Source organism: Lynx canadensis, chromosome X (assembly GCF_007474595.2).
Source record: "Lynx canadensis isolate LIC74 chromosome X, mLynCan4.pri.v2, whole genome shotgun sequence".
Taxonomy (NCBI): domain Eukaryota; kingdom Metazoa; phylum Chordata; class Mammalia; order Carnivora; family Felidae; genus Lynx; species Lynx canadensis.
In genome coordinates, this window is record NC_044321.2 from 47,456,506 (window position 1) to 47,528,594 (window position 72,089).

The following is a 72,089-nucleotide window of genomic DNA, read 5'->3' on the forward strand; positions in this document are numbered from 1 at the left end:
TTTGATGCCTTTGATTTCCTTTTGTTGTCTGATTGCTGATGCTAGAACTTCCTGCACTATGTTAAACAACAGCGGTGAGAGTGGGCATCCCTGTCGTCTTCCTGATCTCAGGGAAAAAGCTCTCAGTTTTTCCCCGTTGAGGATGATGTTAGCTGTGGGCTTTTCATAAATGGCTTTTATGATCTTTAAGTATGTTCCTTCTATCCCGACTTTCTCAAGGGTTTTTATTAAGAAAGGGTGCTGGATTTTGTCAAAGGCCTTTTCTGCATCGATTGACAGGATCATATGGTTCTTCTCTTTTTTTTGTTAATGTGATGTATCACGTTGATTGATTTGCGAATGTTGAACCAGCCCTGCATCCCAGGAATGAATCCCACTTGATCATGGTGAATCATTCTTTTTATATGCTGTTGAATTCGATTTGCTAGTATCTTATTGAGAATTTTTGCATCCATATTCATCAGGGATATTGGCCTGTAGTTCTCTTTTTTTACTGGGTCTCTGTCTGGTTTAGGAATCAAAGTAATACTGGCTTCATAGAATGAGTCTGGAAGTTTTCCTTCCCTTTCTATTTCTTGGAATAGCTTGAGAAGGATAGGTATTATCTCTGCTTTAAATGTCTGGTAGAACTCCCCTGGGAAGCCATCTGGTCCTGGACTCTTATTTGTTGGGAGATTTTTGATAACCGATTCAATTTCTTCGCTGGTTATGGGTCTGTTCAAGCTTTCTCTTTCCTCCTGATTGAGTTTTGGAAGAGTGTGGGTGTTCAGCAATTTGTCCATTTCTTCCAGGTTGTCCACTTTGTTGGCATATAATTTTTCATAGTATTCCCTGATAATTGTTTGTATCTCTGAGGGATTGGTTGTAATAATTCCATTTTCATTCATGATTTTATCTATTTGGGTCATCTCCCTTTTCTTTTTGAGAAGCCTGGCTAGAGGTTTGTCAATTTTGTTTATTTTTTCAAAAAACCAACTCTTGGGTTCATTGATCTGCTCTACAGTTTTTTTAGATTCTATATTGTTTATTTCTGCTCTGATCTTTATTATTTCTCTTCTTCTGCTGGGTTTAGGCTGCCTTTGCTGTTCTGCTTCTATTTCCTTTAGGTGTGCTCTTAGATTTTGCATTTGGGCTTTTTCTTGTTTCTTGAGATAGGCCTGGATTGCAATGTATTTTCCTCTCAGGACTGCCTTCGCTGCGTCCCAAAGCGTTTGGATTGTTGTATTTTCATTTTCGTTTGTTTCCATATATTTTTTGATTTCTTCTCTAATTGCCTGGTTGACCCACTCATTCGTTAGTAGGGTGTTCTTTAACCTCCATGCTTTTGGAGGTTTTCCAGACTTTTTCCTGTGGTTGATTTCAAGCTTCATAGCATTGTGGTCTGAAAGTATGCATGGTGTAATTTCAATTCTTGTAAACTTATGAAGGGCTGTTTTGTGACCCAGTATATGATCTATCTTGGAGAAGGTTCCATGTGCACTCGAGAAGAAAGTATTTTCTGTTGCTTTGGGATGCAGAGTTCCAAATAGATCTGTCAAGTCCATCTGTTCCAATGTATCTTTCAGGGCCCTTGTTTCTTTTTTGATCCTGTGTCTAGATGAGCTATCCATTTCTGTAAGTGGGGTGTTAAAGTCCCCTGCAATGACCACATTCTTATCAATAAGGTTGCTTATGTTTGTGAGTAATTGTTTTATATATTTGGGGGCTCCCGTATTTGGCACATAGACATTTATAATTGTTAGCTCTTCCTGATGGATAGACCCTGTAATTATTATATAATGCCCTTCTTCATCTCTTGTTACAGCCTTTAATTTAAAGTCTAGTTTGTCTGATAGAAGTATGGCTACTCCAGCTTTCTTTTGACTTCCAGTAGCATGATAGATAGTTCTCCATCTCCTCACTTTCAATCTGAAGGTGTCCTCAGGTCTAAAATGAATCCCTTGTAGACAGTAAATAGATGGGTCTTGTTTTTTTATCCATTCTGATACCCTATGTCTTTTGGTTGGAACATTTAGTACATTTACATTCAGTGTTATTATTGAAAGATATGGGTTTAGAGTCCTTGTGATGTCTGTAGGTTTCATGCTTGCAGTGATGTCTCTGGTGCTTTGTCTCACAGGATCCCCCTTAGGATCTCTTGTAGGGCTGGTTTAGTGGTGGTAAATTCCTCCAGTTTTTGTTTGTTTGGGAAGATCTTTATCTCTCCTTCTATTCTAAATGACAGACTTACTGGGTAAAGGATTCTCAGCTGCATATTTTTTCTGTTCATCACACTGAAGATTCCCTGCCATTCCTTTCTAGCCTGCCAAGTTTCAGTAGGTAAATTCATCACTAGTCTTATCAGTCTCTCTTTATATGTTAGAGCCTGTTTATCCCTAGCTGCTTTCAGAATTTTCTCTTTATCCTTGTATTTTGCCAGTTTCACTATGATATGTCATGCAGAAGATCAATTCATGTTATGTCTGAAGGGAGTTCTCTGTGCCTCTTTGATGTCAATGCCTTTTTCCTTCTCCAGATCAGGGAGGTTCTCAGGTATGATTTCTTCAAGTACACCTTCAGCACCTTTCTCTCTCTCTTCCTCCTCTGGAATCCCAATTATGCGTATGTTGTTATGTTTAATTGTGTCACTTAGTTCTCTAATTCTCCCCTCATTCTCCTGGATTTTTTTATCTCTCTTTTTCTCAGCTTCCTCTTTTCCCATAATTTTATCTTCTAATTCACCTATTCTCTCCTCTTCCTCTTCAATCCAAGCTGTGGTCACCTCACTTTATTTTGCAGCTAATTTATAGCATTTTTTAGCCCCTCCTGACTGTTTCTTAGTACCTTGATCTCTGTAGCAATAGATTCTCTGCTGTCCTCTATACTTTTTTCAATCCCAGGGATTAATTTTATGACTATTAGTTTAAATTCATTTTCTGTTTTATTGTTTAAATCGTTTTTGATCAGTTCATTAGCTGTCACTACTTCCTGGAGTTTCTTTTGAGAATTCTTCTGTTTCGTCATTTTGGATAGTCCCTGGTGTGGCATGGACTGCAGGGCTCTTCCTCTGTGCTGTCTGGAGTAACTTGCATTGTTGGACAGGGCCACAGTCAGACCTGATGTCTGCCCCCAGCCAACTGCTGGGTCCACAGAATGCATTTTTAAATTATGAGTCTTAATCTGACTTTTGTGTGTGCATCAAATGCTGTTATTTGTTTGATACAGTGCTCGTTTAATTTTCACCTTTGTGAATACTTGGATAATGTTGTCTACAAATTCAGATAATGAAAATGAGAATGATTACAATATCAATGCCAGCATGACCTGAATTAAGGACTTCTGTTTTAATGGACAGATTGAAGAACATACATAATTGGGTTAGAGAGACAAATGACCTGAAACAGAGCATACTACACAAAATTGAGAAAGGAATTTTGTGTCAGACATAGTGGACAAAGGGATGTGAAAGCAATTAAAATACTCTCCAAAATATAATCAATAATAGTATAACAACTTTGTATGGTGATGGATTGTTATTATACTTATTGTGGTCACCATTTGAAACCATCTGATATTATATATACTTGAGTGTGTGTGTGTGTGTGTGGGTGTATAATCTTGGTATTGTACATGAAATTAATACTATATTTTATGTCAATTATTCTTCAATATAAAGACTGTCCCCAAAAACACCAATGTCTACCTGTAAACAGAGGCTGCTGAACTAGCTTGGGCATACTAGTCTGTACCAACACACACTATTGTTTCCTTTCCATGATCTCTCTATAAAGCTGAGTAAAGTTATATATCTAGATTCATAGGTTGTTATGAAAAGGCAGATGAACAAAAGAGGAGTTCAGTCTTAGATGTGTTGAGTCCTTGTAGCAGAGAGCTAATTCTATCAGATCATACCAGCAATCATACTTTCTACAGTATATCAAGTAATGTCTCAATTCACAGCCACAGCTTACAAAAAAATGTCCCCCTAGCTCTTGTTTAATTTGATTTGAACAATGGAGTTTCACATAATCTCCTCGAATTCTATGAAGATTTTACTAAAACCACACACACATATACAATGATTGTTGATATCTCATCCAAATACAAACTAGATTTTGCTTATATATCTGCATATTGCAACGACAGGGAAAATGTAAAATTTGTGAATTCTATTCAGTCTATTAACTTTTTACCAAAGAAAGTAAAATGACCTTACTTGCTAAATCTCCTGCACAATTTGTCCTCAACACCGATAAAAAAAAAGTGTTGTTTGTTTTTCTGTAGTTTTGAAGCTTAAATAATGAAATTTGTGGTCATTTTTTAATTTTCTCAAGTCATGCAAAATCATATCATGTAATATGATTTTTTTGAGATGCAGTTGTATAAGATGCCTATCATTGATGCCAACGAAAGGAAAGATGCTAAAATATCGACCTGCCCATAAAATCATATTTTCAAAGTGTGTAACAAGAAGAATGACTTCATATATTTGGAAATAGATTGAAGATGAGAATGGAGAAAGGATGACAATAAAGCAGAAATTTATATTCTGTTTTTCCAAAAATTTTTGGAGAGGTCATAAGGAGCTTAGAAAAGTTCTGACTGATTGCACCTGATTTGTTCAATGTTATGTGTAGTTCACAACAAAAACTCATGTAGCTATAAAAATGACTCATTCTTTTTTAGAAGTAAGACTGCTTAAGAAGTCAAGAAGAAAAAAAGAAGTCAAGAAAAAAGAAAAAGGTCAACAGCAAAGGGCAGCCAAGTTTAACAGAAAATTTTTGACTTCTTTACTAAAATTGTACTTTATATGGAATCCAACTTCAATTCAAGAAACTTCAAATTTCTTCTGAGCTTTAAAACATCTTTCCTGAGAAAAAGTAATTTTACATACAAAGACATTGCATGCACTTTGGAGTGTTTGGAAATTCTGGACATTTTAGACATGGGCAGCCTGTAGGATGAACTATTTATGTGATGATTAACAGACAAAACAAACCTAAAATAGAAAATGGATGGACATTATCGGATACAGAAACCAATTTCTACAAATCGAAAATCTGCTCTTAATAGTAAGTAAAATCCTTGTTTAGATGGTTTTGTTGAGAAGATATTGATGTCATCACACTATATTGACACTAGGAATCAGTTTAATAGGGACTTGGTAAGAGCAGAATTGCAAGTCAAAGTAAATTTTAGATTTGTATGCTGCTTAACCACTACATAAAAGAGGGAAAAAAGGGTATCCTAAAAGCTGCAGGCATTTTAGGGAAAAAATCAGTAGAAAAGAAAACTGAAAGCATAAAATACTCCACCATATTGTAGGACAGAATGAAGCAAGTTAACTGTTTTCACTAAATTTAGGTAGTATCTGTATAATTAGTCCAGCTTTATTTGTGTTCTCTTTTAACAAAATCTAACACGTGTGCATGTTAAAAATAAATGATGTAGCCAACAAAATTTAAAAATCCAATAAAGTTTTTAAAAAGAGCTAAATTGCTATATCAGAGGAAAAAAGCATTGTAGAGGTATCATTGTATTTTTACACATACAATATTATGTAACTTGTCCTGGTATTAATTACTACTACTTGCCATTGTTAATTAGTCTTATTGTTGTTTTGTTTAAACAATGGCATTTATGAAATGGAAAAAAAAACAGAATAATATGCCATTGAAAGTAAACATCTATCTTTCATACCTTGTGTTAAAATAATAACATACATGTGTATCATTTATTAAATTGTGCTTTCATTTCTCCTATGGTTGTTTCCAAGATTAGCACTCTAAGAAGATTGGTCACCCAAAAATTTATTTTGTTATTTTAAAGACTTTTTTAAAGTTGGCTTTTCATTTCCATAGATAAGCTTTACAATAAAAACTATGAGTCTAAGTTGCAAAGATATACACATCATCTTTTTGAAGTTCCATTAATATTTCATGGCTAAAAAGTATTATTTATTATTATAGAGTAGATATTCTTCAAAAATCTGATATTTTCTGAGTATTTTTCAATCTGTTCTTTGAACATTCAGATAAATTATTTTTGAGTTTTCTATCATCTCAAATCCGTGATTGTATCTCATACATGATGATTATTTAATTTGTTAATGATTGATGACTGTAAATTTAACTTATTTGATCCACTAACATAACAGAACATGACTGTCTGTGAAATGTGTGTGTTTAGCAATTTCAACTTTTAGCTATAATTTTTGAGGACTATTTACATCTAACATTTACATTATGTGTAAAAAAATTGTGACTTGAGAGTGGGCTCTTGTGTCTTATGGCTCCACTATCTATTAGTTTGTGACATTGAGCAAATAACTTCATCTCACTTATAAAATGGAGAAGATAATAGCAACCACTTTTTTGAGGTACTTTTTCATTTAGTCAACAGATGATTTTGAAGGCTTAATCCATGTGAGGCTTTCTTCTAGGCACCAAGGATATGGCAGTAAGCAAAAAGAAAACCTCCTGTACCTTGGGCCACTTTGATTTTATTGAAGAAGACATGGCGTAAATATATATTATGAAGTGGATAATAAAGAAAGGAAGAATACAAAAAAAATCCAGGAAAAGGAAAGTAGATTGAAAGGATTTTGCTACCTTAGATGGCTGCTTAGGGAACGTCTCTCTGGGTGATATTTGAGCAGAAATATGAATGAAGAAAAGGCAAAATATGGGGGAAGACTGCCCCAGGTAGAGTAACATATACAAAGACCCTGAGATAAAAATAAGTTTACACTTTGAAAGGACAGAGCTTACATATGTTTAGCCTTTACTATGTAGCAGGCTCTGTCCTGAGCACTTAATATTTATTATTTATTTAATTCTCTCCACAACTCTAAAAGTTAGGTACTACTATGGTTGTTAGTCTCATTTAAAAACGAAGAATTCAAGGCAGAGTGTGTTTAAGTAACCTGTTGAATGTCACACAGCAAGTGCTGGATAATCAGGATAAAAACCCAGGTTTGAATCAACAGCCTGTGGTGTTAACCACTAAGCTACTCTCTTATGCTTATGGCACCTTCCATGTAATTGATGAGGCAAGAAAGGCACAGAAAGGGGCCCACATTTGTGTGATTTGCCCACATTCACACAGCAAGTCAGGAGAGATGTTGGGACCAGAATCTAATCTCGGTGCTGGAACTAAAGGCCTGGTTATTCCTTCCCAAAATGCTCAATTGAGCCTCCTGTTAAGTCAGACACTATGCCAGGCACAAGGGACAGAGGAATAAGGGTGACCCAGAGAAGAAGTCCCTGATATCACATCAGAAGTAAAGTGATTTATTTGTTTTTAATTTTTTTAACATTTGGTTGTTATTGAGAGAGAGAGAGAGAGAGAGAGAGAGAGAGAGAACAAGCACGGGAAAGGCAGAGAGAGGAGGAAACACAGAATCCGAAGCAGGCTCCAGGCTCTGAGCTGTCAGCACAGAGCCGACGTGGGGCTCGAACTCACAAACCGCGAGATCATGACCTGTGCTGAAGTTGGCCGTTTAATCGACTGAGCCACCCAGGCGCCCCAGAAGTAAAGTGATTTATGTATCATTACTGTAAATTTTGTGGTTAGTGTCTCTCCCTGCTATACCCTATCTTTTTCCATACTATTCTTGTCCTTTCCTGGCTCTTTGCCTGGTGACATATCTGTCTCCCTTGTTGAACTGTGAGATCCATGATGGTAGGGAGAAGGTTTGTCTCAGTCAATCCTCAGCTTAACATCCAGTAAACACAAAGGGAGGGAACAGAGATTTTGAATAAATTTCCAGGTATTCGTTCTACTGATAAACATAGATGTGTGAAATGATGTTGTACAAGTGTATTCTTTGTAGCATTGATTACAATGGAAATAACTGCAATATTTATCATAAGGGAACTGGTTAAAATTATCAAGGGCAGGAATCTTATGCAGCCTTTAAAATATAAGACAATTTTTTTTATTTTAAAAATATAATCACTATGCCACATTTTATTTTTTCTTAGGATTCTTCCTAAGTTGTCATGAGTTTACAGGTAAGAATTGCTAATAGCTCGAGTTTTAAAGGTTGTAAGGAATTTTGGGAACAATCCAAACAAACCACCTATTTTCTTACTTGGGTAAAGTGAGTCAAAAATGATGTGTAACTTGCATAAGAACACCTCTTTAGACTCCCAGGAAGTTATAATATGCCCCATGTTATGAGGACCAGGAAGCCTTGGTGTTAGGGAAGCAGGTAAACATATAGGTGAGACATTGGCTGCATTTGAGGGGCATTTTTCCTCATTTTTTTCCAGCAAAATGTGCCTCTTCTACAAAGAAATTTCCTTGCTTGATCAAGAAACTGATGCAATTCTTTACTATGGTGAGGGTGATCCAGGCTTGAGGGCTAAATGTCATTCTTTGAAGGCCTGGGTCTGCAATGTAGGGATGAGCTGGAAGGTTTCTCTAGGTTACTAGCTTAAGAAGAGCCCTATAAAACAAGCATCTTACCAAAAAGCTGTATCTCATTATGGAAAAAGAACAGAGACCCATGTTAACAAAAACAGATTTATCATGTCCCAAAGAAGGCAATTATCAAGAATTACTCAACTTCCCCACATTCCATCAACCTCTCCAGGACTGGATGTTGCCCTTTATGTCAGGCCATTCACCCAGTACCAACCATATAGCTTTACTCATTCCAGGTCCAGTCACAATTTCTCTGCTGCATGATGCTTCCCTGAGACCAGAATTATGGGTAGGCTTCTAATGCTCTTGTTACACTTTTTGTCTTTGAAAAGAATTCTGTTGGCAACAGCAAGAGTCACCTATTTACTGATCTCTCTGGGCATTGTTGTCTTTAGGGAACTAACCCAGCCTAGGAGAATGTAGACTCTGAGATATGATAGCAATGGAGACAGAATATTTACAGAGAAACTTGGCAGTCAGAAGGTCTGGCATGGAATAAGAGTACTCTAGGACCTCAGTTCTGCTCCTGGCTCTGCCACTGATCCCCTTTATGACCTTGAGCAAGTCATTCCATCTATTTCTGAGCCAGTGTATCCTTAAAACAGTGAGAAAACTGAAGGCTAAAGGCTCTCTAGGGATCCTCCCAACTCTCAGATTCTATAAATCCATAAACTTCATGGATTCAGAGTATTACCTGGTTCTTGTTCCAGTAGAAAAAGAGGAATCAAATGAGTTCCTGGTTAAGGGCTTGGACTCAGTACTCTGCGCCCCAGTTCTCCCTCTTAATGACTTCATGATTTTGGGAAAAACATATGAACTCTCATATTCTTTGTCAAGTAGAGCTGACAATAAGAAAGACCCCACTGGTATGCCTATAGCACAGAAGAAGAAAAACTCAGTGAGGTAAGGAGAGATCTGGTCAATGAGGATTTATATAAAGAAGTCTACTTAGGTGATGATGCCCTGGTTATCTGCATGAAAATAGACTTCCAGAGAGATAGCAGTTCTCATTTTCTAAAAATACCTGGGGGACAAAGGGAATATTTGGACATGGTAAAGTGGGGCAAAAAATGACTTTTATTTTAGTTCCAACTGTGTGCCCTGCTTTATACTAAATACCTTGTAAACAACATTATATTTAGCCCTCCCAACAGCCCTGGGAGGGCTGTGGACAAGGTTCTGTTACTGGCCCAGTGTCACCAGTTAGTAAGTGGTAGATCTGGGATGTGATTTCAGTTTATGTCTGATGTCTCAAAGTTATCTTCTCCTCTTGCCTAGGCCTACCTCATCACATCTCCTGCAACACAAAGAAGTAGAAATTATAGGGAAGTTTAAATTCTGTATTAGAGGTGTGGCCAAAAAAGGCTTTAAATGATAAGCTTGCAAGTAGAATACAAGTGTATGTCTTTTTAAGTATACCATTCTGAAAGCAGATCAATTAGGGCATGATTAGATTCTCAATAAGGCATAAAAAAATGATACTTCACACCTGTCTTTAAAAACACCAACTCCTCTGGTACATTTAAAACACAATCCAGTTTCCTCATATTTTATTTTCTCTTCCTCAGCTCCACTTGCTCCACCCCTACCCTGAGTCCCTTTTTCAGATTTGGTATACCCTCTTGGTATAAGAAAAAGGGAACTTACCCTGAGTGGTAGCCAACATGACAAAATCATGACCTGGATTTGCAAGTAAAGTGGTTTTTTTTTAGTTTATTTATTTATTTTGTGTGAGAGAGAGAGAGAGAGAGAGCGCGCGCGCAAGTGGGGGAGGGGCAGGGGGTAGAGAATCCTAAGCAGGTGCTGCACTGTCAGTGCAAAGCCCAATGCAGGGCTCACAAACTGAGATCAAGACCTGAGCTGAAGTCAGATGCTTAACTGACTGAACCACCCAGGGGCCCCATGAGGAAATTTTTAACATCAAATATTCCATGTCTGTTGTCCCACTGTCTTCGATTATCATATATCTCTTTAACAAATGGGATAAAATAGCAAAATAAAGAACTCTGAAAAAATAAGTTGCTTTGTACTTAAGCAAGAGTAATTTTAAGAATGGTATAGGCAGAAGCTATGTGGGGAACTAAAAGTGATGTAGGAGATGAGTATGTGGCAATGATGTAAGATAAACACATGTAGAATAGCTTGGAAGTGAAAGGAAAAAGAAATAATATCAGGGACAGCAGCATCATGTGAAATTTATGAACTTTTGTTTTAAACAAGAACCTCAAATCAAAACCTTACAATATGTTTTTAATTTCTTCTGGTGACAATATATACCCCAGGAGGAAGCACTGGCAACTGAGGAACACTTCTTATGTATTATAGGGATAATGAGGAGAAGTTTTTGAAGAACCATCGTAGAAAATCTAGGATGTCTATTTGCTATATGTCTAGAAAAATCATGACAGTTGCTGGCATAGAGGGAAGAGTGTGGGAGTAAGGCCTCTTGGCAGTCAGGAATGGGTCAGAGGAGGATGGTGGTGCAGCATCCAAAAGAAAACAGGATTCCTTTTCCTCTAAACTAGAGGGAAGGTGTGGAGAATAGATGGAAATAGAAGTGTATTGGAGTGGGTGGCATAGATAAATCAGCCACTCTTATAAGTATTTTAACCTTAGAAAAATAGGATATAAAGTCAACTACTAAAGCTAAGTGTAGGATGGAATTCATTTTGTTTATTCATTCATGCATTCATTCAGCCAGCATATTAAGAATCTACCATATAGTGTGATTGGCCTGAGGGATTTACAGACATGTAGTTCCAACTCTGGCCCAGAGTAGATACAATTGTGTGTTTGGAAGGAATCAAGATAAGGAACTGAAAATAGTGTGGAAACAACAGAATTGGACATTACAAATCAGTATTGTACCACCTAGGAACCATATCCTAATAGGCAAGACCACCACAGGTAGTCTTGACCACAGGTAGGTGGGAAGGATCTATGGTTAAGGGGCTGGTATTTATTGTGGGCACTCTGGAAAGACCAGGGGGAAGGTGACTGATTAAAGTGGCACACAACATACTGGTCACAGCATTGAAGCTAGAAAGGAAAACTGGTGTAAATAGAGAGAGATGATGGTTTCACATATGGTAAAAAGATTAGATCTTACAGCCAGGTCTCGGAACTCAGTCAAGCATATGACATTGGGTGAAGCTATATATCTAGTAATGGAGCAGGATTTTAGCCTCCTCCATCCTGTGTATCCTTAAGAAAGTCAATTAGCCTTATGTGACTATCCTAATCAGCCATTGCCATAGAGACATATTTACCTGTAATATGGGCAATTTTGTTATCAATTGATAGATTACTCTCCAGGTTTGTCATCTAGGTTTGTCAAAGGTTGTCTGCCTTCTGCGCCATTTTGGTCTATTGTGTCTTCCATAGAAACATCAGGAAAAGCAAAACAAACAAAAATCTTTGAATTTTCTGTACTGAATTGTAATGGATTATGTACAAGCTTTGGGGACCTGGGTTTGAATATTGACCTCACTACTTAAAACACTAAAGTGAACTTAAGAAAACCACTTTTCCATTCTGAGTCTCACTTTCCCAGTCTGTGAAATATGTTCAGTAATGATTGTCTTCCAGGATTGCTTTGTAAACTCAGTGAAATACTAGAGGTAAAGCAGTTACCATAGTGCATGGCCTATCTATTCATGGTACCCATGAAACATTATTGACTTATTCTTTCTTTAGTTGGGAATAGCCACATCATTGCTGTGAGTAAAGTTTGAAGCCTAGAAGAGGTCAATAGCTGAGCTAAAGACATGCAGGGACCCACTCTGGTTTCTCAATCTTATATGACAGAGTTCATTTGAGGTCATCATTCTCTTCCTTCTCTCCCTTTGTGGTCCTAGGAACAGGATCCCCCCCCACCCAACCATATAGTGTGTCTGATGTGTTCAAAACGCTTGGCTACAAGTGACGAGATCTCAACTCAAACTAGCTTAAGCAAGACAAAGGATTTTATTGGATCAGAGAGCTGGGAACTTTGGGACTTCAGGCACAGCTGGATCCACAAAGTTCAAATGATGCTCTCTAGGTTCTTTCTCCCCATCTCTAATTCTGTTTTTCTCCTCATGGTATGAATATCAACCCCTAAAATTCTCAGATTAATGTCATCCTAGAGACTTCAGCATGGAGAGGGAGCTTCTTTCTCCCAGTGTCTATACATATTCAATTTAGCAATGGGCTCTGATTGGGCCTGTTTAGGTCCTATAACCATCCTCAAAATTGCTCTTGTGGAAGGGGTGTGGGTGGAGGAGTGGAGGAATTGAGAACTCTAATTTGGTCTAGGCTGTGGGACATGTTCATCCTGGGGAGGGGTGAGAGGAGCACAGCAAGGTGATCAGTAGCCCAAGTGAAACCACACAGAATGAAAGAAGGGCTAGAGTGCTAAGCAGACAACCTACACCTTCCTCACTAAACAGCCACCAGACATCACTCCTCTGTCACAGTTATAGTGTGCCATGTAATATAAAACATTGTGGAATGGTGAGATACATGGTATCCTGGGAAGGTAAACTTATGCAGTATGCCATGGAGAGGCGTGGCACCCAATCATAAGGTGAGAGACACTGTGGGAAGCTCAGAGAAACTGTGGTGATGGACAGCGTTGCCACAAACATGCCATAAAACCCAGTCTCACTTTCAGCTGCTGGTCCCCCTCACCACCCACTCTCTCAGGACCAATTCTCACACTTGTGCTCTTTTCTTGCATTGTTCCTGGTACTCCCTCCACATAACCTGGCTATTCCTCACTGAGCACCTACTTTGGTAAGCCATCCCCTGCAGCTAAGTAGCATTTCATACACTGTTTTTGGGAAAGATACAAACCTGATCACACTGTATTACAGCACAGGGCACTTAATGAGGGCTTGATGGATAAAATGGGTGAGATCACATTACTGAGAGGGTGAATAGAGCAAATAACTGAACTCATCCTCATATTCAACAAACATTTATTAACACAGAAATGAATAAGGCTTGGCCCCCTGTTAGCAGAATGCTCAGTACAGAGGGGCAGACAATCACAAAGCTCCAGTAGAATCACAGTAGAATATCACTGAGGTACAGACAAAGTACTTTGAGGCACAGTGAGAGGGATAGAGGGGTGAGGAACAATTTTCCAATTTGTGTCTTTGTAGAACATTTAGAAAAGGCTCCAGAGAAGTCATCTGTGAGTTGAGTCTTGAAGGAGGAATAGAAGCCACCAGATAAACAGTCAGAGGAGCCCTACAGGCTGGCACTCAGAAATGTAGGTAAATAAGTGGTTCAGGGAACCAGGCATGAATAATAGAAAAAGGAAAAAAAAAAGAGAGAATAAGGAATGAGTAGGACCATCAAGTACAAAGCTCTACTGTACTCTACTGTAGAAATTTAAAGGTCTTGTTTCCCTATGGAGAGAGAAGAGGGAGAGCAGAAGATGGTATGTTCTCAGATATGGGTCCCTGTCACTTCCTCAATCAGGTCATAGGGCTTGAACATCAAAGCCAGAGCTTAAATTGTGATCTAATATCCCTAAGCCACTAAATTGTCAAGAACCACTTTTCAGTACCAAAGAATTTGTATGAATAATGCAGTTCTAAATGGGAGAGAGTCCCTACTATTCATCTTTTTCAGATGCAGTTGATTCTTCCTAAGAAACAGCTCTACTTCTTTCAAAATCAGATGGGGTGTGGAACCTGAAAGGGGAAGGCAGTCTAGAGTTCAGGCCTTGCAGCAATCTCACAATTGGATGTAAAATGATGGTTAAGACTATTTTTTTTTCAAATTCTATGTATGTGTCAACATAATATTCAAAAAATATTCACAAACCCTTTGTTTTGTTTTTCTTATCTCCATTTATTTTTCATACCCGTATGCATTTTAATGTTTAAATTAAAAATAAACTTGTTTTGGGGCGCCTGGGTGGCGCAGTCGGTTAAGCGTCCGACTTCAGCCAGGTCACAATCTCGCGGTCCGTGAGTTCGAGCCCCGCGTCAGGCTCTGGGCTGATGGCTCAGAGCCTGGAGTCTGTTTCCGATTCTGTGTCTCCCTCTCTCTCTGCCCCTCCCCCGTTCATGCTCTGTCTCTCTCTGTCCCAAAAATAAATAAAAACGTTGAAAAAAAATAAATAAACTTGTTTTTTTAAATTTTACTGTTTTTTTCTATTTAAAATGTTTTAAATTTATTTTTATTTACATTTAAAAAATTTTAATCCTTTTTATTTAGTTTTTATTTAAATCTCTCAAATTGGACTTCCTTAAGGTTATTCATATATCTTAAAAATTCCTTTTTCTCTATTTTTTTCCCTTTCAAAATTTTTACTGTATATTTATTTATTTTGAGAGAGAGAGAGAGAGGAAAAAAACAAGTGGGGAAGGGGCAGAGAGAGAGAGAGAGAGAGAGAATACCAAGCAGGCTCTGTACTGTCAGTGCAGGGCCTGACTTGGGGCTCAATCCCACGAACTGTGAAATCGTGACCTGAGCTGAAATCAAGAGTCAGATGCCTAACCAACAGCCACCCAGGCATCCCTAATTTTTGTTAATTAAAAAAAGTTAATTTTGTCTTCTTGTCTTGTTCTAAATTTTCTTCCTTTAAAATATTTCTGTAAACTTAAATTTGAATTTTCATCCTATTCTATATTTTTGGAAATTTTATTTCTTAAGCTCTTTGTGAATTTTGCTAGCTTCTCATTTTTCAACACGTGTATTTTATGGTCTAATTTAAAATGTTTAATGTAAACATTTTATTTAACTTTTAAGAGCTCCATTCCCCTTTCTTCTAAAACTTTAAATTTCACTTTAACTTTTTTGTAAACTTTCATTTTTTATCTTTGTCCTTGTTTTATTCATTTTACCTTTTCTAAACTAAGAAAAATGTATTTTTAAGCCTTAAATAATTTTGAAATTTTAAATTAAAAAAACTTAAATTTTAAAACATTTCTTTTAAAATATTTAACTTAAATTTTTCAACATTTAGAAACATTTTCTTTTAAAATTAAAAAAAAAGTTTTCTTCTTTTTAAATATTTTCTTGTAAGGCTTTAAAATTTTTTTTTCAATATTCTTTTTTTCAAACCATTTGACTAATCAGCCACAGCTAGAATACCAATTGTGAAACTTTTTGTTGATGTACAAATACTCCCTGATTTCACATGGTATTTTTGTAGAAACAAATGACATACAGCAGTGGCAGAACATCTCCATTCCCACTCTCCCCATCTAAAACAATCTGTTCATTTAATTATGCTTTATGTGACCATTTTCAACCTCTTCCCCCCCTCCCATTTCTTAAGGCTGAATGGTCACTAGTTAGTATTTTTTTTTTTCCTCTTACAGACCCATAAACCATGGTAAAATAGGTTCTTTATATCAAGGTGCTACTTGTCATATAGGTGCTATTTGTCATTGTCAATGCCAGGTAGGTTTTTGCGAAACTTCAAGAGGTGCTTGTTGTTGTATGGGTATTGTCATTGTCCATTCCAGGTAGGTTTATGTGTCATTTCAGGATCCTTGTATATTCATTTCCTTTTTTTTTTCTGGTAAGTGTCTTGTAAGACTATTCTTTCTCTAGACCCTGTTTGTGATAGAACAGTAAATACCCTTCACTGTAGAGTAAGTCCTCAATGGTAGCCTTGGTGATGATGGCATCATCACAGCTAAACCATTGGTCCTTTTGTTGCCGGATAAAGCTGGTATAGTGTCCACTTTCCAAAGTTCCATGGTGATTAATCACTGCAAACAAGGAATACTTATTCTCATTGGGTGTACAATCTGTTGGTGGCTGGTCTTCCTTCATTCTGCTGTCCTTAGTGGAGGCCAAAAATGGAGTCATATCCAGCTCCAAGGGAAAGGAGATAAAAGTATTAATCTTTCGCCTCTGTTTACCTACATGTTCAAATCGCTTGAGATGAAAACAGGCCACGATAGGTAATTTCTTCATCGTGAGTTGTTTGGTAGATTCCTGATAGCTTTGGCAACTACTGCATTTGATTTTGGCACTGCTTCCTAGGTACTCTGGCCTTGTAAACCACTGTAGGCAATCTGTGAGTGAGGGAATACCTGGTATGTGGTCATCCCTACTCACTGTGCTGTCAGCTCCCTCTGGACTCTGGGAACTGAATGTGGCACAAGAGCCAGGCAAGTCCAAACTGATGTCCCAGCATGGGTCTATTGTGGTAGAGACACTATGGCAAGCTTGACATGTGACATCTGACTGCAAGCCACCTGTAAAGATTTGGTCTATGATGCAGTTACAGCAGTTGGGGTTATTGGCCTCCTGCCCAACACTATCATCTTTGCTGTGTCTATGCAGCACATCTAATATTGCGATAAGGAACTCATGGGCATCCTGCTGCCTATATCCTGCTAAGTGTTCTGCATGAATCCATATTAGATGCAATAACTTATAAGGAATGTGAGGAGTTCGGCTCCCAGAGTACATTGCATGAAAAAGAGAAGACATTTCACAGACAAGACACAAGCTGGGGCTTGTCATTACACATTTATGCTTGTCAGAGAGAAAGAAATCTTTCAATAAAGGAATATGGGTAAGTGCCTGGACAATACAATTCATAAAGCACGTGTTCCCAAGATTGATTAGCCCTCTCAGGCCTACAGTACAGACTGACTTTTTCCTCCTCTTTTTCTTGGGTTTCACCAATTTTGGCTCCTGTTCCTTTGACTCACAGGTTGAATGTTTCTCTTCAACACCTGATGTCATACACTGTTGTTGAGAAACATCTGTTGAGATGGAAGTTAGTAATTTCAGAATTTTCTCTTTTGTTTCTTTGGCAATCTGTTCTATGTCTTTGTCATATACATAATCCTTACACATAAAGCAATATATAACCCCATGATAGAGGTCTACAGCTAAATTATGCTGTTTTGTTTCTGCATGTTTGTGAATATGTTTCTCAGTAAAGCAGCCAAAAAAGACACAGGAGAGACAAGAGTGGAGTCTGTTCATATGGGTACTACATACATGACAGAAGCACGACTTTGCCTTACGTTTCCTAGTTTCTGGGGTCCCACTCCAAACGAAACGCTGGTAGATCAACCGCAGGTTCTTCCTCCAGTTCTTAGCCACTTTAAAGCTCTCCACATGAGAGCAGCCTGTAGGACCCTGATCAAACTCCACCTCCAGCAACCAGTCCCCTAGGCCACCTCGATCCGCAGAGCCACCTAGGTCAGGAGAACAGCTTTGCAGCTTCTGGGGCCTAGACCCAGGCCGGGATCTACGCCGCGATCTGCGCCAGGACTGGGGCCGGGTCAGAAGCTGAGGGTGAGGATGGGCTGGAGGCTGGGGTGGGGCCGAGGGCCCGGGCAGGGCTCGGGCCCGGACCCGGGGCTGGGGCCGAGGGCGGGGCTTGCGGCGCGGGCAAAGGGGCGAAGAGCTGCTGTAACAGCGAGGTGGGGTTGAAGGGAGCACCTCCTTATCGCCGCCGCTGTCACTCCACGTCAAGTTCTCCTCCGAAGCAGGCTTACGCTCTTGTAAAGGCTCCAGCTTCACCTCCTCAGCTCCCTGGCCTGAACACATCTTTGCCTCCCCCACCGCCTCCTTCTCCATTTTCCCCGCCTTTTCAGCCGCCTCCTCGGGCGAGGCTCCTCCCCCACCGCCCGAGCTCTAGCGGACCAAAGAGCTGGAAGACAAGGAAGTTTCCCGAACTTGGGCCATCAGCTCACCGCCCGGCCTGAGAAGAAAGGTCTGGAATGGAGCTGCGACTGTAGATGGAATGAGACAGGGATTTCTGTGAATGATCTGGCCAGCATCATGGCGGCGGCGCGCCATTAGCGCCCTCAGGACCCCTCCCACCATGAGCTCCGCCAGAGACCAATGCGGGCTCCACCCCCTCTACTCAGGGGCTCCCGGAGCTGCTGAGGAGACAGAAGCAGTTACCTGGTTTAAAAGCGATCCGATCGTGCTGGGAGTGGGGGGCTGGGGTGGGGGAAAGGGAGGAGGACAGAGGGAGGAAAACGTGGAGGTGGGGTGTGGTACGGCCTGAGCTTTAGGGAGGAGATGGAATCTTCTTTGAAAAAAGGCGCCACCCTCTAACTGACTTTCCTGCGCTTTGCGCAGCCTCACTTTGGCATAGCTTCCTCTGACGTTCTTTCCTTTTATTCTAAAAACTCACTGGGGTCAAAATTTACCTTGAAGATTGCTAAAAGGGGACCACCTATGGAAAATGGGCTCAGGGAAAGAAAGTGTCCTCCTCCTCCCTGGAATGGAGCTCCTCCCACCTTACCTATGCTGCTGGGGCTGGGTATGTTCCACCCTTGCCGCTACCTCCAAGGGCACTGTCTTTTGGTCAGCCAAACTCTTGCGCCCTCTCACGCTCTTTTCGCGCTTGTGTTCCTTCTCACACTTCGTTTCTTGCTTCAGCACCTTCATTCCCTATTCCTCCGAGAATTCGGACTCTCTCACGCCCTCCACGCGTTCATCGCCCCTGTCTTCAGTGTTCGACCCCCAAGATCTCTGCCCCTTCCCGCCTTCGTCCCCGCAACACCCCCGGCTCCGCTGTTTGCTTATAGGTCTGGGTTACCTTGGGCCACAGGCGCGTGATACAGAACGTCAGCAGCTGCTGCTGTACAGGCGCTCCTCAGCCAACGTTCTCTCCTGACCTCTCCTCAGGGCTGGTCACAAGGGGGCCGCCCCCTGGCCCCTCCCCTCTCGACGTGTGGCCCCCAGCCCCGGATTCTGCCCTCCTGCAGTGATGAATGGCACCGCTGTCCGGTTTGGTCAGACCTCTTCCTGAAACAGATTATACTGGAGGTAACCACAGCGACGGATTCTAGAGAAAGCCCCTGAAATGGAGGTTCTGGTCTCACCTGGCTCCAGGCCCGGACTCCAAAGATAAAAAAAAATTCATTGGGGTGACGGTTGGGGTTGTAGGAAGGGCAACTCTCTGGCATGAATCCCTCAGGGAACCATCAAAAATTGATCTCTGGGAATTAACTGGAGAGAGGAGTATTATTCTGGAGTGTGGTGAGAGGAAGCATAAGGGCTTCAAGCCCTAGATAGGAGATCCCAAGCACTTGCTAGCTTTGTGAGCTCAGATAAAACACCTGATTTCCCTGAGCCTTAGTTATGTCATCTGTTAAACAAAAATGGGAATAATAATCCTAACCTGTTATGAACACTAAATCATAGTATATATAAAGTAAAAGTTCCTTAAGTCACCTGTTTCTTTCACACCTGTTTCTCAGTCCACATCTTAAAATCTGCCTATAGCACAATGCCTGGTACTTAGAATACAGAAAAGGAGAACACTGTCTTTCCAAATTCTCTCAAAGTTATTGCTCAGTTCACTGAATTATCCCTCCTAACCAGTTCATGTATATGAACACACACTTAACAAGTGTACATGAACAGATCCCATAACTGTATTACTGTGCTAAATTGTGCTGTGAGAAATACAGAATAAAACGATTTGTGTCCTCCAGATTTTGTCTTCCCTTTAATAGATACAGCATCCAAGGCCACAACCTCTGTGAAAGCTGCTATCTCTGGGGCTTGTTGCCCTTCCTGCCCTATCCATAGAATATTCCTGCTTATCATTGAAGATATTTAATGCTACCTTTAATCTTTCTGGGACAGTCATGCACCTCCTTTCTCAACCTCAGGATAAGGATTCAGTTCTCTCAGGCTCAGGATTGGTATCTTGTAGGTGCCTTCCCAAAAGAATGTCAGTGATTTTAGGACATCAAAGAGATTCAGCAATCTGTATGAATTTCCAGAGTGAGCACAGATCACCATGATCTTGGAAAAAAGAACCACCATAACTGTCCTGTAGCCCAAAGTGACTATAGGTTGAGAGGTTCAAATAAGAGTTAGTCTTCAGATGAATATGTTTGTAGGAACATTTGCCTGGGAGACAAGAGAGCAATGCTCTTATACTTTCCCACCATTATTAGCTTTGTTTGTAACCTTAAGCAAGCTATATATCACTTCTACAATTCAGTTTCCCTGAGTAAGAAAAAGGTTGATTTGACCTTTTAGCAGTTCTTACCATAAATTCATGGCAACTTAGCAGAAATCCTAATGAGGCTTCCGGTTCACAGATACTTGGCCCCCAAGTCAGATTAATGGCCGTGTGGCTGACTGGAAAGACTTTAACTGCCATGACTTCACACCAGAGAGGGGAGGCTTACTGTTTTCTGGCTAGTCTTTTCCATTTCTCTGGATGCAGCTAAGCTGCATTAGAGGAGCCTCAGGAGATGGGATGACCTGTTCAAACTGAGGTGCCTTTTGGCAAATTAGTTTGTCTTCCTATGGAGTTTACAAAGGACTTTTAAGCAAGGGTATCAGGGTTTTCCAACATCATGGAAATTGGCCTTGTATAAATGTTAAAGATTTTGACTTGGGATTTAGACAGATTGCACCAGAGGGTGGAAGAGCATACATACAAGGAAGCAGTAGGTGAGAGAAGCAGAAATGGAGTCACCAGTGGGTACTCAGGAGGACTTTGAGGGGAAGCAGTATCAGAGGCAATGACATGCCCTCCTGCTGGTGAGTGGTTGAGTGGCACAGAGGAAGGTGAAAACCTCTGGTGGCTTATAGGGAAGTCCTTTCTATCTCCCTCACTTCTTTTCCTCCATCTGAATTACCCTTTCTCTTGTGCATTCCTCCTTTGACAGAAATCTAGAGTGAGGTAAGGAGGGAGCTTACCTTCTTGGAAGTCCCAGCAGTGCCACCCTTACCCGAAGAACAGCCAGTCATTGCCCACCCACCCCCATACTTGCCTATTCCATCCATACCAAACCTTATGATTTTGATCCACTTCTTGACAATAAATCCTTGAGGGTTAGTTAAAATGGGAAGAGAGGGTAGCTCATCAGGGTTCCATGAAGTAACCCCAGAGGTCCTACCCCAGTTCCATCCCCAGAGTTGACTTTGTTCTGGACCCATCTCCAAGGATCCAGTGTCCCTCCAGATTACCCCCTGTTTTACACCTAGTTCAAATGTTCCCTCCTCCAGGAGGTCTTCTCTGACCCCCCCAGATCTGGAGGGTGTCCCTCAGAATACAGCAGCACTTTATAGACAGAGCCCTTCTGGACCCAGCCTCTTTAAAGAGGATCCTCTCTAAAGAGGTCCCTCAGTTTGGACCCTGCCCTAGCCCCTCACCCCTTTGTCATGAAGAGACCACCTACAAAGAAAGGTGTCCTGTTGAAGTGGAACTGGAAAGCATATTCAAATCTCAATCATGTACAAGTACCTGGAAGAAAAGCTCTTTAGAACTATAGACTAATTTATGAAGGAATTTTTTTTCCCCTAGGTAAGGGCATTTGCTCACCCATGGCTAACAAAAGACTTGGCTTATTTCTGGGATAGCAGACCTAGATGGAAATGCTGACTCATTTTCTAGCTGTGTAACTAGGATGAGGCCCAGTAGTTTGTTTTTGACAATTGACTAGCTAATGCTGGTGCAGAATGTTGATGCTGTTGGTATGGGGACTGGACTTTGAAAACAACTGTTGTGGGTTATTGTATAAAAACCCATAGGTCAAGACCTTAGTAACAGGAAACTTTTCCAATGTGGCTGGTTTCCCAGGGTTATTGGCATCTCTTGTTTTTTTTTTTTGTTGTTGTTGTTGTTTTGTTTTTGTTTTTTTTTTCTGACCACAGAAGATGCTGTAGTATCTGGGGGTGAGTAGAATAGAAAAGAGAGATATCTGCAAAAAGCCTGCTTCTGTACTCCTGGTGCCCCAGGACTTTTAAAACAAGCCTTTCAAAAAGAAAGAAAGAATATTTCTCCCAATCTGGGCCTCTTTTCAATCACCTCACTTCTTTGAGGCCAGCATTCCAAAAGGCAGATTTGTAGCCATTGCCTGCCCCTAACTAGGTTTGCAGGAAGAGTGCTGTGGATTGGGTTCAGGTCTTTTGGGACCCACATTGTCTGCCAGCCATTTGCCCCCTTTTCTTTTGTATCCCTTCTTCTGCTCCCTTTCTTCCCTGTGCCTCAGCTCCTAGCTGGTCCACCTCCAGCCTTCCAAAGCAACAGCTTCAAACAACACTGCTGTGTGCATTCTCCTGCCCACAGACCCATGGTGACTCCCTGTAGCTGCTTGGTTTTTTAAAATGGAAAATTTCTAACTTACTCCAACTTTTCCTACCCATAAATATGTCCAGCCTCATCTTTTTTCTTGTTATTATGTTTTTTGTTATTATTATGGGTTTTTTTCAATTTTTTAAAAAATATTTTTAGGTTTATTTATTTTATTTTAGAGAGAAAGAGAGAGAGAGGGGGAGAGAGAGAGAGAGAGACAGAGAAAGAGAGAAAATCCCAAGCAGGCTCTGCAGTGTCAGTGTGGAGCCGGATGTGGAGCTTGAACTTGAACTGTGAGATCATGACCTGGGCTGAAATCAAGAGTTGGATGCTTAACTGACTGAACCACCTAGGTGCCCCTCAAATTTTTATTTAAATTCTAGTTAGTTAACATACAGTGCAGTATTGGTTTCAGGAGTAGAATTCAGTGATTCATCAATTACATGCAATACCCAGTGCTCATCATAACAAGTGCCCTCCTTAGTACCCATCCCTCGTCTATCCCATCCTGCACCCACCTCCCTCCATCAACCCTCAGTTCTCTGTCTTTAAGAGTGTCTTATGGTTTGTTTCCCTCTGTCTCCCCCTCTATATGTTCATCTGTTTTGTTTCTTAAATTCCACATATGAGTGAAACCATGTGGTATTTGTCTTTCTCTGACTAACTTATTTCGCTTACCATAATCCACTGTAGCTCAATCCATGTCGTTGCAAATGGCAAGACTTCATTCTTTTTGATGGTTGAGTAATATTCCATTGTGTGTGTATGCGTATTACATACCACATCTTTTTTATCCATTCATCTATTGATAGACATTTGGGATCTTTCCATAGCTTGGCTATTGTTGATAATACTGCTATAACCATTGGGGTGCATATACCCCTTCACATCTGTATTTTTGTATCTTTTGGGTAAATACCTAGTAGTGCAATTGTTGGATCATAGGGTAGTTCCATTTTTAACTTTTTGAGGAAACTCCATACTGCTCTCCAGAGTGACTGCACCAGTTTGTGTTCCCACCAACAATGTAAGAAGGTTTCCCTTTCTTCATATCCTCGCCAACACCTGTTGTTTTTTGTGATGTCCAACCTCTTCTTCACTTTCTGCCCTCCATGACTCCAGTGCTTCAACCATGGAAGCCTCTCTATTGTCCCTGTCTGTGAGATAACATATATGAAAACATTCAGTATGTCAGCTCAATCCCTTTCCTTCCCCATAGGTTCTCACTTCAAAACACTTCCTAGCACAGACATTCTCAAATTTTTTGCACCTTGGGTCCCTTTGGCAGCTAGATGTAGCCTGTAGCTCCCTTAAGAGAATAATATTTTTATAAATGCATAAAATTAAATGAATATAATTATAACTGAAATTTATTATATTGAAATATGGTTTTGATTTTTTAAAAAAAGATTGTAATTTGATAACATATATGCTTATTTATTAATACATTAAATAAAAATCTAGTGATAGACATAACTATCATAATTTCAATTTTAGTATATGTGCTGCCGAAGCGAGCACATAACTATCATAATTTCAAAGTGATAAGCATAAATGATACTTTAAGAAATGTGAAACAAATGTAATGTGATGAAAGTCTTTATTGGTGACATTATTGTGGTTCCTTGCCTAGGTTAGTAATTGAAAGACATGCTCAAATTAAGTTAAAGGTAAGTGAAAATAAAGGCATAGGCCTTTTCCCTGTATATGCGTAGACCTCTATGCATTCCATATTCTGACTGTTCTTGCTTCATAATGCCCTAACTACCTTGTTTGCTTAGTGGACAAATTTATTACAAACCATTTATTTATTTTTTTACATTGGTTACATGTTGAAATAATACTGTAGATATATTGGATTAATAAAATATACTACAAAATTAATGTAACCCAAAAACGTTGGTGAGATGCCACGAAATAATAGGTGGCAGTGCCTTAATTGTATGCATGTTGTCAGGCCTGAGGGCCTCTTTCATCCTTGTCAAGGGGAGTGCTAACCTTCTCTCCTTTCATAAAACGCTATTACAAACAAACTATTAAGTGCATATTATGTGCTCTTCTCTCTGTACCCATTAAAATGTATCTTATCACTTGTGATGTGAGGTAGATATTGCTATCCATACCTTAAAGGTGGGAAAATGGAGGGATCATTTCACATTGACTTCAGATCACACAGGTAAGATGGGACTGCTAGCCCTGGAGCCTCCAGAAATTTTGACACAGAGCTATGTTCTTTCTTCTTATTTATTTGCTTCAGGTCTTTGTTTTACTTTGTTCTTATTAAGTTTTTATTTAAATTCAATTTATTTAACATACAATGTACTATTAGTTTTCAGGTGTACAATTTAGTGATTTCGCACTTACATACAACTCACAGAGCTCATCACAAGTTCAATCATAATCCTCATCACCTATCTAACCCATCACCTACATACCTCCCCTCTAATAACCATCAGTTTGTTCTCTATAATTAAGAGTCTGGGGGCACCTGGGTGGCTCAGTAGGTTAAGTGTCCGACTTCAGCTCAGGTCATGATCTCACGGTTATTGAGTTTGAGCCCCGTGTCAGGCTCTCTGCTGTCAGAACAGAACCCACTTTGGATCCTTTGCCCCCCTCCCTCTCTCTCTGCCCCTCCCCTGCTTGTGCTCTGCTCTCTCAAAATAAATAAATAAAACTTTAAAAAGTTTGTTTCTTGGTTTGCCTTTTTTCCCCTATACCTGTTTGTTTTGTTTCTTAAATTCCACATATGAGTGAAATCATATGGTATATGCTCTTTGGATGGTAGAATATAATTGGAGCATGTGGCTCAGTTTAGTAAATTACTGAGTATCTGTGTGAGGGAGTAAGGAAACCTTGTTCACTGAAGAAGCCAACAGACTGCATGTCCCAGTAGGGGAGGGACAAGGATGCTGGAACTCTAACGGAGAGTCTCCTCAGGTCTCACTATGAAAAGTTTCTGAAGGAGGGGCTTATGCCTGCTAAATTGGCATCCAATTGTAGTGATATCTGAGAAAATCAAAGGCACTTATTGACTACAGGTTTGACCTGTCTCCTGGTAGCCGGTGCAGTTGTACTTTCCATTCTTTATCAAGTACTCAGTGCTTTACAAGTTACTACTTTCCCACTAACCTTAATTATATAAGTGGTACTAGTATTGAATACATTGGCTTTTATATTGATACATTTTTCTTTTCAGTTCTTCATTCTTTTTTTTAATGTTTATTTTTTATATTTGAGAGAGAGAAAGAAACAGAGGGCAAGTGGGAAAAGGACAGAGAAAGAGGGAGACACAGAATCTGAAGCAGGCTCCAGGCTCTGAGCTGTCAGCACGAGCCCAATGCCAGGCTTACTCACAAACCATGAGATCATGACCTGAGCCAAAGTTGGACGCTTAACCCACTGAGCCACCCAGGTGTCACTCTTAATTCTTTTTGAAGTTGTAAATGGGTACATTATTTTGATATCTAAAATGCTAAGATTCTTAGATTATAAAAAAAAAACACATACAGAATCAAGAGACTACCAGTTTTGGATTATTACCCAACTTTTATCTCTTGGATAATAAAAGAGATATAAAAATGAACTACCACCTGGCCCATCTCATAGTATTGTGAAAAAAATAAAGTAGTCTATATCATCTTTGAACAGTATAATAATCTGTAAAACATGAAACAATGTATGTATCTAATATTAAATCCACAAATTATATAATTTTAGGAAGGAGTGATTTATTTTAATTTTTAAACTGATATTTTGAACAGATATATGCATATGAAAGAAAATTCAAAAAGTACAAAACTGTATATAATGAAATGTTTCCCTCCTTCTCCTGACCTCAGACTTAACCTTCATCCTGCCAGAGACAACCACTATTCCTAGCTTCATGTATATACTTCCAGAAATATTCTGTCCAAATACAAACCTAAATGGGTACTATCTAGTTCGTGTTTAACACAAATTTCATCAATAATATAAATATTGTACTTCCCAGGGTTTCTTAAACTAACAGTACATCCTAGAAAGCATTCCACATCAGAACAAAATGAATCAAAAACTTTCAGTTTGTATAGGATGTATGTCTTATGACCTACTTTACAAGAAAAATATAGTTAATGATACTGTATAGAATACTAAACTATTGCTAAGAAGGTAAAATTGAGGTATTCAAATCACACACAAAAATGGTACCTGTTTGAGGAAATAATGTATTAATAAGATTGACCATAATAATTTTAATATGTATATCAATCATATACTTCATAATAAATATATACAATATTTAACAACACATTTTATTTAAGTTTTTATTTATTTACTTTGAAAGAGAGTGAGTGCAAGTCAGGGAGGAGCAGAGAGAGGGAGGAGAGAGAATCCCAAGCAAGTTCTATGCTGTCAGTGCAGACACCAATGCGGGGCTTGACCCATGAACCATGAAATCATGACCTAAACCAAAATCAAGAGTTGGATGTTTAACCACCTGAGCCACCCAAGTGACCCAACATTGCAATTTTAAATGCAATATGAAAATTAGAGTTTTTAAAATAAGAACATCATGAGATGATTTATATTCCAATGATTGCATAAATCTCTGACTTTGATAATTTTAACCAATTCCTTTGTGTACATATTTTGGTTATTACTTCTTTTTGCATGCAGTCATGCTGCAAAGAATACACTTGTACAACATCATTTCACACATCTGTGTATCTATCAGTGGGACAAATGCCTGAAAATTTGTTCAGTAGCCATTTCCTAAGTGTCTCCTGAGTGCCAGGCTAGGGACTCAAAGCTCAGGATTACAACACGCTTAAGTTGCACTCAACTCACATCACACAAGGTGATGCAAAATTCATGATCACTACTGTGAACCCCAAAGTATGGTTGTCAATATCAACAGTCAGGGGGCAAAACAGCCACAGCAACTAGGGAAAGCTGTAATCCATGTGGTGTCCATTTGACACTAAAAGCACTGTTGCTTTCATCCCCAGTTGTGGGGGCCACCATAAGAGTTCTGTACTTTCCCCCCAACCTTCTGCATTCATGTGTGAAAACCAGGACTTTTTATGCCCTAGAGAGAGGTTTCCCAGGGCACAGGATTTTTAGCACTAAAATTGGGATACCCCTGAGCCAACCAGTCAGTGGGTCACCCTTCCACTGTTTCTCAGCAGGCTCTTTCTTTTTGTTCTTTTTAAGTAAGCTTTTTAAGTAAGCTTTACAACCACTCACGACCCTGAAATCAAGATTTGCATGTTCTACTGACTGAGTCAACCAGGTGCCCCTACCCTTCCACTGTTTCAACCGGAAAAGCTTTGTAAAATTTTACTTAAAATATGAAATTTGGAAGGAACACCATCTGAAATAATTTACCAAACTTTATTGTCTGTGCTTGAGAGAATGGAGTTAATGAGAAACTACACAGATGAAAACTTATTGGAATTTGAAAGGATGTTACCAGTGTAAAGCTAAGGAGAAAGTCTGGGATTTTAGCCAACCTGTCATATAATCTCCCAAATGTTTTACTTTGGTGGTAAGTCATCATGTTCAATGATCTCTGTCTGGTCCACAGAGACATTACAGTAAATATTCAAAAGTCTTTTCCCAATAAACTTTATGTTTACACCTTACTTCAAATAACCAGCAGAGAGAATTAACATTCTGGAAAACTAGACACCGAAATAATGAAAATAGGAAGGACATGTGGACCTTGATGGGCTCCCTATAGTGACAGAGCTGCAAAAGAGTTTAGAAATCATATCAAGCAATGTCTATATACTTTAATAAAGTGGGGTGTCAAGCCACAAGCTCTATTGTGTGTTAGTTTTATCATCAGTAGGTTTTTTTTTCATTTAAATGACTGTAACTGTTTTTAAATTATTTTGAATATCATCTTTGCATGTATGTGGTCTCAAGGTTTCTTTCCCATGCAGGCTCTCATTTAGAGGTGGCAGGGGTTCTGGAAATCAAGATAGAGCCTCTTCGGCTTTCAGTTGCTTCCCTGATTCTTCATTAGGATTTATCCTATTGCAGCTCCATTTTTAATGATCTTGAGTGCCCAGGAGCAGGGTTGGCCCACTCTGTATGAGTTGGGTGGTGAAAAGGACAAGTGACTCCAGTGTTAAGTGGTGACCCTAGACAATCCTCTTTTCCTCTCCTCCTGCTAGCCCCTGTCTCACAGTGTGCCAGTGATTAAGACTTGGGGCTCCTCCCATCTACCATCAGAGACAATCAGACCTATGTAGATCAAATTCTCTGGATTTTCAGGGACAGGTCTGATTACATCTAATTTTGTCATCTTGAAAACCGCAGTCTGATTAGTGCGTGGGCAAGTACAATTCAATTTTTGTACCTTTATGAGGATTCATATGCCTACGTTCATAAATCAAAGTCAAGTCAAAAAACCAGGACATAAAATCCTATTTATGGTATGATCTTAGTCATCGAAAACATGCATATGCACAGACCATAAGAGGGGAGCAAATATATTGCAGAACAAACAGTGGAGCTTTATGGCGATGAGATAACATTGACTTTCTTTCCTCTTTTTTTTTTTTGTTTCCACAAATTGTTGTCATGTGTCTATGTTGTATGTTTAATAAAAGATGAGAAAATAATAGCACACCTTGTTCACTGCACACTTCTCTATTTTTTGTTTTTCTTTTTTTTTTTTTTCAACGTTTTATTTATTTTTTTGGGGACAGAGAGAGACAGAGCATGAACGGGGGAGGGGCAGAGAGAGAGGGAGACACAGAATCGGAAACAGGCTCCAGGCTCTGAGCCATCAGCCCAGAGCCTGACGCGGGGCTCGAACTCCTGGACCGCGAGATCGTGACCTGGCTGAAGTCGGACGCTTAACCGACTGCGCCACCCAGGCGCCCCTATTTTTTGTTTTTCAAATATAGTTTCTGTAGAATGGGACAGCTTCTCACCTCCTCTTTCCAGAGAGGACCCATCACATCTACACACACACACACACACACACACACACACAAACACACATACATACACACTCACATGCACACAAATTGGGGAACTTGTCTCAACACCTGTTCTACCACTGGCACAGCAACGAACAGAGTATGGTATTTGGTGGACAACTATGGAAAGATTGCCATGCCCTGTCCCAGGGTAATGGATCCCCAGAGACAGAGGATCCCCTAGGCAGAACTTCCTAAAGAGTGCAAGATTCCCTTGCTATATCGTTGTTGCATTGCAGATGGCTCTGACTTTGCTTAGGAGACGTGCCCTTGGTTCTGACCCCTAAAAACTTCTCTGCACTTCAACTATTTTCTCTACCAACCTTACATAAGAGAGAGTTAATAATTCCTGTCACCTGGTTTCTTTTAACTAAGAAACATTCAAGCACACCACCCTCAACTTTCTTTTTGTTAAAACTTTTTAAATGTTTTATTTATTTTTGAGGTGGGGGGAGGGAATGGGTGGGGTAGGGACAGAGAGAGAAGGAGACACAGAATCCAAAGCAGGCTCCAGGCTCTGAGCTGTCAACACAGAGCCCGACGTGGGACTTGAGCTCGTGGGCTGTGAGATCATAACCTGAGCTGAAGTCAGACGCTCAACCGACTGAGCCACCCAGGCATCCTGTCCACCTTCAACATTCTTACCAGAGGTGCATATTACTACATACAAAATTTCTTTACATGTCCTTCAACAAGAATAAGAAAAAAGTGATTTCTCTAAAATAAAATGTGTTTAAGAGATCAGGAAGACATCCGCTCCTTTCAAACTTCTTTCTTTGAGTAAATAAACGTTGCTTAAAATTGCAGGGCTATTTCCAGCACCATTTGTTTAAGGGTGGCTTCTATCTGCCAGAATCTGCAATTGGCACACAGTCTACAAATATGTGACTGATATTTCACAGGCATTTTTCATATTTCACTTGCTATTGTTCCCATAAACGTGACTATCTCTTATTTTTTTCTGTCTCTCATCTCTAACCCACCCTCAACACGCACATCACCCTCAGTAATCCCAGTATTTCATTTTTTTTTATTTTTAACTTTTTATTATGGAATATTTCAAACACATAAAGACAGAAAGAATAGTACCATGCACTCCGTGTACCCATTAAGTTCAAGAGTCATCAACTTCAACAGTCATTAACTTTCTTCAATTCTTGTTTCATCTATCCCTCATCATACTTAAAAAAGAAAAAAAAAGCTTTGTTTTGTTTCTCTGAAGTACTGTGAAACAAAATGTGGACATCAACTCATTTCATCCAGAAATACACTTTAATAGATAAGGATCCATTGTAACAGAACCATGGCACATATCATACCCAAGAAAATGACCAAGACTGCCTTAGCATCATCTACTACCCAATAATAACTTTTCCATTTCCCCAATTGCCTCATCAGACCTGTATTTATACATGATTTATGTATTTGTGCAGTTTGTTTGCTCGAATTAGGATCTGAAAAGTCCCACACATTGCATATGTTTGATATGTGGCATAGTCTTTTAATGTTTTGCATTTCCCCTTCATCTTTTCCATGCCATTTATTTGTTGAAGAAAATATGATCTGCTGACTTTCTTGCCAGGACTGGAGAAACAAAGGGTTCCTGGATTAGAAGCCCCTCTGGGGCATAATGACAGTCATGTTTTTTTCTGGTTCTTGGGCCAGAGGGTTATGTCTGAGCATGTTTGGGGTCATTCCTTTCTTCTTTTCTCTATTTAAAAAGTTGCTTTAATGTGCATAATATGTATAACTTTCATAGTGGAAACATAGAGATGTAAATAGAAACAAAGGACCCTTAGTCAGACCATGTGCTCTGGTTTTTATTGTCATTGTGGAATGGTTACATGTTCCACATTCCATTCATAAGAATTAGGGATCATCTCCCTCCATCAATTTTTGACCCACAAACATACACATCAGGCCTGGGAACTGTCTCAGTCAGTTACTTTCCATCCTTACAACTAGCGCACTGGAAGTGGTAAATCTTGGCAGGATCCCTTGGAAAGTTTGCTCTCCTCTACCCCAAAGAGAAGATTATTAAGCATATCCCTGCATATTCCCAGGAAATAAAAGCCCCTTGCACCCACTACATTCAGATCTTACTAGGTTCTCCAAGGAACAGTGGTAGAAATTGGAGATTAGTGTATCAGCTGTCATGTTCACCTCTGGGTGACTTGCCGTTTCCTCTTGTTTTATATTCAATAAAGGAGCAGTCCCACCTTGACACTTCTCATCTAAGTGAGGTGACAGAGGCCAGTGACAGGTGACAGAGGCCAGTGCACATGATGGTCTCACCATCTTTTTTTCCCCCTCACAGGATTGAATAAGTTCCAGAAGCAAAGTTGTATAATGGGAATACTAGTTTGAAATAATAAATGTAAGTATTTGTCATTATATTTGCAATGAATCTTTCACCTTCCAATAGTCATAATGGCCCTGGGGTGGGGGAAAGGGTGTATGTCCCCTTGAGAAGAAGGATGGCATGATATAGGAGAATTCAGTCACTGATTCTTACAAGTAAAAGAAAGTGTTTCTTTCTCAGAAGTGAGGGAAGAGAGGTGAGTGAAGGAGAGAGGAAGGTAGGGAGGAAGGGAGAGAGAGAGAGAGAGAGAGAGAGAGACAAAGAGAGAGAGAATGAATAATATTAATTAGATATGTGTGCCCTGATATCATCTTCTGAAAAATCCTATAAGTGGTGGTCTTAGATCAATGAGAAAGCTGGATATAGAAGCAGCATGTGCCAACAACATTGGAGCCAGTATGATTGTTGGAAGACAAGAGAGAGTTATTGCAGTCTGTGAAGACACTTCACTCAGAGTGGATATGGAGACATCAGACCCATATGTACACCCCTAAAACTTCCTCAGCTCCCATTTGCTTTAGAAGAGATTAAGCCTATTTCGCCAGCCCTCTGGAAGGGTACAGAAGGCAGCTGAATGTTGTTGAGTGCATCAGCGTTACCCTAACTGAGGTGAAAGGACTGTGGAGCACATCGGTCTACAACGTCAGGTGTGTACACAGATGAGGTGGGTAAGAAGAGCATTGAGGTACAGGAAGGAAACGCTAGAAATTCTAAGCATATTTATTTTTATCACATCCTTTTAAATATCTAATTTTAGTGTATGTTTTATGATGAGCATTGCATACTAATACAGTGTCACTAGTATGTAATCTATAAATTAATAAATACACATATATTGGAGATATGTGCTCAAAATCTTTTGTTACCAGTGCATGTATTAGATTCTCAGGGCTGCTGTAACAAACTACCACAAGCTGAGTAGTTGAGAGCAATGAAAATGTATTCTCTCACAATTCTACAGGTACCAGTCTGAAGCAAGGTGTTAGCAGGGCCATGCCCCCTCTGAAGCCTCTAAGGAAGCATCCTTCCGTGTCTCTTCCTAGCCTCTGAAGGGTGGCGGCAATCCTGACTTTTCCTTGGCTTCTAGATGCATCACTCCAGTCTCCGCCTCCATTTTTTTAATGGTGTGCTCCTCCATGTGAGTCTCTGTCTCTGTATCCTCTATTTTTTTTTTTATGAAGACAACAGTCATGTTGGATTTAGGGTCCACCCTAATCCAGTATGGCCTCACCTTAACCAATTACATCTGCAAAGACCCTGTTCCCAAATAAAGTCACAATCTGAGGTAGACATGAATCTTGGGGGCACGCTAGTCAACCTAGTACACAGTGTGTAATGAAAAATGACCAGAGACCATTGTTGTAGTGAGTGTCACACTGGGCACCCACATTGGCATCAACTTTGAGTTTCAAGCAAATCTCAAGGGGATCCATAAGTCTGGCAAGAGAAAAGTCCAGTAAGGAAGCAGTATTCAGGCTACATTGCCACATAAACAGAATCCAAAGAATAGCACTCAGACTGAGGGTGCCTCTGTACTGCCACCATGATATCATTTTAGCCACACTCTGTGGCATCATTTTATAGAGGAGAAGGAAAAGTAAGTAGAAGTTAGAATTGACTCAATAATTGCTTGAAATGGAGAAGCCAAGCTGGAAGAGCCCTGAAGAATCTTTAATCATGAAATGTAAGTGGTCTACCTGTCCACCTTTGGTACCCATTGGAGTGTGTACTGGAAAAGCAGGATTAGTTATGGGCGACAAGCAAGTCGCTTTGTCTTTGCACAACAGAGCTTAATATATTATTACATTTTGAGATTCTGTTAATAGACAGTCTGTGTAAATGTGCCTCCCTGTCAATTTATGGTATCTATATCCATCTAGTGGTTTCAGACTTTGCCTAAAAGCTGGCATATCCCATATTCACATTTTGAAACCACTTACAGATAATGGAGGGCAGTGCCATTTAATATTTAAGAGCAAAGTGCATATTTTGACTTGGAGAGACCTGGTTTCAAATCTTCACTCTGCCATTTAGTACAAACCTTGCATGGCCCGGTATAAGCTGCCTAACCTCTCTGAACCCCAGATACCTCATCTGGAAAATGGAGGACTATGAACCCTATCACACAGTGTGGTGAGGGTGAAATGATATAACATAGGTAATAGAAATACATGCCCAGGATGTAACAGGTGCTCAATTTACAAGAGCTGTAACTATGAATTACATTCCTTCCTCATTCAGAAATCTGCCCCAGGATGGGAGGAGAATCCTGTGCCATCTTCAGAGCATCCTAGCAACTTTTCTGGCTTTGCTATTGCACAATTTACCTCTAACTTAATGATTCACTACACGTGCCCCCATGAGCTTCAGTGGTCTTCATATTTTAAAATAATTCCATGTCCTTCATTTAAAGATGAGTGAAATAATATTCTGCTGTCAGCTGAGTTCTTTGTGGGAGTGCCTCACTAACTTGAAAGTGTTTATCATCACTATTATTGACATCTTTTCCACTAGATTCTCAAAAATATTCCTTCAGTCATACACCTAATATTTTTTTGACTGTTTAATGCGCACAAGGTACCATTCCAGACACCTGGGATATATCAGCAAATGGAGCAAACAGACAAACAGAATCCTGATCCCATGGAGCTTTGCATTCTAGTAAAATGACAATGAGAAAATTGACCTTTGCACTAAACCGCTGGCCATAGACACTGCTGCAATTTCCAGAGAAATCAGACAGGACATTTTTTCCACCTTGGTGGGAATGTGACCAGCCTCATAAGTACATGTTGCTATCTATTATTATGTTTAGCAATCATAAGAATCATAGTATCTGCTTAGTCCCTCCTTGCACTATACAAAGCAGTTGTGCACCCTGTACCTCATTTAATGTTCCTAGCCATCTTGTTAAATAGGTATTATCATTGGTACAGCCACTTTACTGTTGAGGATGCTGAGACTCAAAGAAATGAAAGTCTTTGTCCACTGTCACACAGCCCAGTGAAAGTGAGGAAGTCAAACCTTCTGATTCCAAATCCTGTTATTTCTCCAAGGCTGAATGTAGTACAAGCAGCCCCAACCCATGAAGACTGAGAAAAAGGATGATCGTACCCCAGGATATGCAGGACAGTGTGTGTGGGGGGGGCGGGGGTGTCACTAAAAGAGAGAATGCTTATCAAAGAATGAAAGGCACTTGCCTCAGTGCAATGAGTGATGTTTCCACAGCCCTGGGGGCTCCCATCCATAGCCAAGGACTTAGTACATGCCTGATAATCTGCTGGTTGACTCCACCATTCCAAGGACAAATGGCCCACATCTTCCCTTCCCAAACATCACAATGTCTGACCCACCAAAGGCTTACTTTAGCTGTGCAGAGACCTCACTGACAGCTAGGTCCACACTCTTGATCATGTGGGACAGAGAAAGATAATAATTTCCTGTTCATATCCTTATTAAGAGATAAGTCTGCCAAACCTGGAGTGGGGCTGGGAGGCAGATACGAGGAAGGAGCTCACAGCAACCAGTGCACTTTTGACTTCTCTGCCTTAAGAGAGAGACACAACAGACCCTGGGTTTGCTACCACCATTGGTGTCCAAAAGCCATAAACATGACTTTTGGCTGGTGGTTCCTCCCTACAGCAAAGCAGGACACAGTAGGGTGCAGTGGAAGAGGAAGGCTACTGCAGTCCATGGGTTCTTGGAGTGCTAGATATGGTGCATCCCACTAGTTCCCCCTTTGCTTTCCTATATCCACTCTGGTGCCAACTACACTCATGGAACTGTTTTCAGTATACATGTGGGATCACAGATGCTGATGGAGATAGACTGTGAGATACTTTGAGGAAAACCCTAGCATAGTGGTCTAACTGGATTCCTGCTCTAGGTACACAGCTTCTTCCACTCTTCTGGCATGCCCACTTCTGACAGTTTTCTTTAAACAAAACAAAACAACAAAGCAAAACAAAACAAAACAAAACACAACTGATAATTCAGAGGCTTTTTTTAAAAAAACAAAATCTTTTTGCTGGTTTTATTCTCATGTAATCTCATCACTGATCCACATACTTCTTGCCAGGACTGGAGAGGCAAATGGGTCATGATTACAAACCTGGCTGGAGAATATTGGGTGTCACAGTTTTCCTGGTCCTTGGACCTCAGGGTCTGGCCTGGGTAGCCCCACTCCTGGCTGCTGGAGCTCTTGTAACCTGCCCTGTGGGAGTCTACTGACTGAGGGTGGAGGGTTTGGGGGCATCAGTCACATGGTGACGGGAAGGAGGAGCCATTCTTTTCTTCAGGCAGCATGAGCTCAAGGATCAGGGCCCTATGTTGAGGCCCTCTGCTGTTGACGTTCTTCAGGAGTTTTCAGTCTTTGTATTTGTTAGTTACATGATACAAGCCTCATATCAAAGGCCGACATGCCATGGACTGAGGTTTTCTCAGGGAATCAGTCTGATTTTACAGAGTTGCAGGGAAGAACGGGGTGCTGAGAGACCCCTTGGAAGTTCTGAAGAAATCTTTGCTACGTTGGCAGCTCTGGCTCACGGGATAGGATTCCACTGCCATTCCCTCCTCACTCCTCTTTTTCCTCCCAGATACCTGTCTGCAGCTTTGCATGCTGATCTCTTATTCCCTGACCTGGCATGTAGGTTGTTTGTACTCCTTCATCACTCTCTGCACACGTGCACTCTATCTTCTTCTTTCTCTAGCAAGATTCTTGAGACTAATGTTTGGAAAGAACAGCAGATACATGTGTTTTCTCTTCACAGCTGCATTCCAAGAGGGTCATGCCAGGGCGGGTGGGAGGCCTCACAGCAGGGGGAGGAAGCAGGGAACAGTGAACAGAAGGAGCAGAGAAGCAAGCTGGCATGTCTCTGCCCTTTGGAGCTGTCCAGGCTGGGTACCAGGAACTGGGTTCTTCTGTGACCCAGGCCTCCTGGAAGGCTGTAATTGCCACCTACTCACAGTTAACTATTGCTCAGAACCTGGAACCATGCTGCTTGCCCTCAACTCCTCCCCCCCTACGATTTCTATGGAAGGTGTGTGTGTGTGTGTGTGTGTGTGTGTGTGTGTGTGTATGTGTGTGTGTGAGAGAGAGACAGTATGTGAGAGAGTACATGTATGTGCACATGTTTCTGTGTGAGAGAGCCCACTTGCTTGTCTGTGTGTATGTGTGTAAGAGAGAATATGTGAGAGAGCATTGTGTGTGTGTGTGTGTGTGTGTGTGAGAGAGAGAGAGAGAGAGAGATCGCACTTGCATGTCTCTGTGCATGCTTGTGTGTGTGAGAGAGAGACAGAGAGAGAAAGAGAGAGACAGAGACTGTTAGATCATTTGGCTTCACATCTATATATTCTAGGCCTGGGAAGAGGGAAGAACCAGAAGCTTAGAAATGCATCTTTAACCTTCTTTCTTTCTTTCTTGAGATTTGGGTAGTTTTGGTAGTTTTGGTAGACATAACTTGCTTCTCCTTTTCATGTGTATATATGTGTGCATGTATGTTTGTGTTAGTGAGTATACCTGCTTTTGTAATGTGTGTTAGTTTCTAGGTGTGTGTGTGTGTGTGTGTGTGCATTTGTGTGTATTTCTGGATGTCATACCCCCCTCTGAGATTTTGTCTCTCCTGATGGGTACACATGCATATGCTTGTGTACTTCCATGTGGCATGTGTGACTGTAAGGTGCCTATGAATTTTTAGATATGTTAGTGGGTGTGGAAGTATATGTGGTGTACTTATGGCAAGTGTGTACATATGGCACCTGATTGTGCATGTACACCTGGGTGTGTGTCTGTCTGCCTGGGAATGTAAGCCTATAAGCACACACTCAGAAGTGAAGATAGGGATGGTGTCCCATCTAGGAGAGTCTGAACATGTGTGAGGCAGCTGTCTGTGGGTATGGGAGTATACGAGTGCATCTTTAGGAAGAGGTGGTTGTATTTCTGTATGACTTGGGAGGCAAGGTGGAGTTTTCACCTTCTGGAAGAAAGGGAGGCTTACTTTATCACTTTTGGGGCCTAGGACATGTCTGTCAGAACTCCTTGGTCAATGAGCTGAGAATAAGAGCTGAGGCTATGAGTACAGGAAGGGACAACAGAGAGGTCAGGAGAGTCATAGAAGCCTATAAAAACAAGTGTAGTCAGACAAATTTCAAGAACTGGGGGCACAGAGCAACCATGTCAGGAACAAACTTGAGGATGGCGGAACAGCCCATGGTATCTTGGCTTCTGTGAGCTGTCTTAGGGATGGGGGTGAGAGGGGCAGCCCAGATGAAAGATCAGACACGGGCAGTAAACAACAGGAAGATGTGCTGCAGCCAAGAGGCAGAGGAACATTGCGGGGAAGGTGGGCCCTCCAGACAGCAGAAAAGGAAACAGGTTCTCAGGGAAAGGAGACCCCCTGGCAGGCTGGGCTGTGGCACCACTTTCCACTTACTATTGGCCTGAGGGTCACATTTGCATGGACTAGTACCGAGCCAAGTCCGGGTCTTGTGTGGCTGAGATGACACAGATGATGGCTGATGACAGGCTAAGGTGGTATGTGGACTGAGTTTGATGATCAGCCTTGGGGCAAAGAGCAGTTCTATCCTGCTATATGTTTGTAGGGTATTATTTGCTGTTTGGGCTTTCCTTTTGCCTCTTAGTACAATTCCTCGAGGTAAATACTAGTTTTGTCCTGTATGACCCAAGGAGCAAGGGGATTCCTACACAAGAAGGGTGGGGAGACCAGAGTTCAGAGGCAGCCAGCTTCTCTGAACTGCCCCGGGTGCACAAAGAGAGGGGGAGCTGTCATATCTGTTCATTCCTCAGCTAGGCAGTTTCTCTTCAGCAATGCATTAATTGTGTATGTATGAGAGTACGTGCATGGGTGGGTGCATGCATGTACACACTTTGAATTGTCCAGATGAGTGTTTTAGAGTTTCCAACTGCTAGGTGCATTGTGTTGGAGATTGGGGACTTGTTTGCAGATAACCTTGATTGGAGGGTAGGAGGTGAGGGGGATTGGTATTCCGAGAGGGGCAGTGTGGGTTTGGCAGAGATGCTTCAGAGTTCACATTTGATACAAGGTTGGGGACAGGACCACGTCATGTACCTCCACACAGAATGCAGCTTGACTCTGGCACCTGGGCCCTGGCAGCTGTGTGAACTGCTTGGGATCAATATTGACATCTTGAGGGTCATCATCTTGCCTGGAGGCTATACTGAAGTTCTCTCAGGGGACTTCAAGATTGCTTGTTGGAACTGTAGTGAATAGATAGGTCTTGATAGCAATTTGTGTCACCCTTCTGGGACTCCCAGGCACAAAACCTGTGGGAATCTTGGCCAAGAGTGCTGATGGGATCAACAGTGATAATAGCGGGGGCTCTGAGTCATGGTACTTGTTTCTACTGATGTACAGAAAACTGGTATAAGTGTTTATAAATATATGTGTGTAGCATTAAATATCAAATGTATAGCATAAAGATATATAAATATCTTATATATATATAATATAACCTTATATTATATAATAGTTGTGATTATAGTTTTTATCATATTCATTATTATTATCATCAGTAACACTTTCCTCACTATACACTGAAAGTGTACCCACAAAAATTAGCACAGGTAACTTCTGGATGGTGGAATTAAGACTAAATATTTCTCAAACTCTTTCTACTTTCAGGGCTTGCAGAAATGTGTGCAATGAGCATGAAGCTTTCCTACAATCATAAAATACAAAAAGCTACAAAGTAAGTTCCATCCTTCCTTGACCGTCAAGACCCAGTGGAAGTCTTGACCACTGTGATATATCTTCTTTTTGAACTCCCATACTCCTTCTTGGGCACACAACTCTCTTGATGCTCCATCAGCAATCAAATCACTTGGTATTTCTTCTTCTTTTTATTTGCAACTTCTTGTTATTCAATCTCCTTCATGATAAGGACCATATTTTGTAATAGCAACCACTGATTGGATGTCTCTGATGGGCCAGGAACTGTGCCAGAGCAGAAGGGATGAAAGTGCAGTCTTTGGACGCTTGATGCTTTGGAAAAGTGCGTTACCAATCTGTGGTAAGTACATAATTTAAGAGTACATGTATAGAAAGTTCTTACAGCACGTGGTGAGAGTCTCTACGATGTTAACAAAAATCGGGGCTTGTATTTTGTGTGTCTTTGCCATTTTTCTGCTTTCTGTTACTTCATTTTCTTTGCATTAAACAAATGTATTGATCCATGAGTGACTGACTTGGGGAAAAACAAATACTCATCCTTCACCACAGACAGTTTGAGAAGCAGTAGTCTAGGGGCTTTGTGAAGATCAGGTGATTTATTTTCTACAGCATGTCTATAAAGCAAGAGACATTATTCATGTTTTCAGTGGCATACACGGAGGCTGATACAACTTAGATAATTTCTTTTTTAATTTTTAAATATAATTTATTGTCAAATTTGCTAACATACACTGTGTAAAGTATGCTCTTGGTTTTTGGGGTAGATTCCCGTGGTTCATTGCTTACATAAAACACCCATTGCTCATCCCAACAAGTGCCCTCCTCAATGCCCATCACCCATTTTCCCCTCTCCCCCACCCCACCCCAATCCACCCTCAGTTTGTTCTCTGTATTTAAGAGTCTCTTATGGTTTGCCTCCCTCCCTCCCCGTTTGTAACTGTTTTTTCCCCTTCCCTTCCCCCATGGTCTTCTGTTAAGTTTCTGAAGATACACATAAGAGTGAAAACATATGATATCTGTCCTTCTCTGACTGACTTATTTCAGTCAGCATAATACCTTCCAGTTCCATGCACGTTGCTGCAAATGGCGTGATTTCATTCTTTCTCATTGCCAAGTAGTATTGCATTGTATATATAAACCACATCTTCTTTATTCATCAGTTGGTGGACATTTAGGCTCTTTCCATAATTCGGCTATTGTTGATTTCAACTAGGTCCCCAAGCTACCACATAGAAACCTTGGGTTTGGGACCAACTCTTGCTCCATTGGTGCCCAGCACTTGTTTATCTTACTAGGACTTCGGAAATTCTGATTACATAATCCTGGTGGCTGCTCTCCATCTTCTACGTGGACCAGTGATGCCTGAGGACCAGCTTAATGACAGCCTTTATTGCAATCCCTGCAGCAGGTATGGGGAGCATCTTGGAGGGGCTTGTCTCTGAAAAGAGGGATACAGTTTCAAGCATGTTACCTAAAGCACAGTTTGAAGGGAAAACAGAGTAAAACAATACTTGAATGTTCATTTACAGAGATGTGGGTGCCTAAAGGCCTTGATTGCCATTTCTGGGTCAGGGCTATTGGAGTGTGTGTGTGCCTCGAAGGAGCTCATCTATAAAATAATCTGACCTCCAAATCTGGGCCTCTGGTCTCTTTCTTCTTTCTCTGTTCTTTTTTTTCTCATAGAGTCTGAATTCATTCTTGCTGGCTTAGATTAGCCATATGATTATTCTTTTTCTGGGATAGGCTTAGACCCTATGACCTGAGACCCAATCCTCTGAAAGCTTTATCTGGCCTCAGGCTTATTCTGCAGATGGGGTTTCACCTCACTGTGAAGCTCATTCCTTGGGGTCATATCAGATGGGGTTGTTTGCTAGACAAGTTTGGTAGGGAGTAGGAAGACTCGAGAATGAAACCAACTGAAGGAAGCCCAACGAGAACAAACGAATCGTGTGTGTGTGTGTGTGTGTGTGTGTGTGTCCAACAGCCTGAAGGGTAGTGTTCTGAATGGCACAGTGGCCTTTAGTTTGATCAGAGTTGTTAATGTCCCCAGGGAGCTGCTGTCCTGGCTTGGTTGGACAACAGATCTTCAGGTAGTAAGGATGTTCTAAAGGTCAAGGAGAGGTCAGTTCTGTGGTTCTGGGATGTCTGTCCCACTTGGAGCTGGGCCAGTCGTCAGAAGAGGGGTCTATTTTAAGCAAGCCAAGATCACAGGGGCTGTGCTACTCAGCCTCAGACTTAGAATAAAGCTCCAACACTGAATAGAGCACCAGCTGTGTCATATAGGAAACTGAGGCAATTGTATTTTGTGTGTCTTTGCCGTTTTTCTGCTTTCTGTTACTTCATTTTCTTTGCATTAAACAAATGTGGCTCTCATGTGGTCATTTCAAGCAGCTGTGGTTCAGTGGGGAGGCTCCATAACAATGTAAGAGGAAGGAAGAGTACTTCCACGCTGACTTGCCAGCAGGTCTGTGCCTATGGTTATAAGGCTGCCTTGGGAGTCAGACTGTTTGGATTCAAAACCTTACTCCTCCAATTGCTTGCTTGGCCAACAAGTACCCTTGGCCAACCCACCGGAACAGCTTGTGCAGCACATCTCTAACTTATAAAATGGGGAATTTCACTCCTCCCTGCTGAGTACTTCCCTTCAGCACCATGCTATTTCTTCCATCTGAAGTAGTCTTTTCCTGACTCTCTCTTCCCCCAGCAGATGCTGCTCAATTTCTTTGCTCCCCTTTGCAGCAAAACTCCTTTTAAGTCTTCTCTATACTTACTGACTCCTCCCTTCCCATTCTCTCTTAAACCTGTCCAAAGCAGACCTTATCACCCAATCCTCTAATGAAGCTGCTCTCATCAAGGTCACCAGAGGCCTCTGCATTGCTAAATCCAACGGTTAACTCCTCCTCTTATCTCACCTGGTGTCGGCACTTTGAGCATAGTTGACCACTGGCTCTCCCTTGATACACGTTGCTTCACATGTCTCCTGGGACACTACATTCTTGGTCTACAGCACTGATGAAACTTCTCAGTCTTCTCAGTTGGCATCTCCTCATCCCTCTGATCTGTTTATGCTGCAGATCTCTGTCCATGATCTTCTGCTCTTCCCTATGTACACTCACTCTCTAGCTGATCTCATATAGTCTCATGGCTTTTAAATGCCATCTATACATCTTAGGCACGACCATTCAGCCAAATTCCTGACTTCTCTACAACTGCCTACTCAACTCACACTGAGTGCCAAAGAGACATTAATTCAATATGTCCAGAACTGAATTCCTTATTCCCCGTCCCCCCCCCCCAATCTATAAAACTCATTCCAACTTCACTAACTACAGTCATTACTCATATCAGTTGGCAGCCATTCCATTCTACTAGTTGCTCGGGCAAAAAAACAAAACAAAACAAAACAAAGAAACAAAAAAAACCAAAACAACAACAACAACAACAACAACACACACACACACACACACACACAAAACATAGACAAACCCCCTCCCCCCCACACACACACACATGAAACCCTGGAGTCAGTCTTGACTCCTCTCTGTCACTCTACATCCAAACCATCAGGAATTCTGTTACGTCGACCTCAAAATGTATCCAGAAACTGATTAGTTCTCACCATATCTACTACTACTGGTAGATGATCCAAACCACCATCATTTCTAGCCTGACTTATAGCGAGAGCTTCTTACCTGGTGTCCCTGCTCCCACCCTTGCCTGTTTTCACTCTATTGTCAACATAGTAAGCAGTTCAAAGTTATCCTTTCAAAAGGTAAGTCAGATTGTGCCACTCCTCTGCTCAGTCCCTCACTACCTCCCTCCTCTGCCTCCCCCCCACATTCTACTGCACACAAGAGCCAAGTTCCTTAAAATGGCCTACTAGCCCCCACATAATGTGGGATTCTGTTAATATCTCTGACCTCATCTCCAACTCTTGTCCTTTTTGCTCACTCCACAGCAGCCACATTGGCCTGTCCACCCTTCCTCGAATGTGCTTAGACACTCCTGGGCCTTGGAGACTTTGCACTAACTGGTTCTTCTGCCTGAACAATATTTCCTTTATATATCAGCAAGGAAAACCCCCTCACCTTCTTCATTTCTTTCTACCCTGCTTACCCTTTAGTAGAATTTAATGCTTCCTTTCTTTCCTGGCATCTCCAATCTGCCCGAACCCTGTTCTGTGTGAGCTTACCACTGCCCCCTCCCCACCCCTGCTGACCAAAGTACTTGTCACCTTCTAAGGTACTGCCTAATTTGTTATTTAAAAGGTTTACCTTTTTATTTTCTGTTTTTGTGCAGAAGAGCTTGTGATTTTTTCATATATGTATTCCAGAGGACTGACACAAATAGACCTTTGTAAGTGTGTGTCGAATGAGTAAATGGATGACTTGTTAGATAATCACAACATCCAAAATAACATAGGCCCGGTTATTTTCAAGACTTTACAGGTAGAGAATGAATCTAGGGGCCTCCTTGGTCACAGTTACAGAGGGGATTTCGGGCACTTTCTCATACGTTGCACATTTTGAAATAACATTTGCAAGGGTGTCATTTGTTGCAGGGAACTGAGGCAGAAGTTGACCAGTCAAGAATTGGGCCTGATTTTCACCGTTTATGGGCTCTACCTTCCCACTCCAAACCACCCTGGGTGAGATTTATGTCTGTTGAGTGGTGAGCGGTACAAACCCAGAGTCCACTTCTCCTCCCCAAATCTATTTTGCAAGCGCTGGATTGCTCCAGACCTATTCTTCTATATAGCGTTGGCTGAGCCGAGACCTTCCTTTGTGCAAGTGTCCTCACTCAGATTTTCAAAGAAATTCCATTAGCTCTTTGATGTTTAACTTTTTCATGGCTCACAAGCCCTGGAATAACCTGTATACAGGTCTCAGTACATCTTCATACCAATCACCCTCCTCTACCACCACCACTGCTTCAAAATCATTTCCTTTAGAGCACTGGAATTCTTTGCTTCTGCCAAAGGAAGGAGACAGAGGGATCCTGGCCCCTACCCGCATCACAAGGGTGAATGTGAGCCCAGGCAGAATCCGTATCTGTCTTTCACCATGGCCATGGTCTGCTGTGCACCTGACTGCTGAGGCCATGGCCACAACACTGGGCCCAAGGAGGACCCCCTCCCCCCCACCAGCCTGTCTTCTTGCATGGCCAGATAGCCAACTCCTTGCTGCCTGTGTCTTATCCCAGGCACTCTACTCTGCTCAAGGTAGGGTTCTGGTGGTCCATTGTACCTTCTGGACAGAAAACAGCATCATCCAGCAATGTTTCAGGTCCAGAAAGATTGCCGTTTGGTTGGTTCACTGTGTGATAGCCAGGGCCTGGGATTTGAGGATTGATGGAGCATTCAGGGTGGTGAAGTTTCTGAGCAATGTGTCATGATGGAGAAGACACGTTTGTCTTGTAAAGGCAATAGTCATTCTACACACAGCAACCCCTGAAAGATGCCTAGCAATTGGGGCCACAGTAATTCAGAATAAAGGAACACCCACAGCTAATCCCGAAATGGTTTATTAATCTTATTTTCCCATGCCTCCTCACCCGCCTCAGCACGCTCCTTCTCACTTTTACCCTGGGTTGTGGTGGACTTTGAAGACAGAGGACTTCCCCAAGGCTAGGTGGAGGCCCAGGTGTCCTGTTGATGCATTCTGTTGTTTTACTGTAATAGTGTGAGCTTTAGACTTGTCCAGCCCTGAGTTCATGTCCAAGGCTGTCACTGACCAACCAGGTGACCCTAGCAACTTTCTTCTGATATCTGACCCTGAGTTTCCTCCTCTGTAATCTTGGCCTGGGGGGCCAACATATCTTGTTGGACTGTTGCAAACATTAGAGACAATGTATGAAAACAGCCACCAAAGTGCCTGGCACAATTTAGGCACTCGGGAAATGGCAGCTGTTACCCTTACTTTTGGGCTCTGTATCCCTGAGCTCCCTAAACAACTGGAGTATTCTAGGACCCAGAAACTCAATCCACTTTAGAGGCATTCTGGAAACTAAAACTGCAGCTTTTCCACTCACTGTGTGGAAACTCTGTTGGGGTGGGGCTAGCTTAGGTTGCTGACTTACACAGCAAGAGGTTCCCAGCTTGTGTCCCATCTGGATACTGCTCAAAGCTCACAGAATCTATGTAAATGGAATGAGGAATATTCTCTTTTTCTCACCACCTTCCAGAAGCTCCTTTCCCTGCTTCTCTCTCAGCCCTGCCATTCATTTCACAGCCACAGGAAATCCCACCCTTGCTCAGCATTTACCTAATCAAATGAAGATTAACTCTTTGCAGTACCCATGTGGTATGTTGGGGGGTGCAAAGGGGCGGGAGACACACTAAACCTCCAGGCCAGGGGAAGAGTGAGCCTGGGTCATTAATTGCTTCCTTGCTGGGCTAAGGCAGGTCACCCAAGCCTTTGTGCCTCCCTGTGGAGCCTCCTGCCTGAGGCTTTCAGGATCCCAGCAGTCATTTCTTTTACAGTGCAGTTTGTGGCATACTCCCACTCTTTCTCCCTTTATACTGGGTACTACTGGTTCTCTGACTGAATTAAGCTTCTTGGCCCACACTTGCAAATAGCCAATTTTAGACAATTGGGTGATTATTCCCCTCCAGAGCCAAAGAAAACATAGATTCAGACAGGCTTTGGAAGGACATCATTTCTTCCCCTGAGCTAGCTGGGGCTTCCTATAAAACAGGAGTAAGTATACTGACCTGGCAGAGATAATATGTGACAAGCCCCTGGTACAGAGGAGACGAGACGCTCAATAAATCTTTGCGTTGCAAGCTCTCCCACTTACTAGCTGACTGACCTGGAGCTGACGGACTTCTATGAGCCTCTTTCCATAAAAGGGGGAGAATTTAAAGTCAGCCTTGTCCCCAATTTGAGGCTGCAGTTGGCATTACTGAGACCTGTCCCATGGACTTCACATGTTTCTTTTGAAGACAGACCTTGTAAGTGCACTGGCAGGCAGAGATGGAAAGCAGGGTAGCCTATAGGAAAGCACTCTGGGTTTGCCGGGACCAGATGTGGGGTCTTGTCTAGGATCTGTCACTTGCCACCCCTGCGGCTCTAGACAGGAAAGTCACTTAGGAATCCAAACCTCAGATTTACACCTTATCTACCTCTGGAGGTGGCATTGACAAATACAGCTCCCCTGGGACCAGAAACATGCCTTTTCATTTTCTGCAGCCCCAGTTTCTGTCACAATGCCTGAATCATAGAAGGCTCTCACTATTTTCTTGTTTGCTGAATGAATTTGGAGCTGCTGAGGTGTCATAGTTCCTACTTTTGTTTGAAGCCTCCTTAGCCTTCAGGCTGATGTCTATGGGTCCCTGGGCCTTTGCCAGAAAGTCATTTGTTAGCCTGCCCTGGCCCAGTGACTTTACTTTGCATACAGCCAGAAGCAAGGTAAGACTAACTGGAGGCAAAGAAAGAAGAAGGTACCCTGGCCACTCTTTTGTGTGTGATAGCTGCTCCCTCTGAGCCCCACAAAGCTAGGTGAGGCACCCTTCCTTGGGGTTCCCTATTAGAGGACTTAGTTCATACAGTGTCTAGCTCTAGGGGTAGATGTGGTAGGCTTTGGGGGTGGCCAGAGCGTCTTATGTGTGTTCTTTGCCTATAGCTGAAAAGAATTTGAGGGACGACTCCTACATCTCCAGATTTGCTGCAGGGTGAGGTAGAGGATTCAGAACTCCCTGGTGATAGCATAGATGGGAAGGGCATTGAGCTCCTTGGTATAATGAGGTGAGAAAGCATGAAAGCTCCTGGAGGTGGGAAGAAACCTGATACCACATGCTTAGTACACCATGAGCCACCATGCCAGGTAGCCCTCTGGACTAGCTACCCGGCTGAAGGAGAGAGTCAAAGTGCTAACTCTGCTCCTCTCTCACCCCAGAGTGTGTACCCCCCACCCCCACCCCCACTTTTAAAACAATTGGTACACCTTAACAAACTGCAGGGGTTTTTTTGTTTTGTTTTTTTTTTTTTTTTAATTTAATGTTTATTTTTGAGAGAGAGGGAGACAGAGGGTCTGAAGCAGGCTCTGCACTGACAGCCCAGAGCCCGATGTAGGGCTCAAACTCAGGAACTGTGAGACCATGGCTTGGGCCAAATTCGGCTGCTTAACTGACTGAGGCACCCAGGTGCCCCAACAAACTGTAGTTTTTGAGAGAAGTGCCAGGTTACCTTTCAGAGATGCCACAGGCCCAGTCTTCTCTCTGACTCATCCAAGAGGCTCTGCTGTTTTTTGCTTTCTTAAATTATTTTTATTCCGGGATTATCATTATTACTGACCATTTTTGTTCTCATTAAGATCAGCCATAACTCCCACCCTTTGAGTCTCTAGCTTGTGCTCACCTCTCTCCCACCTTATTTCTTTTTTCTCCACTTCCCCCCTGACATAACCTTAATCCTACAGTGGAGCATTTTTCCCCCTAATGTCCATGCTGCCTTTAGTGCCTCCATAATTACTCCTTTCCCATCTTCAATACTATTTTCAGACCTCAGGTTGTCATTTCACCAAGAATTTTCTGACAGTCTCATCTTTTTAATTTTTGTAGTATCCCACAATGTCCTTTATCCTGCAACCACCCCACTCTCCCCTGCCCTCCCCTCAGGATGATTAGGTGTGTTTTCTATTTCCACAGTACCCCATGATAGTCCCTCCCCTCTGCCAATGCCCCCTCCCCCAGGCTGGGTTAGGTATCCAAAAGTACCTAATGCACAGTATTTCATACTATGCTCTGAGGCCCCTTTTAAATTTCCCCAAGCTTATTTAAGCATCTTTTGGATTTTCATAGAATCCTGTGATATCCTCTCTCCTGTCTCACCTCCAAGACAGGTCACAGAAGTGTTTCTAAATTTTTGTGGTAGCCCACACTCACTCCCTATTACAGCATTTACCACACTGCCAGTTTACATATTTGTCTTTCCCATGTAATCTAGAACATTCTTTAGAACTGAGGGCTGTGTGCCATGGAGGATCCCCAGAACCTAGACTGGTGCCTCATACATAACCGGTGGTCAATAAATGAACAAGGTGTCCTCATCATTATATTTTTATTTTTTTCTATATTGTGCAGTAGCTAAGGAAATTCATGGTAGTTGTCAGTTTTCTTTATACAACAGTAGACACAAAGGTTTCAGAAAGGTCAGACATAAAAGAATTTCCCCATCCTTCTCTCACATACCGGTTTATTTCAAACTTTTCAGAATTACCTATTTCAATGATATAAAATATGTACCAGATCACAGAATATGATGGACTCATTTTATAAGGGTAGCAAAACTGTTATACTAAGTCTCAATGACAAAAAGAAAAAACATATCCTTTCTGTAATCATATTTTTAATCATATTGTGACCTTCATCAGCACTATATTAAGACGTATACAATTGTACAATATTTTGCAGTTAACAATTAGCACTGATCACAAATACCAAATGTCTCCCTTTTCCCATCATGTTCAACTCAGCACCCAGCTAGCTAATCTACTCCTTTGGGTACCTCTGATGCTGTTTCCAACCCCCTCAAGTGTCTGCTCCAGATTTCCCTAAGGTGCAGTGTAACCCCTAGCACCTGAATTAAGGATAGCCTCAACTTCTGCATCATCATCGGAATCCCAATCATAATTACATGGCCAGTCCTTGGAGCATCGGTTACGCACCCTTGCCACAAAATGCATGACTTTCAGCTTGCTCGATTCCACATGTGCTCTAGGTCCCCAGAAGAACTCATACTCCACGGGACTGCTACGTGGCACCGGCTTATAAATCAGGTACCCTCTGCGCACAAACTCCTCTGTGACGACCTTCTTTGGATCTCCAAAGATGCTGTGCTGCCGGCCAGGCTGCATCCCCAACTTCCCAAGCACTTTCCAGACCAGGGCCTCCTTGGCGCTGTTGCCCATGATGAAGATGAGGGCTAATATGGACATCAGGAGACTTTTCTTGGTGCCTTGAAAATTGCTCCGGGCTACGGAAGGCTTTTGTACTTGAGCAGTGCTGGAGGCTTCCTCAGGTGTAGTGGAGGCCTCCTCCGGAGTGCTAGGGTCTTCCTCAGGGCCACTCAGGTCGTCCTCCGGGGTGCCTGGGGCCAGAGAAGAGGCCATCGGGGTCTCAGAAGCTTCTGAGGCCTGGATCTTACGATTGTTGCGGTTCTCTTCTGCGGCTCTTGCGTTACGGCGGCGCCGACTCTTCCGACCCCGAGGCATGTCTCCCACTATGGGCGCCGAGCCTATTGCAATTCTAGGGAATGATGCCTGCAACTTCTGCAGAAAGCAACTATCTCTCCCTTAAGCGGCCGCTGCTGAAACCACCAATGTCAATAGTCTTTGTAGCAACAAGCCAGATGTTCTCAGCGACAAAGCTCACTCCCAGGGAAACAAAAATGCGCGAGCAACAGCCGCCTGCATTCACTCCCGCTGCAAGAGCCAGAACGCTAGGCAAAACTGACTCCGCCTTTTCTGCCACGCACTCACTGAACTCCAAAGAGGAAGTGGGCGGCTCCTCCACCCAAATATCCGCTCTCAGATAGGAAAAGAGGCATGACAAGGCAGGGGTGGGACTAGGGCAGAGATGGCAGCTAGGGATTGACAAGGGCAGGAGAATGCACAGGAGAAAAGAGCATAGGGCTCCTGTATTTTTCAGTCTAGTACAAAATTTGCTAGCGGGTATTGAGAAAGAATGTGTCTAATTCATTCTCACAGAAGGCAGGCTGTACATATATGAGTATCTAGGGGGTGGTGGTGGAGGCTTTGGGGGGATGGAGTTGAGGGGTGTATTTATGGAAGGTTTCAGCTGGTCTCAGTTCTCCTATCCTGTGTTGGCTTACACAGCATATTCATTCACCATCCCCGTTCTCAGAAATAGTTTATGTGTATAGGAATTAATTTGTGGGCCATCTAGGATCCACCTAAGATGTCTATGGCTGAATCACTGGGGGATTAGGGGAAGTGGGGCTTCAAAAGCAGCAAACAGTGTGCAAGAGGTGCAGAACCTTTAAAATGTTCTATATTGACGGGATTGTTAAACAGAGCACTGACTGGATCAGACTTTCATTGCACAGCTTCACAGAGGCTGTACAGACTGTTGTCTGGCAGGTCACTTAGGAAGCAATTAGAATAAGAAGCAAGAGGGAAACAAAGTGAGCCTTAAAGCAGTTTCCATGGGGATGGAGAGGCAGAAAGGCATTTTAAGGGTGATGATGGACAGGCTTTAGGGACTGATTGGATGGAAGAGGGGAAAGAGGAGAGGGTGGTGGAGTGCAGATTAGCTCTGAGGTTTCTAGGCTCCAGTCCACCTGAATGCCTGATTTATTTTGGTTGTTTAATTCATTTGGCAACCCTAATGTAATTCAGAGCATACTCTCAACTTTATCCACTCTGGTTCTTTGCTTACTGCTTTCTCTGTCTGAATTGTCTTTCCTTTCATCTCCAACTATCTAAATTCCATCTGCCTGCTTACAGGCCTCTTCCTGCCTGAAGTTTTTCTTCCTGGAAGAGTAATGAGTCCATGTTTGCTCCTCTCCCCCTGAGGGAGGAGTCTCTATAGCAAGCACTCTGTATCTTTCTTATGTCATTCCAAAGATACTATTTTGCATAAGTCACTTCACCTCTCTGAGCCTCGGTTTCCTCATCTATAAGGTGTGGTTAATTAAGTGCTGGCCTCATAGGGTTGTGAGAATTAAATGAGATAACAAATGAACAGCACTTGCCATGCAAGAATCACAGCCTTTGCCTCTCAGGTGTTTCAAGCAGTGTGTGAGAGTGGCATTTAATATGCATGTTGAAAGAATGCATCTTGCATGTGTGTTTACCTGAACATTTTAAAAGCAAGCAAAAACTTTATACCTTTATGGCTGGAAGAGATTAAATACTTGCTTGACAGAACCTCAGATTATAATCCCATTGAGGGGAAGGGGCCCTGTCTAGCCTCTTGATGTCTCCCAGACTTCAATAGAGTTTGTGGAATATCAGGATATGGTTACTCCTGGTGAATAAGTGTTGGGGTGGGGCAGTAGGTCCCATTCAGAAAGCAGAATTGCCAGCTGAATTGCACCCAAAAAGGCCCAGTCCTCTGTACATGTGTAGAAAAGGGATGCTTGGTATAGAGTAATGAACATTGAACTGAGACCTAGGAACATGAGTTCTGGCCCAACCTGTGTTGCCTACCAGCTCTTTGACTTTGATGAGCTCACTTACCACCTCTGTCCTGTGACTTGTCCTCTGAACAGACAGGAAAAGGCTAAAAGGCTAATCTCTCTAGCCTTGTCTGCCAGGCCTGTTATCAGGCTCTCTAGAAATCCAACAGTACATCCTGGCAACCCTGGATGAAAGCAGGTTCCTCTGAGCTCAGTTTTTTTTCCTTTTGTTTGTTTTATGTTTGCTGTTTATGAATCGGTGTGGCTAGAGGACTGCAAAATCACCTATATGCTTTCAAATAGCTTCTCCATTCTGATGGGACTTTATGGGAATGTAAGCCAGCAAACTCATTCTCTTCCCAATGGTCACTTTCTAACTGAAATTTTCCTTATACCCAGAACCTACCAAGGACTCCTGTTGAAGAAGCCTGGCCATAAACTAATTTGGGGAAGTGTATGCTTACTGCTGCATTTCCTTCTGCATACCAACCAGCTGGGTGAGGAGGGGGTGCCATCTCTCTGCCACAGCCTTCATCTGAGTGAACCTTTGCTCCACTCCACAACTAGGACAGGGCAGCTGTGCATAGCACCCTGGGTAGATCAGAGCCTACCTGAAGAAATGTACAACCTAGGACTGTGACTTCCAACCAATTTCCTCAAAGGAGTAATCAGGAACAGTGTTTAAGTTGTGAGCTACACTCAATGTTCACAAAAGCTTAACAGAAATCACATTTACATAAGACAGGCCATAGAAGTTGTTAGTCAATAAACACTGTATTTAATACCCAGAATATCATCAGGCATGGTTTAACAGGAGGATATAAAAAAAACCATGCCTCTGGGACATTGCGGACCACAGCTTTGTTTAGAGCAAGTAGCACATGACAAAGGAAGGGCAACTGACTTGTGAGGGCCTTAGGAGTACAAAGAGAGGAGGGAAACTAACATTGTTGTGGTAGGCTATGTGTCCAAACTACCTTCAAACTGAAATCTTTACAACAACCTTTAATTACCAATGAAGCTAGAGAAAGGTTAGCTCTCTTGTCCGTGATCATAGCACTGCTGATGAATGTCAACATTTGGGCTCACATCTTCAGATTTCCAAGACCTGGCTTCTGCCATCACACACCTCACAGCTGCTCCAATTGAGTGCACATTTAGTGGTTCCAGAGGGCTTAGTATGGAAGGGAGTATTCTTGCTCTCTTGAATAGGAGCAGAAGGAAGAGATGAGAAAAGGGACAGATGTGGGGAGGAGCAAAGCAAGGATCCTTACTCACTTTACCAGGTTTTCCATGACTGGCTCTGCCCCTTCCAAGCCATGTCAAGTCAAGTGTGTCACTTAACCTTTCTAAGCCTCGATTTCTCCTTCATCTGCAAATGGGTATGTCACAGTAGTGTTGTAAAGATTAAAGGGAAATACTTCATGCAAGATAGGGTAGGCTGAAAAATTACCCCCGGACTCCAAAGTTGTCCACATCCCTATCCATAGAACCTGCAGCAAAAGGGAACTTTGAAGATGTGATTAAGTTAAAGGTCTTTAGATGGGAAGATTATCCTGGAATATCTGGATAGGCCCAAGGTAAATGCAAGAGTCCTTTATAGGAGGGAGACAGTAGAGTTAGAGTTAGCGAATCATGAAAGGATGGAAGCAGAGATCAAAGAAGAGAGAAGAGGCTACACCACTGGCTTTGTAGATAGAGGAAGGGAGTATGAGACAAGGGATGTAGGGGGTCTCTAAAAGCTACAAAAGACAAGGAAGTGGATTCTCCCCTGGAACCTTCAGGAGGAACACAGACCTGCAGACACATTTTAGACTTCTGACCTCCAGAATTGTAAAATAGTAAATTTGGTTGCTTTCAGCCACTAAATTTGTGGTAACTTGTTGCATCAGCAGAAGTAAAGTCATACACAAGGCATGTGTATATCTCATTCATGGGGAATATTTAGTGAACAAGAGCCATGATTACTGTTGAGATGAATTTATACTATTGCCATATTTTCAGTGAAAGTACTGGTAAGGACTGGAGTGGGATATGAGACTGGGCTGGATACATTCTGTGGGGTTGTCTGTTAACCCACCCATCCCAGGCACTGTCCTGGCTGTATGCCCAAGTGTCCATAGGCATTGCTCTCACCTGGGCAGACATCACTATAGCCACCACCTGGAGGTAAGTTATGGGGCCAGGGTTAGTCCACACTACTTTTGTTGCCATACACTAATCACCTTTTGGTTGCCTGTGGGCCCTGTTCTGATGCCAGCCAGCACCTCGCCAGGGCATAGAGCACTCTTGGGCCAGTTCCTCCATTTGCAACAAGCTTTGCACAGATTGTGGGCCATGGCTTACTCAAACAAATGAGTTGGACCCTATCTGCTGTCCCTCTGGTCTGCTGACAATTTCTGGTCTGCTGGCGATTCTTTCTGAATCATTTCACGGTACAGGTATGGACTTGTTTTACAATTTCCAGGAATTAGGGCCTTTCAAGGAAATCTATAGCATGTGCACTCCTACCATCATGAAACAAAAGCCATATGATTACTTTTGGGGTTTGTTTGCTGGGTTTTAGGAAGAAATATCTTTACTACAAATTAATCTCAAGCGTAGGGAGAAGAATAAAGATTAAAATTACAAACACCTGCATAACCCATGCCCCGCTGTCCCAAATTTAAAAATTAGGTCCTACTTTGGCCTATTCTTTACATTACAGATATGGAAAAACTCTCTGTTTACCTCTTCCCAGATCCACACTGCTCTTTCCCTCCTCAGTGGGGCCCTGCTATCATGAATTCAGTACTTATTACACCTATGAAGAATTGTACATATTTGTTACCTATTTCTGTGTCCATACACATTACATAGGATGCTTTTTAATGTTTGCGCAAGTTGATAAATGTAGCTCTAGTCATTTTAATTTAGATATACTATTTCTTTCAGTACTTGCAGTTTATCTTTCTCCTGATGATCTGGACTTTTGCAGTTTCCATTTTTTTTTCCAGAAGAAATAATGCTCTTATTAATACTTTTGTACCTGTCCCCTGAGAACATGTGCATAGTTCTCTAGGATCACCAACTGGTGTAGAGTTACTGGCTGCATCAGTATAAATGTGTTTTTTTTTTCAATATATGAAATTTATTGTCAAATTGGTTTCCATACAACACCCAGTGCTCATCCCAAAAGGTGCCCTCCTCAATACCCATCACCCACCCTCCCCTCCCTCCCACCCCCCATCAACCCTCAGTTTGTTCTCAGTTTTTAACAGTCTCTTATGCTTTGGCTCTCTCCCACTATAACCTCTTTTTTTTTTTCCTTCCCCTCCCCCATGGGTTTCTGTTAAGTTTCTCAAGAGCCACATAAGAGTGAAACCATATGGTATCTGTCTTTCTCTGTATGGCTTATTTCACTTAGCATCACACTCTCCAGTTCCATCCACGTTGCTACAAAAGGCCATATTTCATTCTTTCTCATTGCCACGTAGTATTCCATTGTGTACATAAACCACAATTTCTTTACCCATTCATCAGTTGATGGACATTTAGGCTGTTTCCACAATTTGGCTATTGTTGAGAGTGCTGCTATAAACATTGGGGTACAAGTGCCCCTATGCATCAGTACTCCTGTATCCCTTGGGTAAATTCCTAGCAGTGCTATTGCTGGGTCATAGGGTAGGTCTATTTTTAATTTTCTGAGGAACCTCCACACTGCTTTCCAGAGCGGCTGCACCAATTTGCATTCCCACCAACAGTGCAAGAGGGTTCCCGTTTCTCCACATCCTCTCCAGCATCTATGGTCTCCTGATTTGTTCATTTTAGCCACTCTGACTGGCGTGAGGCGATATCTGAGTGTGGTTTGATTTGTATTTCCCTGATAAGGAGCGACGTTGAACATCTTTTCATGTGCCTGTTGGCCATCCGCATGTCTTCTTTAGAGAAGTGTCTATTCATGTTTTCTGCCCATTTCTTCACTGGGTTATTTGTTTTTCGGGTGTGGAGTTTGGTGAGCTCTTTATAGATTTTGGATACTAGCCCTTTGTCTGATATGTCAAGCATAAATGTGTTTGGATAAACCACATGGATTTCTGCTTTGTTTCACTTATAAAAATTGGATAATTCTATACACAATTTCCATTTCATTATTTTTCCTGATCTACAATAAAATTTCCTCAACTCATACCTCTAATTCTTTCATTATAATGGCTGAATAATGTTCTTGCAGTGGTTTTACCATAATATCTTCAGGTATCCATCTACTGGCCAGGTACACAATATTTCCAAATTATTTTCCTCTCTACAAACAATGATTCAATAAGAGTTCAATCATTATTTTACTAAGATTTTTTAATGGAAAATATCTCCAACTATGAAAGCCAAGTTTATATTCAGAATGTTTGATGAATGATTTAAACTTTTTTTCTTCTACTTCAGTGGAAATCAAGATGATTTATGACTTTTTTTTTTGCTAAATCTTAAATAGAAAGCAAAGGCTTGCCTGATTAAATAATTCCATATATGATATATAAGGCTGGTTGAACATTATCCCAAAGCTAACTGAATGGGGCATTGCTGAATGGTTTGCAGCAAGGGACTGATGAGGTCAAATTAGTAGTTTAGCTAAACGTTATTGGCTGCAATGTGGAGAATGAAGTGCATGTGGGGAGGGTGAGTAGTTGAGCGGGAGACCTGATAAGGGGTTGTTGCCCTCATCTAGGCTAATGATAGTGGTGGCCTGAAATAGAGTGATGGCAGTCAAATGGAGAGAAGGGAATGGATATCAAAGCTGACTAGAAGAGAGAATCAACACGCCTTGGGGACTGCTTGGATCTGAGCACTGCAAGGAAGAAACAGGTTAAGTGGGTCTCCCAGGGTTCTGGCTTGGGTAGGTGATGCGATTAGGGGTGTAGGAGGAAAGGCAGTTGTCTGTCTTGCTCTTCTCTTGGGTGCCTTGGCCTCCTGGAGGGTCCTTTTGTTTGGTCCACTCTCTGCAGGATCATTCAGCTTCTCCCAGCACGCTGGTCACAGAATAAAGAAAGGTACAGCCTGCCCTCAGAATTGTGGGAAGACTGGATATTGTCCATGGCATTTGTGTCTTGGAGGAGATTCTCTCTTTAAGCAAGGATAATCCCACACTGGGCTTCCTATAAGACTCTTCTCAGAATCATAAGTCCCCTCAAAACCCCAAAGTGAGCCCATTAGCTAACTCTGTATCATCACAGGAGTGATGGCGGTTCCTACAGTTTCACCCTGAGCTTCTCTGGGGTCTTCAGGGTGTCAATTCGCCTCAAGTGATAGTAGGGGCAATGTGGACAACAAGTGACAAATATTACACCCATAAAATCAGCCCATGTGCTCTTGGGGACCCTAGGTGCATACCACTGGCAGGCTTTCAAGTCCCTCCTTGGCTACACCAGGACATGCCCAAACCTTTTTTGTTTGTCCCCCCACTGGAAATCCTAGCCTTTTCTGCTTTCTGCTTAAGGATGGGAATGACTTCTGAAAATAAAACAAGTACGCGATCACATTAAAGTTCCCCCAGCTGTTAACTGAAATGTCAGTCAATTAACAATTGTTGCATTTCTGTCCTCAACATATATCTTAGATCCAGCCTATTATTATTCGTAATATCAATAACGAGTAACTTCCTTTTGCCATCTTTAATGTACATTATCTCCAGGTGTTCACTCTAGTTAGGATGTCCAATGTAGATACAAGGTATCTGAGACTGTGATAGGCATGGTAACTGGCCTGATATCAAATCTCCGACAGGTGATGGAACCAGGCTTTTGACCCAATTCCCCTGGTACCACGGACATTGTTCTTCTCCCATCTGAGTCATTAATGTCACTATTCCAATCACCACTACCCTGGCTTACAGGGTTTCCTGTCTAGATTTATGCAGTGGGCTCTTTCCTGGCTCTACCCCACTTCCAGTCTCTTCTTCTCATCCAACTGCACCTTGCAGATGGACATAAAAAGTTCCCCCAGTCATTGCTCACCGCCAGACTATGCTCTTTATGTGTTGCATCAGGCTCCTTTCAAGCTCAATGGGGCCTGGCAGCCCGGAAAAAGTCTTCAAAAAGTGATACCTGACAGATTGAATGAATGAATGTAGAAACGAGACAACCTATCTTCCTTCCTCAGCATCCCTCAGCTGGAGCCATAGTGTGCTTGACATGTAAACCCAGGTTTGCATAGGTCCTGAGCTTTCCCAGACCAGGCAGAGGGAGACCCTGTGGACACAGCCCCTCAGTGCATTTGCATGCCTGTGTGTGCATAGTTGTGTGAGTGTCCACCCATTCATATTTTGCTTGCTCGCCTCTCTGCTTGCTTCTGATTCTGTGTGGAGGTTCTGGCATTGGTCCCTCTAGGTTAAATCATCTACTCAGAACTCATCTGGTCAAGAAATTGACATACATTATCTCACTTAATCCTCACAACTTTCCTGAAGAGTGGGCACTCTCATTTACATCTTGTAGGTGTGGAAGCATGACTCATGTTTCTTACTTAGGTAGGAAGCATGGACACAGAAGAGGAATGTGAGCAGGGTTTCTATAACAATGGCAACCATTTCTTGAGCAGTTTCTCTGTGCCAGGCATTTTACATATATCATTCCACTTAATTCCAACAGTAACCCTGCAAGGTAGTTACTGTTATGCCCATAGTTCTGCAGATGAGGCATGCTAGACATAACCGGACTATACAACTTGCTCAACACCAGAGTTATGCCATGGGGCCTGTGTTCAAACCTGAGTTTGTTTCATATTATAGTCCAAACCCTCATCACAATACCAGAACTGAGGTGTGGAACTAGGCTGAAAGAAGAAGGACTGCTTGTGTGAAGGATTGGAGGTGACAAGGCAACTGAGAAAAATCCCAGGTGAGCGTAGCCCTCTTCCTGGCCCCAGAGCATTCAGAATCCTGCATAGCTCTAAGTCTGTGTCTTATCCATAGGTGATCTCCACCTCTTCCACAGTTGCCAGGAGTTAATTATTCATGATTCATGAAACCCTTAACAGCCTGGCCAGTACAATGCTAAGAGAGATAAGTTGGCCAGAGAAAGACAAATACCATATGATTTCACTTATATATGGAATTTAAGAAACAAAACAAATGAGCAAAGGAGAAAGAGATGGAGAGTGAGAGGAGGGGAGGGAGGGTGAGAGTGACAGTGAGAGTGAGAGAGAGAGAGACAGAGAGAGACAGAGACAGAGACAGAGAGAGAAACTCTTAACTAGAGAGAACAAACTGGTGGTTACCAGAGTGGAAGTGAGTGGAGGGATGGGTAAATAGTGATGGAGATTAAGGTGTGTACTTGTTGTGATGAGCACTGGGTGATGTATGGAATTGTTGAATCACTATACTGTACACCTGAAACTAATATAACACTGTATGTTAGCTACATGGGAATTAATTTTAAAAAAGTAGATCAAGTAACTTATTACAACATTGTCTTCTGCCTGCTAGTGAGCTAGGACTAAATAGACCAGTATACACCTGTGTATCTTGAGAAATTTTTAGTATTAGTAGTTGCAATTCTGTCTGCTCATGGTAAGTCCTTCAGTTAATGTCAGGCTATGACTGTTGATGACTTTCCTTGGACTAACACCTAGATGTTTGTAACTAGTAACCTTAATCAGAAATTCATGGTCAACTATAAATATGTCATTTCATATTATTGTATTCTTGAGGTACAGTGGTGGTGGTTAGACTAAGGGTAGTGGACAGTGTTAGTGATATATGTGTGGTGAAATAGACTAGATTTCGTATCTTACTGGCTATGGAAATGAGGAAAGGATATGTCCAGGATGAGTCAAATGAATGTTTATTTGTTTAATTTTTGATTTTGATAATTAATTGAGTCCTGTTACCATTTCCTGAGTCAGGTAATAAAAAAAGGAGGAACATTAGGAGTAATTACAGTGTGTTCAGTTTTTAATATTATTTGTTTGACGTCCCTGAGGACACTGTAGTGGAGATGCTCATTAGCTAGGCAGCTGGATAAAGGAGTCTAGAACTTCTAAAGATAGTCAGACCACAGCTTGAGATTCAGGATTCAGCAACACATAGATGATAAATCAAAGAAAGAGGACAAGTTCACCCAGATTGAATGTATGAATTGTAATAAGAATTACCAAGCCTAACATTTAGGGCTTAGGAAGAAAATGAGAACTCACAATGTTTAGAAAGCATCGTAAGACATTAAAAAAGAATTAAAGAGTAAAGGAGATTTAATGGTCTTTTTATATTTAAAAGAGAGTCCATTTCCTTTTATTACTCAATTAGTAATCTATCAGTAAGATGTTGTGCAAAAGACGATTTTAAGACTTGGCTTTGAAAACTCTGGAAAATATCAAATAACTTTTCTATTTTCGTAAAGCAATATTAATTATACTGTTACTCTGCACTCAAGTGAGTAAAGCTCTTTATTTTCAATAGTGAAAAGTTCATTGGTTCAGACTCACAAATATGAGACATTTCTAAACCTGATTCTTCTTCTCAGATACTGCCTCCCTACCTCCATTGTCTTAATCTTCTGGGGCTGCCATAACAAAATACCATAACTGAGAGGCTTAAACAACAGAAATTTATTTCCTCGCCATTCTGGAGACTAAAAGTCCCAGATCAAGGTCCAGTAGGGTTGCTTTCTGGTGAAGGCTCTCTTCCTGACTTGCACATATCTGACTTCTGTCTGTGTGCTCACATGACCTCTTCTTTTCACATCCACAGAGAGAGTGAGCAAGCTTTCCAGTGTCTCTTCTTATATAAGGACATTAATCCTATGGGATCAGGTCTCCACCCTTATGACCTCATTTAACCTTAATTTCTTTCATAGAGGCTCCAGCTGAAAATACAGTCACACTGCTGGGTTAGGGCTTCAAAATTTTGAATTTTGGGGAAACACAAATATTCGGCCTGTAAAACACATACTCAGATCCTTCAGACCTCTTACTCCCCAGATAAACCCACATAGAATCACACCAGGAGAAGAGTTAAGGGAAAAGTTGTCAGGAAGTGGGAAATGCAGAAGCTGTACCAGGTTCCAAACTGTTCCGTGCCTCTCCCACTCTCAATCAGTTCACAATTACACACTAACTTCTGTCCATTGTATCCAGTATTTCTTGCCAGAGATATCTCTGTTTACAAATTCCAGTTTCCAGCCAAGCCTGGTTTTTACATGCCCTTGTAGATAGAATTTTTTGTGGTTACATGAGTGCACAACCATATGCCAAAATTGTATTATGACATTTGAGATTTTTGAGGGGCCCTTTTTTGTCATAAACTTTGAGCATCTGTGCTACCTAAACCAATGGACTTGACAGGGCCCCACCAACCTGCCCAGAGATAACTGCTGTTAATAATTTTCTTTAGTTTTTATTTCTGATATCTTTTTCAGTACATTTATATACTAAGGTGTCTGTGCACTCACAAACCCTTCACTCTCTTTAGGTTATATGATCTCCATGCCACATGACAGATCTTCAAACTCAAGCTCCTGGGATTACCTGAGGGGAGCGCTGCTACGTGGATGACGTTTCTACAGCCAGGATATATATCACGTATATATTTCTTACTAGCTTCAGTAAGGAAAAAGAGATTTGGAAGGAAGGGATTCTGAGCTTGGAGAAAAAAGTTAGGTCTTGAGATTGTCCCTGGAAAAACAAAGGGCTGGGAGTTCTTCCTTTCCTTCCACCCACAAATTTATGGCAATTTTGGAGGGTTATGTTTTTTCTTCTGCTATTTAGTATGTACTATGTGATCACAATCAACAATCTTGACAAATAAACAAAAAAAAACATTAACGATAAAGTCATTTGAATTTCCAAAACTCATTTCAGTCTTTCATAATTTTTCCAGACAGTCTCTTCAGCAAGTGGTGCTGGGAAAACTGGAGAGCGATATGCAGAAGAATGAACCTGGACCATGTTCTTACACCATACACAAAAATAAACTCAAAGTGGATGAAAGACCTCAATGTAAGACAGGAAGCCATCAAAATCCTCGAGGAGAAAGCAGGCAAAAACCTCTTTGATCTTGCCCGCGGCAATTTCTTACTCAACATGTCTATGGAGGCAAGGGAAACAAAAGCAAAAATGAACTACTGGGACCTCATCAAAATAAAAAGCTTCTGCACAGCGAAGGAAACAATCAGCAAAACTAAAAGGCAACTGACGGAATGGAAGAAGATATTTGCAAATGACATATCAGATAAAGGGTTAGTATCCAAAATCTACAAAGAACTTATCAAACTCAACACCCAAAAAACAAAGAATCCAGTGAAGAAATGGGCAAAAGGCATGAATAGACACTTCTCCAAAGAAGACATCCAGATGGCCAACTGACACATGAAACAATGCTCCACATCACTCATCATCAGGGAAATACAAATCAAAACCACCATGAGATACCACCTGACACCTGTCAGAATGGCTCACATTAACAACTCAGGCAACAACAGATGTTGGCGAGGATGGGGAGAAAGAGGATCTCTTTTGCATTGTTGGTGGGAATGCAAGCTGGTGCAGCCACTCTGGAAAACAGCATGGAGGTTTCTCAAAAAACTACAAATAGAACTACCCTGAGACCCAGCAATTGCACTACTAGGCATTTATCCAAGGGATACAGGTGTGCTGTTTCGAAGGGACACATGCACCCCCATGTTTATAGCAGCACTATCAACAATAGCCAAAGTATGGAAAGAGCCCAAATGTCCATCGATGGATGAATGGATAAAGAAAATGTGGTCAGTATATATACAATGGAATATTACTTGGCAATCAAAAAGAAGGAAATCTTGCCATTTGCAACTACATGGATGGAACTGGAGGGTATTATGCTAAGTGAAATTAGTCAGAGAAAGACAAAAATCATATAACTTCACTCAGATGAGGACTTTAAGAGACAAAACAGATGAACATAAGGGAAGGGAAACAAAAATCATATAAAAACAGGGAAGGGGACAAAACGAAAGAGACTCATAAATATGGAGAAAAAACTGAGGGTTGCTGGAGGGGTTGTGGGAGGGGGGATGGGCTAAATGGGTAAGGGGCATTAAGGAATCTACTGAAATCATTGCTTCACTATATACTAACTAATTTGGATGTAAATTTTAAAAAATAAAAAATAAAGTTAAATTACAAAAAAATAAAAAATAAATAAAAAAAAAAAAGAAGACACCTAAGGAGGTTGCAATATTTGGTAGGGTGATATCCAGTCCCAGGTCTCTTTTGCCTCATTTCAGAACACTTTCTACAGGTGAAACTCCTGTCCTCTGTTCCCTCTCAAAGGTCCTCACTTGTCCTTTATTTACCTGATTTTTTTTTCTTCTTCCTAGCAACAAATAAAGTAATATTAGCCATGACTATTGTACTGCAGCACCCCTTAAATTAGTCCTGATTTTACACTGGCCTGAGTCCCCAAATCTCACTTGGCCCCCAAATTCTCTCCATTCTTTATCAGAGGCCACAGGGAACCCTTTCACCTTCAGTTTCCCATGTGGCAGGGAGTTTTGACTCCTGTAGGGAATCCATGTAGCTATCCAGGTCTGCTGAGTGGGATGACTAAGCCTCAGTCTTTTAGCTGCCCTGGCCCTGGGGAGCCAGAGTTCAAATTGGAGCACATCTAATTTTTCTCACCTGCATGTACAGAAATGGGCCCTGACACTGAGGGTGACTAGAATTCAAATGGATTCCCTGATGGGCCCCAACACCTCCACTGATATTCTAGCACACCAGCATGGATTCCTCAGCCATTTGCACAAACTTCTGCTCCTGCAGAGCTCAATAGGGCAATGACACGCTCTTTAATAAAATAATAATAATAATAATAATAATAATAATAATAGTTTTTAATGCTGTTACTTTTGTGCTGACCACAAGAAGGTGCTGTTCCCCAACTCATGCACACTCAGTACACTTTGAATAAAGCAGTCTACTAAAAAGGTCTCTGGTTTCCTATGAAACCCAGGGACAGTTGAAAGTGACCTGAGACTTTCAAACTGGGATGTACTAATACCCTGATTCACTTTCAGGAACAATTAATACCAGCAGACACTCTTCCTGAAGTCTCTTGCCATCCCTGGAAAGACTTTGCTCTTCTGAGTGTGGTCTCCAAAGTCCCAGAATATTCCAGGAAGCACCGCCCCAGTCACCGTGTAATAAGTAGACAGAAGCCAACTCTCATATACTGTGCATGGGGCCCAGAACTTCCTATTTCTATCTTCATACCTCCCCCTGTTAGGAAGGTTTCCAGTCAGGATCATACCCTTCCTGGAGGGTCAGCCCTGAGCATGCCTCTAGCAGCTTCTCCTACAGTGTATGAGAAGGACCATTGGTGGTTCAACATGGTGAGCCACACTGTTCTGAGTAAATATGGTTTCTGAGGGGTATGCAAGTATATCAGTAAGGTTTATAACTAGACTCTGGCCTGGAGTGACTGAGGCATACATGATACTGTCAGAATCATGATGTCTAGGAATGGTGACAGACTGTTAGGCACTATCAAATATGGGGGGGGGCGCGGAAACATGACAGATTGGCTGGCTCAGTCAGTAGAGCATGCAACTCTTGATTTGAGTTTGAGCCCCACGATGGGTGTAGGGATTACTAAAAAAAAAAATCAAGTAACAGATGATTTTGCTATCAGCTCTGAGTGAAGATTTAGATACTATTATATGTTTTCCAAGATGGGAATAATTAACAGAACTAAGGAAGTAGATCTCCTCATGAGTCCACTTTTGAGTTTCCTTCTAGTAAAAGCAAAATGCAGGGACACCTGGGTGGCTCAGATGGTTAAGCGTCTCACTTAGGCTCAGGTCATGATCTCACAGCTTGTGAGTTCGAGCCCTGCATCGGGCTCTGTGCTGACAGCCTCAGAGCCTGGAGCCTGCTTCAGATTCTGTGTGTGTGTGTGTGTGTGTGTGCGTGTGTGTGTGTGTGCCCCTCCCTTACTCACACTCTCTTTCTCTCTCAAATATAAGTAAACATTAAAAAAATTAAAAAAAAAACCTCAACAACAAAAACCAGATAATCTGATTAACAAATGGGCAGAAGACATGAACAGACACGCCTCCAAAGGAGACATACAGATGGCCAACAGACGCATGAAAAGATGTTCATCCTCACTTACCATCAGTGAGATGCAAATCAAAGCTACAATGAGGTATCACCTCACACCTGTCAGGATGGCTTAAGTCAACAACACAAGAAACAAGAGGTGTTGGCGAGGATGTGGAGAAAAAGGAACCCTCTTGCACTTTTGGTAGGAATGCAAAGTGGTGCAGTCACTCTGGAAAACAGTATGGAGGCTCCTCAAAAAATTAAAAATAGAACTACCCTATGCTCCAGCAAGTGCACTGCTGGGTATTTTCCCAAATAATACAAAAATGCCAATTCAAAGGGATACATGCACCCTTATGTTTATTGCAGCATTATTTACAATAGCCAAATTATGGAAGCAACCCAAGTGTCCATCCATTGATGAGTGGATAAAGAAGAGGCAGTATACAAATACAATGGAATATTACTTAGCCATAAAAAGAAGGGGCTCTTACCATTTGCAACAACATGGATGAAGCTAGAGAGTATAATGCTAGGCAAAATAAGTCAGTCAAAGACAAATACCACATGATTTCACTCATATGTGGAATTTAAGAAACAATACAAATGAGCAAGGGGGGAAACAAGCGTGAGAGACAAACAAATAACAGACTCTTGGCTATAGAGAACAAACTGATGGTTATCAGAGGGGTGGGTGGTTGGGGGGTAGATTAAATAGGTGATGAAGATTAAGGAGTACAGCTCTTGTGATGAGCAGCAGGTGATGTATGGAATTGTTGAATCACTATATTGTACACCTGAAATTAACATAACACTATGTTAACTAACTAGAATTAAAATGAAAACTTAAAAAGCAAGAAATAAAATAAGTAAGCAAAAAAATCAAATCAAATCAAATCAGTGTGTCACTAACACTTTACCGAGTAGCAGGTTTCAAGCTCTGCACTGGGCATAGATGGCACAGAGAGCTTTCAGGTGCCTTAGCACCTGAAGGAGCACATGGAGGAGCAACCTTTAACTATAGTCTAAAAGCGAGCTTTATACACATGTGTCATAACAAGTAATAGCTACAGTTGAACATCTGTCATGTAAGTAACGTGTTGCCAGAGAACCCCAGCTCTACCGCTTAGTAGGCTTAGTTACGTAAACCCTTGTCTTTCATTTTCCCACCTGTAGAAGGGGAATTTTGACACTCACCTCTCAAGGTCTTTGGAAAATAGCCAGCGTAGAGTCTGGCCCACGGGTGATTATCCATAAAGGTCATCAATGAGACAGTCTGTTCATTGTCCTCCCACTTCTACATTGTGAGATCCTTGATACCAATGACTCTGTCATCATCATTTCTATGCTCCTCATGCATTCCTGCATAACCTCCAACAATTGGTCAGCATTGGTGTCAATAAATGCTTATGGAACAGATCTAAACCAGGCTTTAGCCTATTCTCTTAAAAACTGAAGTGTTTAACTTGGAGATTCCTTGAAACTCTGACACCCTGTATTTCTATGGAAGTGGATCATTAAGGTTACATTAATATCAACATACTTTACTAAGAAAATTAAATTCATCGCATTGTGATCATTGCCATGATGGTTTTTTCTTTTTTGCTTTCATTTTAATTCCAGTTAGTTAACATACTGTGTTATATCAGTTTCAGGTGTACAGTATAGTGATTCAACAGTTCCATACATCACCCAGTGATGATCATAGCAAGTGCACTCCTTAATTTCCATTACCTATTTAATTCACCCCCACCACCCTCCCCACCGGTAACCCTCTGTGGGTTTTTCATAAATGGCCTTTATCGTATTGAGGTATCTTCCCTCTAATCCTACTTTGTTGGGAGACTTTTTTTTCTACCATGAATGGATGTCGTACCTTGTCAAATGCTTTTTCTTCATTTATTGAAATGATCATATGGTTCTTATCCTTTCTTTTATTAATTGGTGTATCACATTGATTCATTTGAGAACATGGACCCACCTTTGCAACTCAGGAATAAATCCCATTTGAGCATAGTGAACTTTTTTAATGTATTGATCAATTTGGTTTACTAGTATTTTGTTGAGGAGTTTTGCATGTTTTTTCATCAGGGATATTGGCCTGTAGTTCTTTTTTACGTGGTGTCTTTATCTGCTTTTAGTATCAGGGTAATGCCAGCCTCAGAGAATGAATTTGCAAGTTTTCCTTTCTTTTCTATTTTTTTTGGAATACTTTGAGAAGAATTGGTTTTAATTCTTCTTTAAATGTTGAGTAGAATTTGTCTGGGAAGCAAACTGGCCCTGGAATTTTGTTTCTTGAGAGTTTTTTGATTACTGACTCTATTTCTTTGCAGGTTATAAGTATGTTCAAATTTTCTATTTCTTCCTGTTCCAGTTTTGGTAGTTTATATGTTTCTAGAGATTTGTCCATTTCTTCTAGGTTATCCAATTTGTTGGGGCATTGTTTTTCATAATATTCTCTTATAATTGTTTGTATTTCTCTAGTGTTGATTGTTATTTCTCCTCTTTCATTTGTGATTTCATCTATATGAATCCTTTCTCTCTCTCTCTTTTCATAAGACTGGATAGAGGTTTATCAATTTTTAATTTTTTTCAAATTACAAGCTCCTGGTTTCATTGGTCTGTCCTATTGCGGTTTTTTTTGGTTTCTTTTTTTAAGTTTCTTTATTAATTTTGAGAGATAGAGAAAGAGCCAGTGGGGGAGGAGAGAGAGAGAGAGAGAGAGAGAGAGAGAGAGAGAGAATCCCAAGGAGGCTCCACACTATCAGCACAGAGCCTGATTCAGGGCTCAAAGTAACAAACTGTGAGATCATGACCTGAGCTGAAATCAAGTATCAGACACTTAACTGACTTAGCCACCCAGGTGCCCTAATTTTTAGTTTCTATCTCATTTATTTCTGCTCTAGTCTTTATTATTACCCTCCTTCTGCTCCCTTTAGGCTTCACTTGTTCTATTTCTAGCTTCTTCTAGGTGTAAGCTTAGGTTGTTTAGGTATTTTGTTTTTCATCTTGAGGTAAGCCTATTTTGCTATAAACTTACCTCTTAGAACCACTTTTGCTGGATCCCAAAGGCTTCAGACCATTGCTTTTTAACTGTCATTTTTTTCCATGTACTTTTTATTTTTTTTCCCATTTTTCCTGGTGATGAAATCATTGTTTAGTATCATGTTATTTAACCTCCATATATTTGTGGTCTTTCAAGGTTGTTTTTTTTCTTCTTGTGGTTGACTTCTATTTTCATAGCGTTGTGGTCAGAAAAGATGCATGGTATGATTTCGATCTTTTTGAATTTGTTGAGACTTGTTTTCTGGGCTAATATGAGACCTAATCTGGAGAATGTTCCTTGTGTACTTGAAAAGAATTTATCTTCTTTTGTTTCAGGATGGAATGTTCTGAATATATATGTTAGCTCCATCTGTTCCAGCGTGTCATTGAAAGCTTTGTTTCCATGCTTATTTTCTGTTTCTATGATCTTTCCATTGATGTAAGTGCGGTGTAAAGTCCCCTACTATTACTATACTATTATCTGTTAGGTCCCTTATGTTTGTTATTAATAGTTCTATCTATCTGGGTGCTTCTATGTTGGGTGAATAAATATTTACAATTATATCTTCTTGTTGGATTTCCCCTTTATATTATATAGTGTCCTTCTTTGTGTCTTGTTTTGGTCTTTTTTTAAAGACTATTTTGTCCAATATAAGTGATGCTAATCTAGCTTTGTTTTGACATCCATTTGCATGATAGATATTTCTCCATCCCCTCACTTTCATTCTTCAGGTGTCTTTAGGTCTAAAATGAGTCTCTTGTAGTCAGCACATAAATGGATCTCGTTTTTTTATCCATTCTGTCACCCTATGTCTTTTGACTTGGGTATTTATTCCCTTTACATTCACAGTAAATAGTGATAGATATGTATTTTTGTCATATTATGATTTGTTTTGTGGTTGTTTCTGAAGATTTTCTTTTATCCTTCCTTGTTTTTCTCTTCATGGTTTGCTGGTTTTCTTTAGTGATATATTTGGATTTCTTTCTTTTATTCCTTTCATATTAGTAATTATTGATATATGGTTACCATTAGTTTTGTGTATGATCTCTTCTTCATATAGCTGTCTACATTAAGTTGGTAGTGGTTTAATTTGTACTCGCTCTTCTTCTCCCTGTGTTTTAGTTATATTGTCATATATTATGTCCTTTTGTGAGTTCTTTGACTGATTTTTTTTTACAGTAATACTCATTTCTACTTCTTTTGTGTTTCCTACTCTTGTACTGTCACTATTGGTCTCTACTTTCCACTCGTAGAGTCCCCTTTAATATTTCTTGCAAGGCTGGTTTAGTGGTCATGAACTCCTTATTTTTTTGTTTGGCTTGGAAACGATCTCTCCTACTGTGAATGATAGCCTTGCTGCATAGAGTATTCCCGACTGTAGATTTTTCCCATTCTGCACTTTGAATACATCATGCCACTATCTTCTGGCTTGGAAACTTTCTTCCAAGAAACACCTGCTAGCGTAATGGGTTTTCCCTTGTGAGTTACTGTCTTCTTTTTACTTGCTGCTTTTAATTTTTTTTTCTTTGTGACTGTATTTTGCCAATTTAATTACAATATGTCTCCATGTGGGTCTGCTTTTGTTGATTTGATGTGAGTTGCCTCTGTGCCTCCTGAATCTGGATATCTGTTTCTTTTCTCAGAATATGAATATTTTCATCTATTATATCTTCAAATAAATTTTCTTCCCCCTTTTCTTCTTCTTCTGAGATTCCTATGATACTAATTTTCTTTTTGTTTTAGATTTTTTTTTTTTAGAGAGAGAGTGTCAGTGGGGGAGAGAGGCAGAGGGAGAGAGCGAATCTAAATCAGGCTCCATGGTCAGCACAGAGCCTAATGTGGGGCTCTATCTCAAGACTCTGGGATCATAACCTGAGCTGAAATCAATAGTTGGATGCTCAACATACTGAGTCACCCAGGTGCCCCTATAATACTAATGCTATTATGTTTGATGGAGTCACATAGTTTCCTAAATCTATTCTTGTTTTGCAGAATTCTTTTTTGTCTCTTTGTTCTGCTTAATTCCTTTATTTTTCTGTCTTTTAGGTCATTAATTCATTCCTCTGCCTCCTCCATCTTGTTGTTCATTCCACCAAGTGTGTTTCTCACTTCATTTTTTTGAGTCCTTTATCTCTGTTATGTTATTACTTACCTCTATTAAGGGTCTCACTCATGTCTTGCACTCTTTTTTCATGTATAGTGAGTGTAATTATGATCATTACTTTAAGTTCTCTATCAGGCATGTTACTTATGTCTGTTTTGCTTAGATCTCTGGCCATTGTCTTGCCCTGTTCTTTCATTTGGGATAATTTTCTCTGTCTTCTCATTTTGTGTAAGTCTCTGTGTTTCTTCTGTTTGTCAGGAAATTCAGCTACATCTCCTGTCCCGAGCATAATGGCCTTATGAAGAGGAGATCCTGTAGTGCCCTGCCATGTAGTGTCTCCTGTTACCCAGGGCCCCGTGCTTCTGGGAGTGTCTCCAGAGTGTGCTGTGTGTGTGTGTTTGGCTGTTTTGTCCTGGCTACTTTATCCTTCAGGCCAGTCATCTGCAGAGACTTTCTTTGTCTATTGTGGGGAGTGTTTGGTCCCTGGCTTTACTGTGGTGTGTTTTAGCCACGTGTGCTCTGGTCTGGTTGTGAAACAAGACCTGTTGCTACTGCTGCTAGAAAGGAGGCTCTGCAAAATCTGTGCATCAGGAGATGCAGTGTGAGCAATTATTTGGGCCAGTCTTCTGGGGGAGGGCCCTGCCATGCTGGGACTGAGGCAGTTGTGATTTGGGAGGCTAGATCAACCAGAGCATGGGTGGGCAAGGCTTAGTGTAAGCAAGTTAGGTAGCAAGGGTCAGTACTAAGCTAGTTCCCACAGGTGGCTCTGTCCTCATGCTGAAGGGCAGGAAAGGGAACTGGTGCTGACTGGTTCCTTTGTTTCTGGAGGGGTCTCTCTGTGAACACTGCCTCTCAGAGACACACTCCAAGATGAGCGAATAACCTCTCCTCTGTGTGCCCCATGCCCTCTTCAGATTGCTGTTTCCAAGCTGTATGTCTGGGTTGTTTGCCTGCATTTACCAAGAGCAGCATAATGCTCTCCAGGATCTACTGCAGCTAAGCCTGCTTGCCTTTAAAACTCCTGGCTTTAAGCCTCGCTGGTTGCCAGAACTCATGAAATTTTGCCCCTCTCACTCTCCAAGCCATTTGCTATGGGGATTTGTTTCCCTGTGATCTACCTTTTGTGCTAGTCTGTCTCTTGCCTTTCTCAATGACTGTGGCTCCCTCCCAACCCCAAGTGGCCAAGATCCATTTCTCTCCCCAAACATGTCTCTGCACATCCTACCTTCTTCGATGTGGCCTCTTTTTTTACCTTTAGTTGAGGAGTTTGTCCTGTCAGTTGTCAGGTCAATTTCTGGGGTATTTAGGATAATTTGATAGTTACCTGGTTGTATTCATGGGACAAGGTAAGCCTGGGGTCATACTACTCCGCCACCAACCTCTGTTCTTTCATTTTAAAATGACATTAATTATCATGGTCCTAATTTGGTTCTGCATAACAATATATGATAAGTGAGTAAAGGTAGACCACCTCACTCTCTAAACTTCAGTTGACTCATAGGGATATGTATTAGAGTAAGTAAAGCCAACTACTTTAATAATCAATCTCTGAATCTCAAAGACTTAGTAAAAAAAAAAACAGTTTATTTTAACTTATATAAAGATCTACAAGGATGTTCCTTGTCAGCAGGCTTCCCTGGACCTCTTCTTCAAACATCTAAACCAGGCATCTGAGTTCCTTCCATCCTGTGACTCCAATGCACCAGAAATTTGACTTTGCTGACAACTCTATACTTGAGAGATGGGGACAAAAGATAGTTATATTAGATGTTTCACAGCCAGAATGGAAACAGCATGCATCACTTGTGCTCACATTTTGTTGGACAGAATGTGGCCATAATTTCTCCACTGGAAACAAAGTGGGCTTGAGAATGGTGTTTGGCTTTCTGGCAAGGAGGCAGAGTAGTCCATGAGCCCTAGCACTCTCAACCTGAAGGAAGTATCTGTGTTTCATCTACATCATTGGCTTGAAGCCTTCTAATATGAGTGTATCAATGACTTCTTAGCACTCTCATACTCCACAGTCTGGAATGTGGCTAAACAGTGGGGCTGCATTGAATACAACACTGAAAGATTTCGCGATACACAGTGATGTCGACAGAATCAAGGACATGACTGTAATTACCAGTGAATGTCAATACAGTTGAATTCTTTCATACCTGACAGGTGAGAGCTGTCCTGTATTCTTCTGTTGTGAGAGGGATAGAAAGCTGATTCTCACAGTTGCCAACGGACTATTCAATTCACATACTAATATAAGGAAAAA

The 72,089-nt window shown here is 41.4% G+C and overlaps 2 protein-coding genes and 1 non-coding gene across 3 annotated transcripts; all 3 read right to left on the minus strand.

Moving 5' to 3' along the window:
• Positions 1 to 15,430: 15,430 nt before the first annotated feature.
• USP51 (ubiquitin specific peptidase 51) lies at positions 15,431 to 18,837 on the minus strand. Its single transcript, XM_030306137.1, has one exon. It carries the CDS (start codon positions 17,959 to 17,961, stop codon positions 15,952 to 15,954), a length of 2,010 nt encoding a protein of 669 aa, XP_030161997.1. The 5' UTR covers positions 17,962 to 18,837; the 3' UTR covers positions 15,431 to 15,951.
• A 5,492-nt stretch (positions 18,838 to 24,329) lies between these two features.
• On the minus strand, positions 24,330 to 24,458 carry LOC115507984. Its single transcript, XR_003966893.1, has one exon. It is a non-coding gene; the product is annotated as a U6atac minor spliceosomal RNA (small nuclear RNA).
• Positions 24,459 to 48,525: 24,067 nt separating this feature from the next.
• On the minus strand, positions 48,526 to 49,937 carry MAGEH1 (MAGE family member H1). The gene has a single exon (XM_030306078.1). The coding sequence runs from the start codon at positions 49,693 to 49,695 to the stop codon at positions 49,036 to 49,038; it is 660 nt and encodes a 219-aa protein (XP_030161938.1). The 5' UTR covers positions 49,696 to 49,937; the 3' UTR covers positions 48,526 to 49,035.
• Between the last annotated feature and the right edge of the window lie 22,152 nt (positions 49,938 to 72,089).

Coding starts and splice junctions, on each gene's coding strand:
- USP51 (XM_030306137.1), bottom strand. CDS start 17,961: ATGGAGAAGGAGGCGGTGGGGGAGGCAAAGATGTGTTCAGGCCAGGGA.
- MAGEH1 (XM_030306078.1), bottom strand. CDS start 49,695: ATGCCTCGGGGTCGGAAGAGTCGGCGCCGCCGTAACGCAAGAGCCGCA.